This window comes from Argopecten irradians, chromosome 2 (genome assembly GCF_041381155.1).
Source record: "Argopecten irradians isolate NY chromosome 2, Ai_NY, whole genome shotgun sequence".
In the NCBI taxonomy this organism is placed as follows: domain Eukaryota; kingdom Metazoa; phylum Mollusca; class Bivalvia; order Pectinida; family Pectinidae; genus Argopecten; species Argopecten irradians.
Genome location: NC_091135.1, coordinates 26,125,901 through 26,190,663, shown reverse-complemented (window position 1 = coordinate 26,190,663; position 64,763 = coordinate 26,125,901). Strand labels below are relative to the sequence as shown.

General features: G+C 34.3%; 2 protein-coding genes and 1 long non-coding RNA gene across 3 annotated transcripts; all 3 read left to right on the top strand.

The window, feature by feature from the left end:
- The first annotated feature begins 7,317 nt into the window (after positions 1 to 7,317).
- On the top strand, positions 7,318 to 22,294 carry LOC138316551 (uncharacterized). Its single transcript, XM_069258232.1, has 10 exons — positions 7,318 to 7,511; positions 9,039 to 9,239; positions 11,440 to 11,637; positions 12,776 to 13,009; positions 15,464 to 15,590; positions 17,648 to 17,868; positions 18,027 to 18,050; positions 18,718 to 18,850; positions 20,161 to 20,393; positions 22,122 to 22,294. Exons 1-10 carry the CDS (start codon positions 7,418 to 7,420, stop codon positions 22,292 to 22,294), a joined length of 1,638 nt encoding a protein of 545 aa, XP_069114333.1. The 5' UTR covers positions 7,318 to 7,417.
- Positions 22,295 to 33,519: 11,225 nt separating this feature from the next.
- On the top strand, positions 33,520 to 44,725 carry LOC138314952 (beta-1,4-galactosyltransferase 3-like). The gene is made up of 8 exons (XM_069255608.1): positions 33,520 to 33,670; positions 38,649 to 38,868; positions 39,127 to 39,359; positions 39,877 to 40,064; positions 41,893 to 42,015; positions 42,644 to 42,739; positions 43,364 to 43,552; positions 43,784 to 44,725. The coding sequence occupies exons 2-8, from the start codon at positions 38,673 to 38,675 to the stop codon at positions 43,806 to 43,808; spliced, it is 1,050 nt and encodes a 349-aa protein (XP_069111709.1). The 5' UTR covers positions 33,520 to 33,670; positions 38,649 to 38,672; the 3' UTR covers positions 43,809 to 44,725.
- A 60-nt stretch (positions 44,726 to 44,785) lies between these two features.
- On the top strand, positions 44,786 to 46,110 carry LOC138314951 (uncharacterized). Its single transcript, XR_011207441.1, has 2 exons — positions 44,786 to 45,717; positions 45,873 to 46,110. It is a non-coding gene; the product is annotated as an uncharacterized lncRNA (long non-coding RNA).
- The last annotated feature ends 18,653 nt before the right edge of the window (positions 46,111 to 64,763 follow it).

Here is a 64,763-nt window from a genome sequence, read left to right as displayed (position 1 = left end):
TTGATTGATGGTAATCAGTACAAAATACGTCAGTCACTAGTTGGCAGAGATAGGCACAGCACAGAATCTCACGCAGCATGGTATGGTTCTCATAATACAGAAAACAAAATGTTGCGTTCTCTTGTGGAATTTTCTGTTTTTGTCCAACTCTTAGCGATATCAACCAGAGCTATTAATCTCGGAACTATTACTCGTGAGCGTAGAAATGTGAATGTCTATTTAACATTCCATCCTAAAGGTCTTTTAGGCTGTGTCAAAGAGTGTTTGTTACGTCCACGGTGCAAGGGAATCTCACATCACTATGGATCTCAGTTTTGCCAGCTGGCTTACGATACTAGCCTTCGGTATGATAGTAAAGGATTCATTTCCAGCCCAATCAACTCATGGGAAACTGTAAGTACACTGTTTCCAATAACTTTGAAATATTTTTGTAAATATAATTGTTTATAAAATAATTTTCAGTGTTTTTTTCTCTATATCTTCGGCGAAATATTTCCACATTGTAGTGATTGAATTAAAATACTCGTAGTAGTCGGCCATTCTTTTTGCATTTGATCTATCCACTTTCTAATTCTGCTACATGGTCTAATCATACGGACACACTATTGCGGAAGACAAAACACTAATATACCGCAGCCTCCCAAAACAAAGACATCCACACACCAACACATTGCACACATGGGATGCTGTAGATATTGCAATGATTGATATACAAATATTTGTATATGTCGGCTATTCTGTTTGCATTTGATCCACTTTTGAATTCCTGTTGATTTTAATCAAATAAAAACACCTGGTAATTTTCGTTAGGTACAGATTTCAGCTGATATAGAAAAATGAATACATCATACATAGTACATCTGAATTGTCAAACTATGCAACAGTTTGGCGCCTTTCAAACATATCTAATCTGTTTGTTATCTACAGTGTACATGCCTCTATATTTATGTTGAACTGATGTAAATTATGTCACATGGTCTAATACGGATGAAAACACAGAGCAAGGAATCAGTCAAACTAAACAGACAGCAAACATAGCAATGATCTGTTGGGCGTTAAACTGGTAAAAACGGTTAAACGGGCAACCAATTTCTATCTTACAGGATCTAACATTCCTCTAAGGATAACGTGGAGGACGTTTAATTTTTAGGACAGCGAATTCCATTCCTCCTGCTCTACAAAGTCCTAAATAGGTTATTCCAAAATCGTAGCAGAGAATATTGGAACCAGTAGGGGGGAATGCTTTGTCATAAAAAGGTGTTGTTTTCCCTAGAAAATAACGTTAATGCTATGTTTAATTGTAATTGACCTACAAGGTTAGTCAACTTCGTGAATACAGTACGGATTTGGATTAATGTTGCGTTTCATTTTCTTGCTCATTTATATTCATGTAAATAATACATTGTTATACAATGTTCAAAATGCCCTTATTCTGGTGACGTCAAATTGTTTACGGGTTATGTGGTCTGTCTGTACTTTAGCATTTTCTTTTATCACATTATCCGCCTGATATCCAGTGATTTCGCCCGTGTATTATTTTTGCACATGTCATTAGTGTAATATGACCTGGAGCGATTTTCATTGGCTGGAAATTCATTGTGACGTCAGACAGAAACAATAAAATGACGTCAGAAAAAAATCTGCTGGAATTTCGGAAAACATTCTGACGTAAATTCTTTGTTATGTAGGTATTTTTGTAGTTATGTGATAAAAAATATCTTTAATTTGTGTTCATTTCATATGAGATTTTATGAAACTCGTCTCGAAGTTTTTATTTTTAGACTCGTTTCATAAAATCTCATATGAAATTATCACTCATGTAAGATCCTATATATACAATAATTATCCAATAATCCAACAATTAAAAATATGCTACGCCATCGACGAATTGTAATTTGTATCTATCAAAACCAGAAGCAGACAAATTAGTATTTTTCCTTAGTTACTGAAGTTACTTAGTTTACATTTTTATCGTCATTGAAAAGTTCAAGCTTCTTATTTCATTTCAGAATATAAGTGTTAAAAATGATTAATTACATTTCGAAAAATCTATGGAACCATGCCCTATATGGAATGAAGTACTGATATTGCAGATAATATAAGCGAAACACAATATGGTATATATGTATTTTGTGTTAATTAAACATATATATGTACGATTAACATCAATTATCATCCTTATGAGAAGAATTGTATATGCTCCGTAGGAGGTGCAGTATCAACACGTTCCGATCATTCTAATCACAGCTTCTGTGATCGGGCGCCATAGCAACGACATGCTAGATAGTTGTTACACCAGTGTTGGAACTCTACCCATATACATGTACATGTATATGTTAAAAATCTGTAAAATGACTTTCAAACAGCTTTGCCGTTTATGATTTGTAGATAGTCCGACCAGCTGCACATGAACATTAATGTTCATTTCTATGCAACTTTCGTACCATAACATTGACATGAACATGCTCTATAAATCGCTCTCTATATGAAACATACGAGTGTAAAGGTAGTTGTACGTGGATAATAAAAATTCCCCGAGAATGAAAATCCTTGTCAAAATTATCAAAATAGTAGTCAATAATTAGACAAATTGCCGCTTAATGTCAGTTTCAAAAAAGTCATTTTAATCACTATATACAGATTATGAAGCGTAAGACATCCAACAAAGGGATCCGTCTGTGGCGTCGGGCAGAATTGTCAGTGAGATAATTTAACACTGCATTTATCTATACAATTCAAACTCACATGCGTATTTAAAAAATCATGCAAAAGGTTTAATTCCTAGCGGGAAAGTGTCTTTTAGCTGAATCAATAACTCTTCACTTATTCACGGAAACAAAGGCTAAACATGGTTAATCAGCGTTCAGATACACACATCAAAGCAATGTAGTTTGCATGCTAATGGTTTCGTAACTTGACAATAAAACTAAGGAAACAAAGCTTCACACTATTCCTGGAAGTGGCTTTCTGACGACTAAGTATACATTTAAATCCCCTTAACACATTCTGATTATCGCAAGTAATGTAGAACATCTGCTTCATAGGAATTATTCTACAGTGCCTTTTTGATACTTCTATAGTAACACTTCATATATATAATAATTGATCTTCTGTTGCTCCTGGTCCAGTTAAACAGGTATCTTTAGCATATTTTGTTTTTCTATTCGTGGTTTGTGTTGGGAGTTTGGGGATTAGGGCAAGTAGTCAACCTTACTATTGTGTCCGGTGTGTGACGTTCGGTATCCCTGGTAGTATTTTTCAGTATGATAACACTGTAAGTATGTAAAATACCCATCTGTACCACATATTCATGACGCATTCAGGTAATGTCTTTCATTTCTTTATTTTATTGAGTATTATTCAACATGTTAGGTGATCTGAGGATGGTCTCCAATGTGACCGGGTACTTCGAGTGTCTTCGGTGGTATCCTGTAGTTGGATAATACTACAAAAAGGCAAAAGGTCCACTTTTACAAGGAGACACAGCACAAACATACCGCAGCCTCTCAAAACATACAGTCATACACACACAGCAACACATTACACTCATGGGAGGCTGTTATATAAACCAAACCAATCTAATGAGAGCAAAACCTATAGTGCTATCATATCGCACCGTACTATAGTACTTACATTGTAGCACGACACCGAGCAAGAACCCACGATTGGCCATACTTCAATGTCCTAGTATATGAATCTAATTAAGCTGGCCACATCAAAGGGCTTCGGAAGTGTGGTGGCCAACATTTTACCAATAACTCTCTCATTCTCTGCTACAGAAGTTGTTCTTGACATTTTTTCCTCCATATATTCTGGGGGATAAATTCTCATATGTGTTGATGTGTTGTTATACCGCTGTGTATACTAAAATGGACATAGATACAGTCAATCAGGGCAATATGTTTAATCTGAAAATTTAATAAACAAAATACAAAAATAAACAACAAATAAAAAAAGAGTAATGAAAATATATCTAAAATAATAAAGTATGTAAATATCTTATAAGTGTTAGGTTATATTTGGTCTCCTGTTAGTGGCATTGTTTTTGTTTTTGTTCCGCTAATGACCAGAGATAACGGTTACCTGTCACATTCTCACAGAACAAATATATTATTGATTAGCTATTTATTTCTAGTGTAGGAAAAGACATTTGTCATAAATTTGAATATCATTCAAGTTTTTTTTATGTGTTTTGTTTGTCATTGAATCAGATAAGAACATTCCAGAAGAGAAAATGTGTGATTTTATAGTTGATAAGAAAAGACATTTTTCATAATTTTGAATATCATTCGAGTTTTTTTTATTTGTTTTGTTTGTCACTGAATCAGATAAGAACATTCCAGATATGATTTTTATGTTCTTAGGACAAAAAATAGGTCTGTTTAGGGTTACTCGGCCAACCCTATCCACCGCCCCCGCCCCCCCGACTCTAATTTTGTTTCCACTTTTCTACAAAAAAAATAAATAAATAAAGTCGGTATTGCGATCTCAGACTCTGGTTCCGGCCATTACTTTAGAGTGAAAGACACACATTAAAAGAATCCCGACCTACTGACCCTATTTATGTCTAATTTAAAGAAATTATTTGTTCGGGTACACAAACTGTTTAAATAGTTTTGCAATGTGATTACCCCTTTCATTACTTGAACGCTCATCAAGTATTATTTGTTTCTCTAAGTTTCTCAACACCACATATTTATAACTCCCCATTTCATATTTTCCAAGGTAAACCTGTTCAGTTCTTTAATGACTTATGCATTGTATCTGACCATTTGAATTATAGATAAGATTTACTTCCTGATTATATAATCAATTTTCAAACAAATCGTTTCTTATGTTTAAAAGTTGAAAATAAAGATCTTCGTTGAAATAGGATTTTGAGTTTGCGCGATTAATATCTACGTCAATAAGATGCTTTGTATTAGGATTAGAATACTGCAAATCGCTTGATTTTCGCGTAGGCTATATTTTGCGTCTACGTTGATATCAGTATATTCGCAAATATATTTCATCTGCGATCATGGGCTTGGTAATTTTATACGTATCACACCATTATTTGTGAAACATTTTGTCGAAAAAGATAATCTCTCGAAGAGCTTTATCTCTCGAAATAAACTCTCGAAAAGTTTATCATTCGGAAATGTTTATCCCTCGAAAATGTTTATCTCTCGAAATAAACTCTCGAAAATGTTTATCTCTCAAAAAAATTAACGATCGATAATCTGTATCCCTCGAAATAAATGCTCAAAAAATGTTTATCTCTCGAAATAAACTCTAGAAAATGTTTGTATCTCGAAAATTTTTATCTCTCGAAAATAAAGTGGTTTACTCTCTATATCCGTGTTTTCTGTATAAAAGTTGAATTTTTTCAGAGCATTGCCGGTATTTGTAGTGACCATGGATGTAAATTGGAGGAAACATGTGACACAACGACTAGGACGTGCTCTGTTAAAGGTGTGTGTGGTAGTGAAATTTACAATTTGTCTTCTTAAGATTTCATCAGAAACCTAAAGGAGGAATGTCAATTTGTGACCTCTGGTGGCCATGACCAATAAGCATTGTTTTTGTTTACAGTTACCCGGGGGTTAGGACATTATAATATGACATATGATTAAGGTCAGGTCGGAGTCCCTTTTGAAAAGGAGGGACAATTTTCTGTTTTGTCCAGTTTTGTTGGAACCAAATTATATTTTTGAATGTTTTTTTATGATTTTTTTTTTTACTTTGCCCGGTTGATGAAGAATTTGTTTTAACAGTTTTTAATTCATCTCTCGATACACAGTGGAACCGCTTATATTGAATCTCTTCAAATTATTTAGCTTTAGATATAAGTAAGGATTAAAAATTTTAAATTACACAATATTTCAATATAACTGATTTTTGATTAAGCGGGTTCACTGTACATGTATACACACATAAAAAATTAACTATTGAGGAGTAGAAAACAAGCTCAAAGCTTATACATTTTTTCACATATAGACTAATTCAAAACAAAATGTTTATTCAGCTTCAAATTTAAGAACAATTTTCTTTCTTTCAAAAAAATGCTTTTTTCGAAAATTTGAAAAATAATCAAACAGATAAAATTAACCTGATTTTACTTTTATCTGGCAAGAATTTGCGAATAACCTATCTATTTATCTTTCCCGTTGTCAATACCGTAAAGCCGGTTACTTTCGCGGGCCAAAATTTTCGCGATCTGAACTTAAAAGTTAGAAAATAAAATTTTAGAGAATCAAAATTACACGATTTGGCTTGAATTTCATATCTCATGGATGAAATTTTCTCAGTCATGACATGACCATTAAAATCTCAAAAATATCATCACCGCAAAACCAATCGATCTTAAGGTATCAGTGTGCTATTATTCGGATTCCTATATCAACACATGAATTCATGAGGTATGGAGAGCATTTAAACTCCACAAAAATCACTGATTCCATAGAGCATTCAAAGCACCATTGCACAGAAGTATCTCCAATCGATAAATGTAACTCATTATTGATTCAAATATAATGTGATGTGAAAGTAAACTATAACAGTATGATAAATTTAACAAAGTTATTTAAACAAGAAATTCAGATAGGATTTTTTTTAAAGGTCCACTACCTTTCCGGATCAAAATTTAAAGCTTTCTTAAAAAACATAAATCACATTAGAAAACGCATATCGATGGCCAGAGATGAGGTAATAACACCAAACATTTACATGATTTCCCTGTGTGATATATGATAACTGTCGAGATTCATTTCGCTGTTTTACCATCTGGCGCAGTTATAGTCAACCACCGGCGCGGTATTTAGAACGACGCCGGGAAACATAAGACGACCTGCGTTTTGAAAATTAACTTTTTTTTTTTTTTAGTAAATAATGATGAGTGTAGTATCAACGGTAAGATAATAACTTTTGCGACTCTACAAAATTATCGATCTCGTTTAATATTCTCATTTTAAAAATTAAAAGCCGTTTCAGAAAGGTAGTGGGCATTTAGATATTATAATCACCAGGGAATATTTTCAGAAAACTACAATTTCAAAACATCAGGATCACTATCGACTATCTTTGGGCACAGGTTTTCTGTGAACAATATGTTTTGTCTCAATAGTATCTTGGAATGAAACATCAGCAACCCTCTAATATAATCGTATGAGGGAAAGGAAATTCCATCCAGATCATTGGTGTACTTTATCTAAAGGAAAGACTGAGAAACGTACACGATACTTAACATTATCCGTAGTTTGTCTAATATCCGTGTGATAAATAAAATTATGAAAAAAATCATACAAAGATAAAGTTGTGTCCATTGATTTCAGATTGTGGTCCATTACCCGATAACGTGGATCCGAGTGCATACGTTCTCCATGCCAGCGATCATCATGTGATAGGGAGTGGTGTGGCTTACCGTTGTAACGGCTACATGTACAACATGACTGGAATGGTAGCCTCAAATATATTTATCATCAGGTGCACCGAAAATGGACAGTGGCAAGCTGCCAATTTCTTCTGTAAATGTAAGTAAGAAACTACCGATAATTTTGAGATGGAAGATGTATAGATTTGTAGTTTGATTCATTTTTACAATTATCTTCTATTAATTTAATTCTTTATTTATTTTACGAGGATTACAAACAGCCCGAAGGCTACTAGATGCTCTCCTCAACATATATCAAACAAACAATATGTACAATTACACAAAAGACATACAAATGTCGCACACGCTAACACTCACACATACATACTTTAGAGAGAGAGAGAGAGGGAGAGAGATAGAGAAAGAGAGAGAGAGGGGGGGCTGAGACAGAGAGAGAGAGGAAGGTGGGGGGGGGGGTCAAAATCTGTTTGAATTTACTATATATTCAAATACATGGTCAAATAATGCTTTGTTCTCAATTTCGTTTAGAGTTTCTAAGCCACATAAAATTATTTTGACAAGAACACTTGGCATGAGCTCTACAATGAGGTTGGAGTTGACATTTGGAGCGAATATATGACAAACAGTGCGGAGCATATTGGAACGGATTCTGTTATATTTTGGACAATGTAAAAAGAAATGAATTTCATCTTCGGAGGAGTTCACGCAAAGGTCACAGAATTTGTTATTGGTTAAGTTGTAAGAATGTCTATGTTTGTTTAAAGCACTTAAACCCATTCTTATTCTAGTGTGATTGGTTTTGCCTTTCCCGAGTCCATATGTATATAAATAGATTTTTTTGTGGAGTGGATAGATTTGACAGTGCAAGAGAGAAGGACTTTAGTGAAGAGCTATTTCTTAATGTGTCAGGTAGATTGTTCCAGTCACGTATTGGTTTTGGAAATAAGGATTGATGATAGAAAGATTTTCTTGACAGGATAGGGAGAATAGTATTTGAATTTCTTCTATCACAATAAAAGAATACCTGAATGTTAATCCAATAGTTTCACATTTATTCCCTTTCTTATATTTTTATGGATGTTGTCTTACAAGCAGGTATCGATTGTGACGTCATTATGTTGTGTGAACTGACGTTATTTACATTGAAAAATATGACGTTGCTCTCTTACGCGTATGTGACGAAACGATAAATACATTATGTTAACAATACTACCCACAAGGGCAGATAACTGCATAATATACAAAAAAGGGAATACCAATATTAATGAAATAGAGGGATTTTACTACTCATAATACAGATTTATTTTCGGGAGTCTTCTTCATCTCTTTGTATTATTCCGATCTTGTTCGTTTACAATTGCGCATTATTTTTTGTAAGTATACCGCTTTACTTTTACAACTATAATCGGAAAAGAAGGTTCGATAAAAGTTAAAAAATGTATGAAATAATATAAACGAATGTAAAAGGACAAAAAATAGAAACAAAACAAAAAACGTTGTTTGATTACATCTGTGTGATTGATAGTAAATAACTTTTCCTTTCTTGTCTTCTCATTGTGTTCTCAATTATGACAATAGTTAACTGTAGTAACGTGTAAGTCATGAGATAACCAATAAATACATACGCTTATACACACAAAATTGATGTTAAAGCATCATATTTCAGACAGAAAAAATGATCTGGAGAAATTCTGCCCTTCTGATCACCAATACGAAGATACTACCGGCACGTGCTACAAGACCCATCAAGATCCTAAAACACGAGATGAGGCGGAGCAATACTGCGCGAGTCAAAACAAACATCTATTAAATGCGGACGTACCAGCCAAGAGATGGGCAGCTACATGGCAACAGTTTATATTCCCAGGTAATATATATATTTATTATCATTATAATATTTTTTCTCGTTTCTCATACCTATGTATGAAGTACTGATTTATCTCTGCATTACAATACACTTGTATCCTCATTGCATCCGCCAAAGCGATATTAACTTTGTTCGGTAAAACACCAGGCTAAGACACAAATAGCACGTTATTTATTTTCTTGTATCAATTAATTTTTAGGTTTGGAGAATCGACTTGCAGTCCCAGTTTTCTTTGGACTTATTACTAAGTTTAAAAAATGACAGGAACATTGAAATGAAAATGTAGCGATATTAGAGTAAAATATGTGGATATGAAGGATTGACAAAATCTTTTACACCCCCTCTGGCGTTAGACAGGAGAATCTTACCCAAGGGGTAAATGTAAGATTCTTAATCAAAGCCTCGTGTTTGGCAGCTTCAGAATCTAATCCCGAGGGTTGAGATCTCCTGTCTTCCACCTGTACACTACTTTGTATCTCTAATAATGTCCTCATCCCAATCTAAACATCATTTGGCTTAAATTTACTACATTAGTTTCATTCTGTTCTTTCTTTCCAACTACTCTCAGACCTCAAATATGTATGCTTATGAAATTGACATATGTACATATTCATTCATTCATTTCATTGTTGTTGTGACGTTATAATACTATTACTGCGACGCCCTTGATACTGTTATTGCCGAGTCAGATATAGTGTAGCTTTTCTTAAAACTCTTTTACCCTCTTTGGTGTGAGACCGGAGCATATCAACCCGAGGTGTTTTACCGATTGTCTGACAGCTTAATAATCGTATTCCGAGGGTTGAGATCTCCTGTCTCACCACGAAGAGGGTGATTGATATTTTTCTCCCATACTTCACAGGGATATCCCGTGGTTGATAGAGAAAAGATTATAAGACTCTTTCATATGTGGACATGAAGGATAGGGATATTCTACCCGAGGGTCACATAATGTAGTAAAACGCGAGGCTTGCCTAGGGTTTTGCACCATTTTGTGATCCCGAGGGTAGAATATCCCTATCCTTCATATCCACTTATGAAAGAGTATTTTTCTTTCATACCTCGACGTTTTATTGCAATTTTACAACTATAATATCCCGCCATTTTGAAATAAATTCGAAGAAATCCACGATGGAAGTCAATTTTTCATACTAGAATAATAACGCGATACTTTCAACATAAATTCCGTTGTGTGCATCTTTTATAGTAACACCAGCCATATTTGTGATAAAAATGTTAAAATTTTACCGAGGAAATAGAGATTTTGTTGACGCCGTGACGTCACGAGGCTTTATTGCATGGGTAGCCATGCAATACAGCCTCAAGCGACATGAGTGTATTGCCCTGGACCAGCCAGTATTACATGTGTAGGCATGAAAGAAAAGTCTATCTTACACAGGGGGATTTTAAGACAGCTCACACGCGCTAGACAATAACGTGACGTCATCAATACATGCGGCGTAGCCGCGTCGTGCATTGTCGATCACATCATCAATTTGGACGGATAACGACGTTCCTGTGATAATGGCGCGGTGAAAAGCCTGGAAAGCAACGAAAATTTAGTATGAATCAAACATGGATCTGTGAAGTGGACAGGGATATCTCAACCCTTATGAAAGATTTTGACCGTCAACCCTCGGCAGGCCTCGGATTGACAGCCAAAATTTTTCACTCGGGTTGAAATATCCCTGTCCACTTAACAGACCAATATAAGATTATATTAATCTCTTACCCCGTGCACCACTTTGTCTCTCTAATAAACGTGTTACTTATGCCAGCGAAGATGACGTAATCCCAATGAATCACCGTCTTTGTCATTTCATTGTTATCATTAAGTTATAATACTATTACCGCGACGTCATGATATTGTTGTCGTTACATCATACCATTGTTGAGCACGAGCAAAGATCTCGTGTAGCTTGTCTTGACATTTGGGTAAGAAAGATACTTTGGATATCCCTGTCTGGGATAAGAGAAAGGGATTTTCTGCCCTTGGTATGGATAAAAAATTGTTATAACACCATTGGCTTTTAATTTTGTGACTATCTGCTGAAATACGTGTATACTGATTCTTTATATCTATGAGTATAGCTTTCTATTTTTTATTCTATGTTGCGTTAGATCATTCTATTTCGCAAATGTAATCGGAAATTTCCCTAAGTAGCTTGTTTAAATGAGATATGTTGTTTTCTTTTTAAAGAGTCTGTAGGACAGGTTCTGCTTGATGGCCGACACGATGGTAATGGTTGGTATAACTGGGCTGGACAGGTCTTGTCCTATAAAGAAAAGCTAGACCCTTCGCCACAACCTGGCAGTGACTGTGTGCTGCTGACCCTTGATAACTTCAGTCTAGAAGCGGTATCTTGCTCTAAAATCTTCAACTTTAGCTGCCATTTTGGTGAGCAGAACTAGCAACGTAGTTCTATTGAACCTTGAAATTATGGACAAAAGTGTTCTTTTTTTCTTTAAACGTAGGCTTGTTCTCGTTGAAGTCTCGTTTCGAGCAAGTTCTAAACAGTTTTGAGATTTCAAACAAAATTGATCAATGTCTAGATAGTTGCCACTTAAAAATTAAAAAAATACACTTTTATTGTTTGTAGATTTTTATACAATAGTTTTTACGAAATAGCCCATCTAACGGCCATTTTGTCTTTCTTCGCTTTGAGCACTTCTATTATTATAAATTAAATCATCACATCAACAGCATTTTTAGCTGCATTTTAATAAATTTTGCTGTTATTCGAAATCGAAATATTACACTTTAATGTGGGAATTGATACACCTTTGTCATTTTATTTTTTATACTGTAGGACAATTTTTGGACTTTTATTTTTACTCTAAAATATTTAAAAAAAAAATAGTAAATATTTAAACCCCCATTTTCTGCCTGATTTATATGCAAAATGTTTTCAAAAGTTAATAACAGAACGTTGTCTATAAAGGGCTAAATTTTTCTTACGTTAAATGCAAAATAATTTCGACACCTCAGTAATGTAGGTAATACAGTTCCACACATCTCGACTGAATGTTTGGTTCCAGTGTCAATTGATTTTAGAAAACATGCTGCCATAAAACACTTTAATATTTCATCGACAAACCTTAGGTAGGAAAAAAAAAAAAAAACTACTGCAAAAAGGAAAAAAATTACAACAACAATAATAATTATAATGATAATTCTAAAATTCAAACCAAACACACAAAAACAAGGAATATAAGATTATCGCCAAAATAGTCTTTTCTATTCAACAAATATCATTGTTTGATACCATCGATGAAAAAAACCCCATAAATAATGGTATTCATTCACTGTAATTTTTTGTCAAGCTTCATTTTCAAGGTTACTAACTATACATTCATGCTACTATTTAGACTATATAGTTGTGGCAGCACAAAATGTTTTGTCAAAATTCTTATCATTAATGGTAAATAGTTTTTCCTTTCTTGTCTTTTAATGATATTTTGTTCATGAGTTGATGAGCGAAAGCTAGCTTTAGCTATCAAAACTCTGGACCGCTTTAACTATTCTACTTGTGCAGAGCTTTGTCCTGAGACAGCGGGGTACAGTCTATCGAATTATGATGTATGTTACAAGATGAGGCCTGAACGACAATTTGATGAAGTTGTGTGTATGGAGAATGTGACGAGACCAGAGTTAAGAGAATTCTACAATAGTTCGATGATGGAATATAACTACTTCAAAGGTGTAAACTTTCTACAGAATAAAAATGATTACCAATATCGAAATCTATTTCCTATACACGGTAAATACGGTAAGTACGTTTTATTCTTATTATACATTGATGTTTTGATTGGCCCCTTTCAAATTCAAATTATTGTTTTACGCTATTTGTTTTCAAACCAGATGGACAAACATTACAATATCATACATATGTAACTGGTAAAAATATAGGACACTGCACTTATGCATTGGAGAATAGTTAACATATGATTTACCCAGAGCAGTGAGAAATTAAATTTACTCAGCAGATTTAATTCATTTACTTTTTTGTACTAATTGAAATCCGATTTTTTCAATCTCTGGTATCTCCGAAAATCTTGGTTAATTTAGCATACTATTATAAAATGGAAATACTCTTCAATATCACGATTAGTGTCACAAAACCTACACTTTTGTTTTCGTTTGGAATATACGTTGTCAGATAATTTACTATGTGTCTTTATAAACGACACTTTTATGAGAACTGTTCTCTAAATACACGACAGTTCTTGAAATGCTACATGTATATCAGTAATTCTTTGCTTGATCAATGGTAAACACCACATGACTATATACCATATATATCATTTGTTAATCGTACCATTTAACTTTTTCTACCCAGTTAATTAACATTATTTTCAAACACCTTATATAGTTTTCAAAATACAGTTATTAAAATTATATTCATAATATTCAGTTTATATTTCATCGTATATTTTCTTGTGTAGACAAATATTTTCCAGTGTAGAAAAGTTAAAAACACCAAATTCATTATAAATCATTACACTGCACTTTTAACATGCAAGATCCTTTTATAGAATTTAATATATATATTTAAAGTGAATAGTCGGGCAAAGAAAACCAGTCTAAATGCGTTCATTGGCCTTCCAAAAGTTCTCACATATTAATACGACGGTCAAGTTCTGCTTAGTTTCCCAGTTCTGACCATTAAAGTAAAGAAAAGTTGAAAGCATTGAAAGCGAGGCTGCGTGGAAATGTAACCACGGACATAGTGAGCCGGGAGGATGTTTTAGAATTCCCATACTTTAAATTAATTTCTTCGTACGCAGACAGATTTTGACGAGAGATTTTATTTTTCCATTTCATAAGAAATTATACTGGATACATTCACACCATTTTTACCGATTTTAGCCATCCTTGCCCGACTGTTCACTTTAATATCTGCAGCTATACAGACACTCCAGATTTCAGATTCATACCGTAACACACTGTTAGCATATATATCAAACAAATTCAAAAGACAAGTGTAACGAATTTGAATTTCTTTTGTTTACATTTGAAAATAAGGTAAATAAAGTCTTTCGTCCTTGTTAACAAACATTTGTAAATGCATTAAACTTAAATCAACTCTCAAATATATAAATTGGTCTACAACTTCCAACTGCATTCCATCATAGAACCACCAATTTTTATGTACTTCCCCCAACGTTCTCTAAAACTCGTTATTATTATTTTTTTCACATTCACGGTGAGATTCCATTTTTGCCAATAATTACTTGGGCCATCTAACATATTTTGTAAATCATTGGCAGATTCAGCTAACAGAATCGTTTTTAGAAATAGATACGGTTTGAAAATATTTGATATCAAGTTGAGTGCAGAAATAGCCATTCAAAACAGTTTATTAATCAACTATTATCCTATTTTTCTTTGCAAAGTTTAACGCTCCTATCATTGTGTATGGAGTAAAGCTTGTATGTTTACAAAGATGCTGTCAAATCTGAGAATCAAATTGGTTTTGCGGTGACGGTAATTTCCGAAAAAAACAACAACTGCATATTTGTATGGGCATGTGGATACATTTAATAAATACTAATAGGGTATGAGAATATTAAAATTTATTATTGATAGAACGTTTTTGTGTTGTCAATTTGTATCATACATCAAGGATTTGCTTGTAAACATGTGCCATTAGTGTACATTGACGTCAATATGCTACGCCACGCCACGTCAAATTATGACGGCACTGAAACGGCATGTTTTCTTCTGTTATGTTGAAATTTTATAAGTATGGCTCTAAAATGAAAACCGTTCAACTAAATGGCAAAATACGTCGGATTTAATATGCTGAATAATTCTGAATCATTATCGCACAATATAATTGTTTTACTAAAAAGCTCCTTTTTACCCTTCTTGGTTTAATCCTTTCAATATAAAACAATATTAGACACAAGAATAGTTTGTGTGGATGTGGCAAATTATCTCATTGAAGTAATATATATATTGAGAGTGTATCTGATCATGATTTTGTTATTCTTAGGAATTATATCTAGTCAGAGAACAATTTTTTTTCAAGACATTCCGTTTTCTGAACTGTTTTTGTAATCAAACAGAACATTTAAAATGTTTTACAGGTGTATTGCATATTCCATGGGGTTAGCCTCTGATACTTTTCATTTATCGGGGTATTCTTGGGCTTCGCAGTGTTCTAGTTAAATTCTAAATACAACCATACATTTATCAATTGACTATTTTCACATTTCAGCATTTTACTATGAAAACGTCACCGCTAGTTACTGGGCGGCTCATGAAAGAACCTGTCGTACGAAAGGTTTAGTGGTCGGGAACATGGCTACAGAAGGCAAGAAGCGACGATTCCTACATATTCTTGGGTATTCTTTCTATTGTTATTATACACTTTATCTTATGATTGATTTATAATTATCTACCAAACAGGACATTGAATATCCTCGATTTCCCCATAATTAGTTGCTTGTGTTGAGTTGTCGTTTGGAGACTGATATATCTGGTGTTGCTTGTAAAAGCAAAAACGTATGCTCTCCCACTCAATGATATTGCTAACACCCCGCCTGGCCACATGATACTGACGATGGCTAAACCACCATCATAACCCTTTAATGCTGAGATATAAGCATAAGCAGGCCCAATGAATTATGTGGTGCCAACTTTGGGCTAAACGCTATGCTAAAATGTCACAGTTTCAAGGTAGACAAAGGAGCATGCAACCAGAGCATTAAGTACAGTTCTTATGCACTTTAGAATGTTTTCTAATGATACCACATAGGCTAATGAAACGACAAAGCAATAAATGCACTCACGAGTGGAGTAGGTAACTAGGGAAAGAAAACTAATTTTCACTTGCAATTTAAAAGTTGGTACATTTATTTATTAGCTTACCTTCGCCAAGTAATCAATATTTGACAAGACTTAACAAAATTATCTTCTCATATTTATTGGGTAACTCAACAGATAGAATTTATAGAATTTCAAGTCATTCAGAGTAAGGAGGGGTGGGCTAGAAATGATACATTTATAGTGTCATTGTTAATGTCTTTAAAGCTTGGTTGGATAAGAAGATGAAAAACCCAGCATGAACATGGGCACATGTCCTGTTAGGGGACCATGAGCATGAAGTTGAACTTCATCTCTCTAATGCTGGTGATGAATTCTATAAATTGATGTCAAAAAGAACAAATGATTTATTTTGGAAGGAGGTTTTCTTGATGCGTTCAGAGGTTAAAAAAGTATTTCCTCTCGATGACATGCATATATTAGCAGAACCTTTGGGGTTCAACTCCCTCTTTACCATTGATAAAAAACAAGTTTACTGGAAAGACTGGTATGAGAGAGGAATAATAACTGTTCAAGATATGATTGACAAAAATGGAGACACTTTTTCTTATCCAAACTTTTGCCAATTTTATCATTTTCAACCTCCTTTCACTTTACTTCAAGGATTAAAGAAGGTATTAATAGAATCTTTTCCAAGTTTGAAGAAGAAGACCAATATCATTGATCCCCCTAATTTTCCATATTTCTTAAAAATCATAGTCTCAGATGAACCTGGAAAAAGAATAATATATAAAACTTTGACTCAATCATATGGATTATCAATTAATGATTCTTACAAAGTGAAATGGGCATGTGACTTAGGGCTGGATGATGATGACAAGTTCTGGTGGACAAAAACCCACAGGATCATTTTGAAACAAACACAGGATACCAAGTTAAGGTGGCTGCAATATCGTCTGGTTCATAGAATTTTACCAACTAATATTTTTCTATTCAGAATTAAGGTAGTGGATTCTCCGCTATGTACATTCTGTAGTGATGAAAATGAAACATATATACATTTGTTTTACGAATGTTCAAGGATAACAAAACTTCGTAAGGAGTTTGAGAAATGGTTACTTGAGAGAACCACTTTCAATGTTAGTTTATCACCATTATCAATACTGCTTGGTCTACATGGTCGACATAACAAAGTGTTTAATATAATGTCATTACTTTTCAAACAATATGTATATTACTGTAGAATTAAGAAATTTATGTATGTTTTGAAGTACTTAAAGTACATATATGTAAGTATTATGAGGCGGAAAAGGTTATGTATAAATCAAAAAAATGAATATACTAAATACCTTATAAGATGGGGAGGATGGCATGCCTTATTTGAAAAAGAAAACATTGAAATTTAGTTGTCTCTTTGACGATTCACATATTGTAGATAGATGAAATGTTGGTCTTGTAGGGTTTGTGTAAATGTGTATGTCCAATTGTTACTTGTTGCATATATACAAAATTGTAATGTAAGACATATTATTGGCATTGTGATGAATTGTATTCCTTGTTCTGTGTAATAACATGTTCATGAAAATAAAAAAAAATGAATGAGAAAAAGAAAACTAATTTGTTTATCATTATTTAGGGACCGCGCTAGTACAGTGCTTGTTGCAACGAAGCTGGACACGTCTACTTACCAATGGGCCCCTAAAGAGGGTTTAGACATAGACCTAACACTGACTCCAACCACCGATAACTCACAGAGAGATACATATGTCAACAAGTGTGTTAGGCTTGATGCCAGAAATCGTAATTACCGTTTGAAACCGATCAACTGTGAAACTACGCTGATGTATCTGTGTGCAGGTAAGATTTCAATTCATTTAATCAAAGATTATGTTGAATTTATGCAAAAGTAGGTTTTTCTTGATATATTATCCTCCAGTCAGTTCATGGTTTATGCTATACGTAAGATTACGACTCTTATGTTTTATTATTCATCCCAATTAATATTTTGATTTCAGAAATGATTGGAACCGACGCGCATGGTACGTACATAATCACACTTTTTAATGAGTTGCATATTGTAAATAAACGTATTTACGTATAAACGTATTTGTAAATGTATCTTAACAGTAATATCATTTGGGGCACTTTTCGCGACAGAACATTGAAATCAACCGACTATGGAAAACAAATACTGCGCTAAAATATAATCATACAAATTGTATTTTCTGTTTATTGTCAATGTAGTCACTATGGTGACTGTGCGAATTCAGCAATTCATCATTGTTCTTCCCTGTTCATGATGTGGTTTGCGGTAAAAATTGATTGCGCTAAAATAAGCACGTGTACGGTATCTTGAAAAACTCATTTGGTTTCACAAAGTTGTTTTTTTATATTTCCTTTGTCTGTTAAACTGACTAAAATTCAATTTACTCATAACATTATGAACAGCCATTTATTGTTGACCAAAGCGGGTTTCACCCACGACTTTGATGCGGTTCTGCGAACAAAAAACGTCGTATCATTCTAAAGTAAATATTTATATCCTTGTAACATACAATTAACACCGATTTCGAACAATGCAACAGCAGGAAAGAATACACGCACATGAACTCTTCCTCTCAATAATAATCCTAGAATTATTTATATCGAGAAACATGCGTTTTTAATTGCATGGATTTGGTTACATTTTTTTTTATTTGAAAACAGATCTGCAACTTTTCACTACAGTATCTTCCTACAACAAAGCGCAAGAGCAATGTCAGAATGCAGGTAAAACGCTGGTTCAAATTTACAGTAAATCATTAAACAGCGTCTTGGATTTCCTGATAAAAGAAAACGTGTAAGTATGTTAATATTTGCTTCAAATATGACTAATGTAAGACATATTTGACTTTTGTAACCAATTTTTTTTCAAATTTAGTTATAGGTCTATCAAACTGAAAATTGTCAACATAAAACAGAATTTCGAGTGTATAAAAATCACAATACATTAGTTTCGTTCAGCACTTAAAAACGAATAAAACAATTTTTTTCACATCATTTACGCTTGCATTAAAACAATTACAGCATAAGAAAATGTATATCAATGGCCTCAGATGAGTTTCCAACACCAATCAAATTCAGTGTGCCCGCGTAATCTATGTTACAGTGAAGATCCAATTCGCTGTTTTGCCGTCTCGCGCAGTGATAGTCAACTACCTCGGGGTATTTCAGAAGACGGCGGGAAGCATAAGACGACCAGCACTATGAAATTTAATATTTTATCTATCTTAATTATGTTTTCCTGGTTAGACATGGTTAGCATGTGCTTAACATGGTTAGAATTGTTGTGTTCATGATAAGCTAATAACTTTCGCGACTCTAGCAAATTATCAATCTTGTTTTACCCCCATTAAAATGAAAAGGGAAGGTATAATGGGCCTGTAGTAAGCATTATTGCCTCTGGCTTATTTTCCTGTAATTATAAATTTCATTTTCTTCATAAAAAATAGCTCAACGAAAACATGTAGGCAATCTTAATAATTTCGATAAAAGACCTACCGGTATTTCATCAAAATAGGTTCAAAATGACACTTTTATTGACAAATCATTATTATTTTCTAATGTCTAATTGATGAATTGGACATCATTTTCTGGTGTTATTAATTGCCTTCTGTGGTTATGCTTATATCCATACAGAAATAATTTGATTTGTAAACTGGGGCGTTAAATAACCAAACACAATGTCTTACACAGTATGGGACTTTCACGTTACCTTATAATGTTCTTTTGACGTGGTAATTATGTCGTCATTACCACGTCAATACTTTTAAGTATAGAAGCAAATCATTGCTTTATATCATGCCTTTATATACCATCTTTAGTGATGCTCATGTATGTCAAAAGCTATACCTTCTTGAAAAGTGTAACATGGCTAAGGGACACCCCGTACCTTAAAGGGTGCGATAAAGATGCAAAAAATGGGCGAAATAAGATTTGAGACAATAAGAGTTTGGAGGGTACGAAACAAAGTGATAGATGGGAAGTAAAACCACAGTGAGTTAGTAGCTACGAGTGCGAGATTGACGGTACGAGATGTGTGTTAATATGTTGTACTAAAAACAGGAGGTGTGAGATTAGGATAATATAAACTCTTTTGCTATATTGTAGATCCACACATACTTGGATATACGTTTACACTGGTCATTACTTAGTGAAACGAGATTACGTCTATCGCCATATGACGGCACCAGTGGGAACGGTCAAGGAGCAGGCTTTAAACTTTCGGTCAAATTACACAAACGATACCAAGGATGCCAATCAACAAGTTATATACTACACCGACACGGACAGTTTTGACCTGGCAAAGTTCAATGTGGAAAACTTCCACTTCGTTTGTCAAAGTAAGTATATGGTATGAAAATAAAGTAATATCATTGTTTTCTCTATTTCATTTTTTCTGTTCTAATTAAAATTATATTCGTAAATATATAGAGATTGAACAGTGTTTTGATTGCGTTAAAGGTGGTATGAACGCAATGGGATACAGACATATTCAATGTAGCGCGTTAGGGCACTACAAAGGTCACTGCTACTAAAAATAGATTATTTCACACAAAAAATCGTTCCCAGACGATAGCTTGAGAATACATCAACAGAATTTGTTCAAACTTCATATAATGATAGCATAACTAAGCAATGATAACTTGCCCTTAAATTAGAAAATATAATTGACGTCAGGCGGCATGTGTTGCTTACTACACTTACTGTAAGCTTTTTTCTGAGAAATTACTGCAAGGCTCATTCTCAAATTTCGTATATTTTTATATAGTCCCTAGTTTTTTCATAATGCATTTTGGGACCGATCGGTCAACAAGATGGCCAACAGGCCGTCATCTCGTATTTTGATAGTTAAAATTTGAAAAAACAGAAGAAAGATCCCCCTTTCTATTGTCAGACTTAAATCATTCTTTGCTGGGTGCCAAGACCCACTTGGATCTTTTTTGGTTTTTCACTCTCATTTTTTTCTTTCTTCTCTCACTTATTAGAAACATTATGCGCCAAAGCTTATGTTTTGGAACTTTTAAAAATCAACGAAAGAAATGAAGATACATGCAAAATTGTCTTTGTCTTTGTGGAAGAAAAATGTGTGAATAAAGAATAAATACAATAGGAAGACATAGTAGCGCTTTCGAAGAGTTTATTTAATGTCATTATTATTCTTTATTCAGATATTTTTTCTGTCAGGACAATTTTACATATTTTTCTACATACATGTATATACATATAAAACTTCGGGTAAATTTGACCAGAAGAGTATTTGATTTACTTCACCTGAATGTGAGGTCAATTTCTATAGATCGGACATCTCATTCGTTTTCATATTTTCGGGTACAGTTTGACCTAAATTCACATGAACACCTACTGTATAACTTGAGATGTTCAAGAAAACTACGTGGGATAATATATCTATTGGACAGCTATTCCAATAAACCATTTCCGTCCCTGCTTATCTCACACAACCTGTTACCGGAGACACCCGAACTCCTCTCGGTCACATTATACTGACAACAGGCAAACCAGTCGTCCTACTCCCTTTATGCTGAGCGCTAAGCAGGATCAGTAGCTACCACTTTTATAGACTTTGGAGTGAACAAGAAACGTTTCAATATAAAGAACATTTCATGTTAGGCAAAAAAAATGTCTGTCTAGGGGTTACCCGACCGACCCTAATTTTTTACCCCCGACCCTATTTTTTGTCCACTTTCTAACGAACCCCCCCCCCCCCCCCTTAAAAGTGTCGTATTGCAAACTCAGACTCAGGTTCTGGCCATTATTTTAGAGTGAAAGACACTAAAAATCCTCCTGACCGTATTTTTTGCAAATGTAACCCTAAACAGACATATTTTTTGGCCTTATGCAGCATTTATGTTCCTCAGCCAATCGCTGTATACTCTTAATACACAAGTAATGAATAATACATGATTACTTGTAAATTGATATTACTATATTGCAGGCAGATATTAGAATCACCAGGTAAATGATTCTTATTGCACGTAGATATCCAAAACAAAGGTAGAAACTTTTCAATTGTTCAGAAAAAATAGTATCGGGTTGTCTTTCAATTACAGCTTCACAGCTCGCAATGTGGCAGTCTCCTGGACCTGATGATGATACGGCGTATATAGCAGTCCGACACAAACAGACGTATACTCCTGTGGTGTCACGTAAAAACACTCTGCCATATGCTTGTTCTATTGATACTAATAGCCTCATCCGGTCACTGGTTTTACCTCGGATGTAATGCGTATAAATACAGCAGAAATATCTGCTATTTGTGGAAATTCAAGTCAGTTGTTTGAGATGTTCACCGTGCTTGTTTGCCTAGTTTTTATTTCTTCTTTTTCGTCGCTTACGTAGTGATACATATCAAATAGAATTTACTGATTAGGCCTATTTGGGGAAATATCAAAAATGATAATGACACATTCCAGTTATGTTCATATATACTGAATTTGTCTCATGTGCTAAGTATATCAATTATCAATTAGAACTGGGCCGAGTTTCACGAGCATTCCTGAACTTTAAGGAATTCCTTAACTTAAAAAATTCCCCATAAGAACGCATTACATTAGTTAAGAAATCCTCATTAACTTCTCCTCTTATTTTTGTAATGATTTCCTTTGAAGTATTTTAAGTGAAGGACTTCCTTAAAGTTAAGTAATGTTTGTGATGTAAGTACAACAGGGACCTGGCACGAATTTCAAACCTATTACAGTTTATGTATACACTAGATACTATAGTATATTATACATATACTGCTGGTTAGAAATTCGTACAAGGTCCCTGTGGATAGTAGAACCCAGAAACAATTTGTTCAGTCACAGGTCATAGATAACTAAGGTTTCGCAGTTTATTTGTGGAAACTATAAAATTGAGTATTACGGCGTTTACGAACGCCTGATTGGTAGCATGCGCATGATTATCATAACATGAATGAATCCAAAATATCCAGTGTCGACCTGCCTAACTTTGAATTTTTTCTAATAGCATGGGTCTCTTTGGAACAATTATTCAAGAACTATCATAATTATACCGACACAGAGGTGAATATTTGTGTCCTACATTAAAAACTATTTTTGTCGTGTCACCTCTGTGCCGCTGTATAATAGGAATATATCAATCAAACGTAGTTTCAAACTGTGAGTAAATGTCGGTATAGTTGTCCAGTATACACTCAATACAATCTGACAAACACTTTATTTTATGAGTGTAGCACACAAGCCATGGTAACAGACAAGTTTGAGAAGTTGTCTCTGATTTTTTGTTCTTTTTGTTGTTTTTTTTGTTCTGAATCAATACCATGAGGAATGATCATCTCATTTGTTATGAATCAATCATCAACAAAGTCAAAGACCCCGTTGTGTTTCCATGTGATGGACGGACCGAGTAATGAACAATGATAAACCAAAGAAGAGCAACACTACAGTTTTAAATCCTCTGTCTCTATTCAATATCTTTGAAAATAGTTTGTCACGAAGTTTATAGTTATAGATTCCCATTTCCATGCACATAGAATTCACGACCAGTTACGCGTAGTTAACAAGAGATTGGAGAGTGAACAATGCATAAAGTTGTGAGGACTTGACTCATGACGTATTTTGGATTTCCTGATAAAAGAAAACGTGTAAGTATGTTAATATTTGCTTCAAATAAGACTAATGTAAGACATATTTGACTTTTGTAACCAATTTTTTTTCAAATTTAGTTATAGGTCTATCAAACTTGAAAATTGTCAACACAAAACAGAATTTCGAGTATATAAAAATCACAATACATTAGTTTCGTTCAGCACTTAAAAACGAATAAAACAATTTTTTTCACATCATTTACGCTTGCATTAAAACAATTACAGCATAAGAAAATGTATATCAATGGCCTCAGATGAGTTTCCAACACCAATCAAATTCAGTGTGCCCGCGTAATCTATGTTACAGTGAAGATCCAATTCGCTGTTTTGCCTTCTCGCGCAGTGATAGTCAACTACCTCGGGGTATTTCAGAAGACGGCGGGAAGCATAAGACGACCAGCACTATGAAATTTAATATTTTATCTATCTTAATTATGTTTTCCTGGTTAGACATGGTTAGCATGTGCTTAACATGGTTAGAATTGTTGTGTTCATGATAAGCTAATAACTTTCGCGACTCTAGCAAATTATCAATCTTGTTTTACCCCCATTAAAATGAAAAGGGAAGGTATAATGGGCCTGTAGTAAGCATTATTGCCTCTGGCTTATTTTCCTGTAATTATAAATTTCATTTTCTTCATAAAAAATAGCTCAACGAAAACATGTAGGCAATCTTAATAATTTCGATAAAAGACCTACCGGTATTTCATCAAAATAGGTTCAAAATGACACTTTTATTGACAAATCATTATTATTTTCTAATGTCTAATTGATGAATTGGACATCATTTTCTGGTGTTATTAATTGCCTTCTGTGGTTATGCTTATATCCATACAGAAATAATTTGATTTGTAAACTGGGGCGTTAAATAACCAAACACAATGTCTTACACAGTATGGGACTTTCACGTTACCTTATAATGTTCTTTTGACGTGGTAATTATGTCGTCATTACCACGTCAATACTTTTAAGTATAGAAGCAAATCATTGCTTTATATCATGCCTTCATATACCATCTTTAGTGATGCTCATGTATGTCAAAAGCTATACAAGTGTAACATGGCTAAGGGACACCCCGTACCTTAAAGGGTGCGATAAAGATGCAAAAAATGTGGGCGAAATAAGATTTGAGACAATAAGAGTTTGGAGGGTACGAAACAAAGTGATAGATGGGAAGTAAAACCACAGTGAGTTAGTAGCTACGAGTGCGAGATTGACGGTACGAGATGTGTGTTAATATGTTGTACTAAAAACAGGAGGTGTGAGATTAGGATAATATAAACTCTTTTGCTATATTGTAGATCCACACATACTTGGATATACGTTTACACTGGTCATTACTTAGTGAAACGAGATTACGTCTATCGCCATATGACGGCACCAGTGGGAACGGTCAAGGAGCAGGCTTTAAACTTTCGGTCAAATTACACAAACGATACCAAGGATGCCAATCAACAAGTTATATACTACACCGACACGGACAGTTTTGACCTGGCAAATTTCAATGTGGAAAACTTCCACTTCGTTTGTCAAAGTAAGTATATGGTATGAAAATAAAGTAATATCATTGTTTTCTCTATCTCATTTTTTCTGTCCTAATTAAAATTATATTCGTAAATATATAGAGATTGAACAGTGTTTTGATTGCGTTAAAGGTGGTATGAACGCAATGGGATACAGACATATTCAATGTAGCGCGTTAGGGCACTACAAAGGTCACTGCTACTAAAAATAGATTATTTCACACAAAAAATCGTTCCCAGACGATAGCTTGAGAATACATCAACAGAATTTGTTCAAACTTCATATAATGATAGCATAACTAAGCAATGATAACTTGCCCTTAGATTAGAAAATGTAATTGACGTCAGGCGGCATGTGTTGCTTACTACACTTACTGTAAGCTTTTTTCTGCGAAATTACTGCAAGGGCTCATTCTCAAATTTCGTATATTTTTATATAGTCCCTAGTTTTTTCATAATGCATTTTGGGACCGATCGGTCAACAAGATGGCCAACAGGCCGTCATCTCGTATTTTGATAGTTAAAATTTGAAAAAAACAGAAGAAAGATCCCCCTTTCTATTGTCAGACTTAAATCATTCTTTGCTGGGTGCCAAGACCCACTTGGATCTTTTTTGGTTTTTCACTCTCATTTTTTTCTTTCTTCTCTCACTTATTAGAAACATTATGCGCCAAAGCTTATGTTTTGGAACTTTTAAAAATCAACGAAAGAAATGAAGATACATGCAAAATTGTCTTTGTCTTTGTGGAAGAAAAATGTGTGAATAAAGAATAAATACAATAGGAAGACATTGTAGCGCTTTCGAAGAGTTTATTTAATGTCATTATTATTCTTTATTCAGATATTTTTTCTGTCAGGACAATTTTACATATTTTTCTACATACATGTATATACATATAAAACTTCGGGTAAATTTGACCAGAAGAGTATTTGATTTACTTCACCTGAATGTGAGGTCAATTTCTATAGATCGGACATCTCATTCGTTTTCATATTTTCGGGTACAGTTTGACCTAAATTCACATGAACACCTACTGTATAACTTGAGATGTTCAAGAAAACTACGTGGGATAATATATCTATTGGACAGCTATTCCAATAAACCATTTCCGTCCCTGCTTATCTCACACAACCTGTTACCGGAGACACCCGAACTCCACTCGGTCACATTATACTGACAACAGGCAAACCAGTCGTCCTACTCCCTTTATGCTGAGCGCTAAGCAGGATCAGTAGCTACCACTTTTATAGACTTTGGAGTGAACAAGAAACGTTTCAATATAAAGAACATTTCATGTTAGGCAAAAAAAATGTCTGTCTAGGGGTTACCCGACCGACCCTAATTTTTTACCCCCGACCCTATTTTTTGTCCACTTTCTAACGAACCCCCCCCCCCCCCCCCCCTTAAAAGTGTCGTATTGCAAACTCAGACTCAGGTTCTGGCCATTATTTTAGAGTGAAAGACACTAAAAATCCTCCTGACCGTATTTTTTGCAAATGTAACCCTAAACAGACATATTTTTTGGCCTTATGCAGCATTTATGTTCCTCAGCCAATCGCTGTATACCCTTAATACACAAGTAATGAATAATACATGATTACTTGTAAATTGTTATTACTATATTGCAGGCAGATATTAGAATCACCAGGTAAATGATTCTTATTGCACGTAGATATCCAAAACAAAGGTAGAAACTTTTCAATTGTTCAGAAAAAATAGTATCGGGTTGTCTTTCAATTACAGCTTCACAGCTCGCAATGTGGCAGTCTCCTGGACCTGATGATGATACGGCGTATATAGCAGTCCGGCACAAACAGACGTATACTCCTGTGGTGTCACGTAAAAACACTCTGCCATATGCTTGTTCTATTGATACTAATAGCCTCATCCGGTCACTGGTTTTACCTCGGATGTAATGCGTATAAATACAGCAGGAATATCTGCTATTGTGGAATTCAAGTCAGTTGTTTGAGATGTTCACCGTGCTTGTTTGCCTAGTTTTTATTTCTTCTTTTTCGTCGCTTACGTAGTGATACATATCAAATAGAATTTACTGATTAGGCCTATTTGGGGAAATATCAAAAATGATAATGACACATTCCAGTTATGTTCATATATACTGAATTTGTCTCATGTGCTAAGTATATCAATTATCAATTAGAACTGGGCCGAGTTTCACGAGCATTCCTGAACTTTAAGGAATTCCTTAACTTAAAAATTCCCCATAAGAACGCATTACATTAGTTAAGAAATCCTCATTAACTTCTCCTCTTATTTTTGTAATGATTTCCTTTGAAGTATTTTAAGTGAAGGACTTCCTTAAAGTTAAGTAATGTTTGTGATGTAAGTACAACAGGGACCTGGCACGAATTTCAAACCTATTACAGTTTATGTATACACTAGATACTATAGTATATTATACATATACTGCTGGTTAGAAATTCGTACAAGGTCCCTGTGGATAGTAGAACCCAGAAACAATTTGTTCAGTCACAGGTCACAGATAACTAAGGTTCCGCAGTTTATTTGTGGAAACTATGAAATTAAGTATTACGGCGTTTACGAACGCCTGATTGGTAGCATGCGCATGATTATCATAACATGAATGAATCCAAAATATCCAGTGTCGACCTGCCTAACTTTGAATTTTTTCTAATAGCATGGGTCTCTTTGGAACAATTATTCAAGAACTATCATAATTATACCGACACAGAGGTGAATATTTGTGTCCTACATTAAAAACTATTTTTGTCGTGTCACCTCTGTGCCGCTGTATAATAGGAATATATCAATCAAACGTAGTTTCAAACTGTGAGTAAATGTCGGTATAGTTGTCCAGTATACACTCAATACAATCTGACAAACACTTTATTTTATGAGTGTAGCACACAAGCCATGGTAACAGACAAGTTTGAGAAGTTGTCTCTGATTTTTTGTTCTTTTTGTTGTTTTTTTTGTTCTGAATCAATACCATGAGGAATGATCATCTCATTTGTTATGAATCAATCATCAACAAAGTCAAAGACCCCGTTGTGTTTCCATGTGATGGACGGACCGAGTAATGAACAATGATAAACCAAAGAAGAGCAACACTACAGTTTTAAATCCTCTGTCTCTATTCAATATCTTTGAAAATAGTTTGTCACGAAGTTTATAGTTATAGATTCCCATTTCCATGCACATAGAATTCACGACCAGTTACGCGTAGTTAACAAGAGATTGGAGAGTGAACAATGCATAAAGTTGTGAGGACTTGACTCATGTATTTAAATAGCCATAAAGAAGTGAATAATTTGTAAACAAAACATGCATCATAAATGGTAATCATAATCATCGTTGTCATAATTAAATCATTATCATCGTCGTCATCGTCTTCATTCAGACCATCGTTCCATCACAATGATTTGTATGTTTTGTCAGTCCAAGAATTATCATTTCAAATTTGTAAAGTAACTGTCAGTACATTAATTAACAATTAATATTTTGTATCAATCATGAGTTTGGAAAAATAAAACAAAAATCGGTCATCCAATATTTTATCCTTTCAGTGATTTATCAATTTTTTTATCATGGTTGCATTAGTTATAAACTTTATATCGATACAATTAATATTTTGTATTGATGCTGTGTTTGCAAAATAATAATAATAATAAGAAGAAGAAGAAGAAGAAGAAGAAGAAGAAGAAAAATAAATCATCCAATATCTTATCCTTCGGGTGTTCTAGTATGTACTCATAGCATATCAATACCACATTATGATTTGTAAAGTAACTTTATGTATAAGCAATCACATTCTAACAAATTATAGTTTGTATTGATCGTGAGTTTAAAAATGAAAAATACTTCAGAAAAAAATTAAAAACATCCAATATATCTCTTATTGTTTAAGTGTTTTGATAATTTTAGCACTACCGCAAAACTCATAACGTATGCGACTAATTCAACAGCCTGGTCACCGTGAAGATCGTTACGATAATTCTTTATTGGCCTTCATCTCGCAAACAATTCCATTAAAATTCAGATCGTCAATACACGTAACCTTTCACTAAGTTTTTTTCTGTCCGAGTGGACATGCATGCATAATTATAATTTTACGTCCACTAATACATGCAAGAAAATATCATTTTATTATCATTGCTCTTTGGGGAAGAAATATGTAAATAAAATCATTGCATCTTGTGTTTTAGCACACCGTCATCAGATGTGTAACTACTCAATCATTGGTAATCATACTCATTGTCGTCGTCATCGTCGTCATTTGAAATATATTTAAACCATCGTTCCACAACGATAATTTGTAGGTCTTTGTCAGTCCACGAATTATTATTTTAAATTTGTAAAGTAAGTGTCAGTATATGTAATCAACAATTGATAGTTTGTATTGATCTTGTGTTTGAAAAAAATAAATCATCCAACATCTTATCCTTCAAGTGTTTTTATATATTTTTCCTGTGTTGCATAGGTTGTAAACTTGACACCAATAACAATTAAATATTACATATTAATCGTTAGTTTGAAGAAAAAATAAGAAATCATCTAATATCTTGATTTTTTTAATATTTGTTACTGTGTTGCATATAAATACTACATTTGTAAAGTGTCAATATAAGTAATTAGCATTTGATATTTTGTACTGATCGCGAGTTTGAAAAACAATTAAGACAAAAATCTAATCATCCAACATCTTATTGATTTTTGTGTGTTTTGTTAACCTTGGCACTACCGTGAAGCTCATACCGTATGCAACTGAAGAGTTAAACGTACCGTCACGTAATCGTTTCTGGGTACAGGTATGAAACCTATTCAGCTACTGTATAGTGTTTGTTCCCGTCTGCCTGTCTATCTGTCTGTCTGTCTGTCTGGATTTGATTACCAGATGATAACATGAGAGCGAATTGGTGGATTTTGATCACACTTCACACAATGGTGGCATAGGAAATAAAACAGCTTGGGATAGAATTTTGGGTCAAAAGGTGAACTACAAAGATCACTGCGACTAAAATTAGATTGTTTCACAAAATATCAGTTTCCAGACGAAAACCCAAGAACGCACCAACAGAATTTGTCCAAACGTCATACAATGATGGTATAACTAAGCAATAATAATAACTTGCCATATATTAGAAAATTTAATTGACAGCAAAGGACGTGTGTTGCTTCTCTACATCTACATTTTCCCAGTAATCGACCTTCTTCGTCATATTGAAGATCATGTCGATAATGTTGATGGTGTGGCAATGAACAAGGGAAGAGAAGAAAATAATTCAATTAGAGATGAAAGACAAGTTTTGAAGCAGTCTAGCGACTTTGAGATTACAAGATCTGGCGGAAGATAGTTCCAGTCTTGGATAGTGCGGGGGAAGAAGGAGTGTTTCCGAGAATCCGTTCTTCAGAAATGACTTTGGTATGCACGTGTATTGGAGTGTCTGGTAGGGCGTAACTGTGAGGTCAAGTATTGGTCTTTTTTAATAGCTACTACACTGTATGCCGTAAGTGATTTGTCTTCTAACCGCTAAGCTAGGCCACTCCAGGTGTTCAAACATATCACTTGAGGTGTTATGGAATCTGTTAGTGACATATCGAGCAGTTCTGTGTTGGACCATTTCTAGTTTATTAATGTCTCCTTTCTGGTATGGGTCCCACACTGTACAGGCATATTCAAGTGTGGGACATACTAAAGATTTGTGCGCTTGTTCTTTGATCTTTTTTTGAGTTAATTTTTAGATTTCGTCTAATAAAGCCAAGGGTCTTATTAGCTGTGCAGGTGATGTTGCTGATGTGGGAGTCCCATTTTAAGTAGTGTTGGATTGTTACGCCTAGATATTTTGCCTTATCAGTTGTGTTCCAAACAGTGACCATGAAGATAATAATTCTATTTGATTGAAGGAAACACTTGCTTGCAACACTTACGTAAGCTTGTTGAGAAGGTGTTCAGACTAATCACAGGTTAATGACGATTTTCAAATAAAAATAAAATAATTTTTGTTAACTTAAGCGGAAATACATTATCACACCGTTCGAACCCACCCTTTTAACTCCGGCGCTGTCAAACTATACCGAATATGCCAAGGGTATTCAGCAGTCTACAATAGTGATACTTCAGGGTATTGTACGAAATAAAACTGGTTAAACGGACGCCCTACGTATCACAGCAAATTATCCTCTGGTAAACACCACAGGCGCACGCACATTTGTTTTAATAAAGATTTTATTATAGATGTCTAGGTAGTTTTCTCTGAAGTCAGAAAGACATGCTGTCAGATTATATATTTTTTTAAGTCTGCAAATGCCCGTGTTAAAAACAACCCTACTAATGATCGGTTCTCGAGAGTCTTTTTCGGTTTGGCTGGTTGGACCTAGTTGTTCGTTTGTGAATTAATAACAGACTTGGTGAATTCGTATTGTTTTCAGACGAGTCTTGACAAAGCCCTTGGAAGCCCTATCAAATATGTAGGTCTGCCAGGATTTATAGTTGAGATAATTACTTTTTACAAACTGTCAAACCAATCATGCAAACGAAAAAGGACTAGGCAGTGTTTTCACGTAATAAAATGTAAAAAAAAAAACAACGTACAACCAAAAACAACCATTGGTATAAATGTGAAACCAGCGGCAGAAGTCGGCTGCCACCACAAATCTATTAAGGTTCCTACTATTTCTCTTCTACGTTTCTGTAAAGAAGCGATGCGGGAACCACTTTTCCTCATTTTCCCACCGTGTTTTTACAAATACACAGCGACCCACTACAATTAGGACAGTTTTACTATGAGATAGTCCAGGAGTGTAGAGATCGTAAGAGATCGAAACCCTTAGAATATCGAGGATGATGACATGATTGCATATACCAATGAAAAAATAAAATATCAAAAAGTAAAATATTCTCGAAATTGGAGCGATGTACGTGTAACAGAACAGCTCTACTACAGAGTTTGATGTTATTTCATTCAATATCTAATTGTTGACCAGACAAATGAAAGAGAACGACTGTCTAAACTCCTGGAGACCTGGTGATTTCAGAACATCACGAGTTTAAAATTTACTGGACATCAAAGAGACGACAAAGAACTTGCAGGGCAATTATTCTGGAGCAATGCATCCTCGTTACTCCAGGGATTACTATATATCACTGATGTTATACCACTCCTGGACTATCTCATATTAAAACTTGTTTTTTTTAACTGGAGGCAATTCGGGAGAGGGAAAAAATGACCAAACACAGGCCTCCAGCGACTTCCTTTGGAGAATACAGAGAGAGCAATGCCGAACTTCAAAGCAACACAGTCAACCACAGTGTACCTTGATACAATTAATTACTTAATGTCCATCAAATGAGCATTACCCGTGTCTTTTGGAAGCTCCAGTTTTACTATGAGATAAACCATGGGCGGAAATAACGACAGCGATAGTACCCGTGTCTTTTGGAAGCTCCAGTTTTACTATGAGATAAACCATGGGCGGAAATAACGACAGCGATAGTAACCCCTGGAGTGTCGATGGTGGGGCAATGTCGGACTAAAACTTAAAGTAACGATAGAAAAAAAAATTAATACGGAGGATCTATCACAGAACACTTTCTACTGTAGAATAGAAAAAAGGCAATGATAATACAAAATATGTATGTCCTTAATGTGTCCTTAATGATTTGTATTGTCGCTTTTGCATTCACACCTACATGTACAATGAAACGTTACCTATGTACATGTAACTTAGCTCACTACTGAACCTGGTGGTATACATTGTACGAGGAGGTCCATTATGGCTAAAATTGTATCCTTGAAATGATAATGACTAATCATTTATGCCGTCATTGTGTATTATTATATATACATGTAAATATTTAAAGATGCTCCACCGCTGACAGGGCATAAATGATATTGATCATTTGAACAATAATTGGTGTTTAATCGTGTATGTATATATGTCTAATTAAGATAAAAAATAATATAAAACAATTTATTTTGCTTTTGGTGCATGCGCAATCAGTACTTCATTCAATATAGGATATAGTGCCGCGGAATTTTTTCGGGATGCAATTAATGATTTTTCATACTTTTAACTTGAATTAAAATTAGAAGCTCAAACTTTTCATTGGTGGTAATGGTGTAAATTAAGTAACTTTTGTAACTGAAGAAGAATACTAAATCGTCTACTCCTGTTTTAGATAGTGAAAAATACCATTTGTCAGCGGTGGAGCATCTTTAAAATGTTGGAGAAAAAAATAAGCGCATGCCAAATATTGAAACAGAAACAAGTGTTTCTGATTGAAAAGGCAAGGGACACCGGAAGTCCTAAAACAGCTCGTGTAAAGTTATTTGGAGTTACTCCCCTTGAACAATGTGTCACTTCCTTGTTTGGATTTTGTTGTCACTTGCCCCGCTGATGTGCATGTGCCCCGGGGAGTGGGGCATTACTCAGGCTACTGAGGATTCATAAGGGCACATCTTCATTTGTGTATGTCGAATGTTTGTAAGTATATATTTCAATATATCGGAACAGTTGTGCATTATTATTTTAATTATCTTATCTAATCAAATAGCATGACGTTTTAAAATTACTAGAGGTGTGGTACATGCAGACATGCACAGTGCTTCACGCAGTCTAACTACATGTATATAGTAAAATTTCTTTAGCTCGAACTATAGGATACTCGGTTTACCGTTAATAGGTTGAGGAAAACAGGGTAACCGAGTCCTCAGAGGTTGATCATCGCCACCCAAACCATTTTATGAAAAACTATGGATGAAAATGGCATCTGACAGTGTCTGAACTAATCCCTATTGAGATTCCTCCAGACATCTTCAAATGTCCGAATATTAAAGAGTCTAGAGGAGGAATCTCAATAGGGATTATGTCTGAGCTACAGTGTTTTACAGAACTTTTACAATATAAATAACGTGACACTACCCAAGTCGGAACATTTTTTGAAGATAATTATAGAATATTTACAGTGTGTGCTTGAATTCATGATTTTTTTGACATTCCACAAAAAGATGCCTTCCGCTTTAATTTCATAATGTTTACTTGTCAACAGTGCATATATTTACAAATAGTAAGGCTGCCGCAGTTAATGGTATATATGATATTTTGCAACGCACCATAAAAAAATATTGTACCGTGATACAGTTCATCTGTACCAATTTTTTACACTATTTTTTCCTAGTATCATAATTTCATTGATTTGATATGATTAAAATGTCTTGTCATAAAAACAACAAACCAACAAGTTGTATTTGTTTTCCTTTCCGATAATATGAAGTCATGTATCACTTTCATTATCATTCGATTCTGATGTCGGTCAATTGTTTGTAACTAACGTCTACAATGTTCAAGTAATCCAAACATTTGCATGACGTTAAATATAAACAATATGGCATTAGGCTAGTTTCTGAAATATTGATCAAGCTGATTCACTGCATCGATCAACAATAATGGAAAAATTCTCAAAACACATTAAAGACCAGTTGAACGCATGGCTTCATCACCTGCCGCCATTTTCGAATTCCTACACGTGTCAAAACATCACTGCAAGTCGATCAGTCCATTGAAGTTTAATCACGATCATAAGCCTATTTTGCCAGGACAAATGTACATAAATCTTTTTGTTATTTAGGTTCAAAATTGATACGGTATGTTAAAGTCAGGACAGCATCGTCACCATTATAAATTTAGGGTAATTAACTTTGATGATTTGTGTTCACACAGGAAATTCAAAAGGTTCAATATGTTTAAACTCAATCAATTGCAGTCAATTATCGAAATCAGAGTACATATGATTTAATTATGCTAATATTTCATTGTCCAATTGGTTGTACCGATCGAGGAACTAACAATGCCGACATGAGAAAATGTAGAGTTAACATTACGTATATTTCATTTAACACATCTACAATTATGAAAATATGATGGAATATTCAAATAAATACTAGTTTCAATAAAGAGCAAACCTTACACTATCTGGTTTTTTCCCCTTTCTTTATCATATCCTGCAATATAGCCTAGATCGCTTCATCGGAAAAAGCGTATTTTCAGTATGGTGTTTATTAGACTCAACTTCGCTAGCCAAGGGTTATAAGTGTGATTCTCTTTCTACTACCCTTGGCGTATCTCACTTCAGAACGGGTGTTCCCGCACTGCGCCATCTTCTGGATCACCGCAGTTGCGCCCCTTCCATTTACGTAATAAGCAACCAATTAAAAAGCTTGTATATCATTTTTGTATGTTGAAAAAATAACAGCGCCCTATGAAACACGTGTGTTGTTTGCGATAGATTCAAAATACCAAAGATGAACATGTGTGCGAGTCATTTAAGTTCGGACACAAGTTTTTGTGTTTCATGCAGAAGTTCTGCAATATCCAATTTTGTAACGAGATCGCAGTATATCTTTGAATTGTTTACTTTGTGAAACCTAAACCACGCACATACTTTCCAATCTGTTTGGAGAGCAACGTCTCCAAGACGTTCATTCAGCTGGTATAAAACATCTTACACGGCAGGCATCGTTAAGTAAGGCTATGAGGTACCTTCTTATCCCTACTATTGAAATTTCTGGTTCAAGTCACATTTCTGTTAAAAATATTTCATTCAGAAATTACTTTTCTTGTTTCAAAATATGTGGTGTTTTAGGTTTGTGGCACAACGTCGTTTCCAGAAGACTTTTTCACAATTTCATTATTTTCATTTTTAAATACAGTTGATAAGCAACGGGACAGAAAAATTGTCACAGTTGTTATTTGGCACCTTAATTTGTGTTCAGGACATGACAGTTTTTGTTAGTTTAGACTGTAAACTGATAATTCTGTATCACATTTTTTTAAAGTGTTTCATTTTGGGTAGCGTTCCAATTAAGTTAGCGTCACATTAACATTAATATTGGATAGAAATGGATAAAAATGCACATTAAAATGCTGTACATTAAAAATAAAGAACCACTCGAAGGAAAGAGGATATAATTAAAAATATCTATTCAATGAATAATAAGGGTACTGTACATTGTATATAAATCTTATCACGAGGGATGAGATCTTCTGTCTCACCCCAAAGAGGGTGAATGATTCTTTTTCTCTTACCCCGTGCCCGTTACTTTGTGTCTCTACTAGAACGAATATACGTACCCGGCCTACTATACCTTTCGGCCGGGTACGAATTGGTCCCTATGTGTCGTAGTGGAGCACTGCCTCCGAAAATCACTCGGGCATAGTTTTCTATACTTTTTTGTAGGTTTCCAATTATTTCATGCCTATACATGCATTTACATATTATTTTTGTCCAAAACAAACATAACTACCATTCTTAATATCTACCGTCCCACTCACAAGACGTCAAATTCACTATTTGTGGACTTGCCGTATAAATTCCGTTCAGAAAGACCTTCATGTATATTATGTAAAAAAATAATGCCTCGATGAGAATTTGATATTTTATGTGGTTCAGTTTTATTGCCTAGTAGGTAAGTGATATCAAACAAGTACGATAAAATGCAAACAAACGTTTTATAATGGTTTGCATAATGATTACTTTGCTCCATTAGCAGTAATAGGCACCAATTGTAGCTCTAAAGACGACACCATTTTCTGTCAAAAAGTCTTTTGAGCTACAATATTGCAGCTATGTCTCTACATGTAACAATCATGTCACTTATGCAAGCAAGGATGACGTGACCTCAATGAGTCACCATCTTCGCAGTCTTTGTGACGTCATTTCGTTGTTGCCGTGACGTTATAATACTATTACTGCGACGTCATGATACTGTTGCCGTGACGTCATACCATTATTGGGCACGTGCAAAGATCTCATGTAGCTTGTCTTTACCCTAAGGTTAGATAGAAAAATCTCACACCGGTAAAACTGTGGATATCCCTGTCTGGGGTAAGAGAAAAAAGTGTCTCGTCATGCTGTACCTTTAACATTGTTGGAGTAAGTTGATGAAAAGTGGTTCAAGTTGTTGAAGGTTTTGTTGCATGAAATACACTGTATATAGAGAATACATGGTTACTATCTTACAATACAAAAAATTTTTTGGTGCGAGACTTAGGAAAGCCGAGATGACGAGGCTTTGCAGAGTCATCTCGGCTTTCTGTGTCGAGCCCCAAAATAAAACTTGTATTATAAGATACGAACCGTGTATTATGTTTATCCTGCAACCATTATGGCATTCAAAACAAAAGCAAAGTGACAGTTATTTACTTGGTTTCACTTGAAGTGAGGCGCTTCTTTGATGCGGAGGTAAAGATTCATTCACTAAACCGAATGAGAGTGTACTCCTTTTTACTGGCGAGGGAAATAAATAAGTGCATTCACAAACAGTTTCCGTAATTCTATTCAGTGTGATTTTACAAAATGAAAATACTCAAAAAACAATAAATTCCCATTAAACAAATACTTTACAATACATACCTTTTCCATCAGCCAAGAAAAAGACGACACTGCCATACAAGTTTTTCGTTATCGTAAAAATGACGTAAAATTTATTAGATAAACCAGCTGATTAACAAGTTAATTTTAGTTTGTTTTGCATTTCTGGAAGACAATAATGATACTCACAATTATGACTACTTACTAGGATTGTCAATGGTTAACCGGTTACTCGGGCGGAAATCTGTTAACCGGTTAAAATACTCTGTAACCAACTAATCAGACTTGTATATAATTTATGTTTGTTTTATAAGAGAAAATTACATGTCAACCAAAGTTTGACACATAATGTACAATACATGTATATATATTTAAACAGTATCAGAAGTGAATGAACTATTGTTATAAAAACATGCTAAAGTTATCAATGTACAAAATGTATGTTGTATAAACTACAGACGCAAGCATCCTAAAGTTGAAAATCCCGGAAAATACTTATGTATAGTGGACTGCAATGTCGGGAATTGCCAAAAGGGTTATTTGAATTTCCCTAAAGAAGACTATTTAAGGAGGAAATTTAAGGAGGCCTTTTTGTGTATGCAAACCATTTCATGTTCTGATAAAGAATTCTTCAATGTTTAATTTAATACATGTATATATAAATCAAAACAACCAGAGTAATTGATTGGCAGAATCTTATATTTGTATTCATTACTGTCAGTAAACTGATTAGTAAGCAGAAGATCAATAATGATGCCTTTGAGCCTCGCCAGATAATATTTGGTGTGATTTGTTTTAACAAAATTGATGACCCATATTGGTATACAAATAATCAAAAACCAGAGACATCAGTTTAAAGTCTGTCTCTTAAGGTAAAGGTTTCAAATTGATTATTTAGCAATAATTCTGAACAATATTCCTACCCTATATCTAATTAGTAAATAAAACATTCTTCCGTAGAAACAAGAGAATACCACTCATATACACTTTAGTTTTACAATATTAAGCTTATTACTCTAAATTATATGTTGTAAGAATTATTCTATGGTATATGTATGGATGATGTTTATTATTTATGTTTTTATTTTGTAGAAATGCTGGTAACAGATTGAGAGAATGAAGAAGCGACTGGTGCACTGTCAGCGTCCACTGTTTCTTACACTGCTAGTGTTCTACATTGGCTTAGTGTTGTTTTCGTTGTTTAATTACCGCAGTCATTGTACCTACACAAGTCCAGAGACCCTAGTCCGGACACACATACTCAGTCCTAACAAAGCTGCACACATCTGTCCTGTAAACTTTGATAACTTAGGTAAGATTACATGATTACCTGCAGATAACAGATCTCACTTGTGGATAGCATTGCTTTTCATGTTTTTTCCCCCATTTATTTATTGAAATTTCTTTACATTACTCCATGCTTGATATTCCAGGTGTTATGCCCTTAAATTACACTGCCTGTTAAAAGAACATTAAACTTAAACACCAAATCAAATCAATGTGTGATAAGCCTAATTAACAGAGGTACCTAATAGTATATATGTAAGCTCATATTTCCCAATTATTCCAGGTGTGGTGCATTTAGATATTTTCTCTGAGCCATCATTTGAACTGATAAAACAGAGAAATCCTCATGTTAGTCTCGGTGGACAGTGGAAGCCTCAGGGCTGTACCTCATTCCAGAAGGTTGCCATCATCATTCCGTACAGAAACCGTCTGCATCATTTAAAGATCATGTTGAACAGGATACATCCATTACTATGGAAACAGAATATTGACTATCAAGTTTTCTTAATTGAACAGGTTTGTGATATTTCTTCGTTTCAAATGACTTGGTACTTGACATGTTTTTCTCATTAACAAATATATGCTGTCCTGTTTTGCTGCTCAAAATCTAGTTTCACAATGAATAATTAATACCTTATGGTCTTTTCTGTCATTTTAATGCATATAAATAATCTTAGACTATCAAATTGGTTATGCCAGTTATCTCTCCTTGTATGGTAATGTGGGAGAACTCTTTCATAAAATAGGTCATTTTGAAAAGTTATCAATTTTCAAAGACAGAAAAGCATCATCAACCATAATTTCATTATAGATTTAGTCCTTAAAGTCCCAATATTTCTTTCTGTATTTTTCTTCTTCATAATTTAGAAAATTTTGGGAAAAAAAAATTCTTTTGTAAACCATATCAACTGTTAACAATTATGCTAGTATGATGGTAGTACATATGTAAACAAAAATGATGATATTGACTGGTTATGGAACATTAAATCAAAATTCTTTGCAACATAACTATGGTGATTTCTTTGATATACAGGCAGGTGATGACAGATTCAACAGAGGAAAGTTGATGAATGTTGGATTTTATGAAGCCATGAAGATTGGGAAGTTTGATTGCTTTATTTTCCATGATGTTGATCTCCTTCCAGAAAATGACAAGAATTTGTACATGTGTGATGATCATCTCCGTCAACTGTCGTCTGCTATAGACGAAACTAGATATCAGTAAGTTTGTCAACTGTCGATCATCTGCTATTGACGAAACTAGATATCAGTAAGTTTGTCATCTGTTGTCTGCTATACACAAAATTTGATATCAGTAAGTTTGTCAACTGTCGTCTGCTATAAATAAAATCAGATATCAGTAAGTTTGTCAACTGTCGTCTGCTATAGACAAAATTTGATATCAGTAAGTTTGTCAACAGTCGTCTGCTATAGACAAAATTTGATATCAGTAAGTTTGTCAACTGTCGTCTGCTATAAATAAAATCAGATATCAGTAAGTTTGTCAACTGTCGTCTGCTATAGACAAAATTAGATATCAGTAAGTTTGTCAGTTGTCGTCTGCTTAGACAAAATTAGATATCAGTAAGTTGTCAACTGTTGTCTGCTATAGACAAAAATAAGATATCTGTAAGTTTGTCAACTGTCGTCTGCTATAGACAAAATTAGATATCAGTAAATTTGTCAACTGTTGTCTGCTATAGACAAAATTTGATATCAGTAAGTTTGTCATCTGTCGTCTGCTATAGACAAAATTTGATATCAGTAAGTTTGTTCAACTGTCGTCTGCTATAGACAAAATTAGATATCAGTAAGTTTGTCAACTGTCGTCTGCTATAGACAAAATTAGATATCAGTAAGTTTGTCAACTGTCGTCTGCTATAGACAAAATTAGATATCAGTAAGTTTGTCAACTGTTGTCTGCTATAGACAAAATTAGATATCAGTAAGTTTGTCAACTGTCGTCTGCTATAGACAAAATTAGATATCAGTAAGTTTGTCAACTGTTGTCTGCTTTAGACAAAATTAGATATCAGTAAGTTTGTCGTATGATATGGACTAAAGTAGTTGTATGAGCCCTTGATTTTCTTCACTACAAAAACCAAGCAATTCCTTTAAAATTTCATGATAATTATTTGAACAAAATTAAATTAGTTCAACCAATATATAGAGAATACATGGTTAGTAAGTATCTTACAATACAAGGTTTATTTTGGTGCGAGACTTAGGAAAGCCGAGATGATGAGGCTTTGCCGAGTTAACTCAGCTTTCAGTGTCGAGCACCAAAATAAAACTTGTATTGTAAGATACTAACCGTGTATTCTGTTTATCCTGCAACCATTTTGGCATTCAAACTGAGAGCAAATTGACAGTTATTTATTTGGTTTCGCTGAAAGCAAGAAGCTTCTTTGATGCGGAGGTAAAGATTCAATCACTAAACCGAATGAGAGTGTACTCCTTTTTACTGGCATGGGAAATAAATAAGCGAACAGTATCCTTAATTCTATTCAGCGTGATATATCACTCAAACAAAATGAAAATACTCAAAAAACAATAAATACCCATAACATAATTACCTTACAATACATACCTTTGCCATGAGCCAAGAAAAAGAAAAAATACAAAATTTTTGATATCTTAATAATGATGTCATTCCGGTGAATGTGACGTCACGTTTTAGCGGGATTGAATGACGTTCCATTCACCGGAAGGTTCAAGTTCTGGGTCAAGTTAGAAAAAGTTCCGTCAGATATGGAACAAATTCACAAGATCGTATTGACGGATAAAGCATTTCATATTGACGGATAAAGCACAAAGTTTATCCGGCAGTAGTTATCGGTCAGTATGTGGGACAGTTGCAAGATAAAACTTTCTTTCTGATAGCTATGTAATGAATCCCAAAGTGATTGGTAAATAGATGTGTGACTCCAGTCTAATGGAAAACCCTAGTGACGGTTCACTCTAAAATGACTCCAGTCTAAGGGAAAACCCTAGTGACGGTTCACTCTAAAATATTGATATTAATTATCCCTGCTTCTTTCCTTACCAGTGTCATGTACTTTAACTATGCTGGAGGAGTGATTGCTATGAAGGCTGAAAGCTTCCAAAAAATCAACGGTTATCCAAACTCCTACTGGGGCTGGGGAAATGAGGATGATGATATCTCGGCACGGTAAGAATGACATTAATGTCACATAATAGCTTATAACTTGTTACTTGATTGCTTCTAAAATTCATCTTATAATCATTAAATGGTTTAATTTTATTTCCTGATCAGAGTTGGTCACCACAGAAGGTCTGATAACCACAGACAGTATAACTCAAGCCTCATGTTATTACTACATTCTGTAAGGATATCTATCACAGTACAGTATTTAAGAATTTGAATCATTAGTGCACCTGTCCTAAGGGCAAGTTAGCTGCCTTATGTTGTGGTAAATCATCTGTTGGTTGTCCATCTACATGTCGGGCGTTAATCTCTTCAGACAACTTTTATAATACCAGTTGGCCCAGAGACATGTTTTTGAGCTACATGTAGTATCCTAGAATGAAGGGCTAACACGTTTGTTAAAATGATTGACCTTGCTTTTGGATCTAATACTTAGTCTATTTTATGGACTGATATTGCAAGGTAGCAGGTGATTGGTTCAGGCTGATAGCGCTCTTGTTATGTTAATTACCATTACAAAAAATTGAAGAATTTCTAAAAAGGAAAATAAATATTTTTATAAGAGCTAAGTTGTAAAGTCATGTTCCAATGTCACTTAATTTATAACCATCAATTTTGTCTTTTTCTTTAGTACACAAGAGGCAGGCCTTTTGATCACTCGACCTCCAGAACACATTGGCATGTTCAAGATGGTGCGCCATGTCAAAGAGTCACGATCAGAAAATGGGTATGTTGGATTCATGTATCTCCATTATTCTCTGTCACTTTGTTTAATCTTGCATGGGTTTCTAACCTAATACCAAAAGGTGGTAAAATGTCAGGACATCTGAACCACACTGCCAACACAGTCCCTTTGCTAATCATCTTGATCCAAAAAAAATCTGATCACGCTTCTGAAAGCCAGCTGTTGTTTGGTAATTTATACATTATGGAATTTATAACATCAATGCTATAATAGTACTGATATCATCCACTTATTGTTCTTTAACTGATTTTTTTTTCTACTTACAGGTAAGATTTACTACTAACTAAATATTTATTTTCTACTTACAGGTAAGAGTTACTAATAATTAAATATTTATTTTCTACTTACAGGTAAGATTTACTAATAATTAAATATTTAGTTTCTACTTACAGATAAGATTTACTTATTGTTCTTTTACTGATTTTTTTCTACTTACAGGTAAGATTTACTAATAATTAAATATTTATTTTCTACTTACAGGTAAGAGTTACTAATAATTAAATATTTATTTTCTACTTACAGGTAAGAATTACTAATAATTAAATATTTATTTTCTACTTACAGGTAAGAGTTACTAATAATTAAATATTTATTTTCTACTTACAGGTATGATGGATTTCTTGGTTGGCGTGGAAGGTGGATGCATGATGGCTTGAACACCCCTACCACAATGAACTACACCATTAAACAGATGACACTGCATCCACTGTACACAAACATCACTGCAGACATTGGACCGTCCGCAGGACATCAGATCGATATCACTAAGGATACAACACGGGAAACATTCTGGTGGTAGGTATTCCTTTAAGCCTATAAGGGTACTGGTAAAGTGTATTCAATCAACACTAAAGTCACTACAAATACCTATTTATCTTTAAGTCACACCAGACTTGTGTAAGTTAAGATGATATTAGTGTTTGTAAGTGTATGTATTGTCATGCACATTGGACCTTAGTTGTACATATTATATTTTGTTATCAAAATATACAGCTTGAGTAACATTCTGTTTTCTACCTTTTTCAGGTTTTTGAAGTTCTATTTTCCATGAAAGAAAGATGCACTTTATGAAATCCTCGACACCTTTGTTTTCTGCAAAACTGAAATATCAGAAAACTTGACGTTAACATCTCCAGTAGATTTGTGAAGCCTTCATTTGCACCAAATCCTAAACAGACCCACGATGATTGTACAACCTGTGGAGTTTTGATTTAGTTCTCTAAACCGCATACAGAACTAACACCTTAAAGTATGGTCACTAACTATCTACTGCTAATATTGGGTGGTTTGATAGACGTACCTCTTGTATCATGACTAGATTTTATAAACTATAATTGAGCATAATTCACTATGTTAGTCATATTTGAAAATGGGAAGATAACCTATGATTGAGGATTTATTAACCTGTGTTCATTGACCTTATGAGAATTCACCGTCCAAGAACAGAATTCATGATAGTTGGTAACACTGTGCTATATACAGTTGTAACTTATATGATTGTTATCTAAGCATTTATAATATCAGAAAAAAATTAATTTCCAAAATTAATACTTTAATTATTATCTTTAAATGCATTTAAAAAGAAATGTGTAGTTTTTAGCTCACCTGGCCCGAAGGGCCGGTGAGCTTATGTCATGGCGCGGCGTCCGTCGTCCGTCGTCCGTCCGTCGTCCGTCCGTCGTCCGTCCGTCCGTCTGTCCGTCAACATTTCCTTTAAATCGCTACTAGTCATAGAGTTCTACATGGATTGTAACCAAATTTGACCACAAACATCCTTGGGGGTAGGGCAATAGAGTTTGTATAAATTTTGGCTCTGACCCCCAGGGGGCAGGAAGGGCGGGGCCCAATAGGGAAAATAGAGGTAAATCCTTTAAATCGCTACTTGTCCTAGAGTTCTGCATGGAATGTGACCAAATTTGGCCAGAAACATCCTTGGGGGAAGGGGAACGGAACTTGTATAAATTTTGGCTCTGACCCCCAGGGGGCAGGAGGGGCGGGGGCCCAATAGGGGAAATAGAGGTAAATCCTTTAAATCGCTACTTGTCCTAGAGTTCTGCATGGAATGTTACCAAATTTGACCACAAACATCCTTGGGGGAAGGGGAACAGAACTTGTATAAATTTTGGCTCTGACCCCTCAGGGGCAGGAGGGGCGGGGTCCAATAGGGGAAATAGAGGTAAATCCTTTAAATCGCTACTTGTCCTAGAGTTCTGCATGGAATGTGACCAAATTTGGCCACAAACATCCTTGGGGGAAGGGGAACAGAACTTGTATAGATTTTGGCTCTGACCCCCAGGGGGCAGGAAGGGCGGGGCCCAATAGGGAAAATAGAGGTAAATCCTTTAAATCGCTACTTGTCCTAGAGTTCTGCATGGAATGTGACCAAATTTGGCCAGAAACATCCTTGGGGGAAGGGGAACAGAACTTGTTTAAATTTTGGCTCTGACCCCTCGGTGGCAGGAGGGGCGGGGCCCAATAGGGAAATAGAGGTAAATCCTTTAAATCGCTACTTGTCCTAGAGTTCTACATGGATTGTAACCAAATTTGACCACAAACATCCTTGGGGGTAGGGGAATAGAACTTGTATAAATTTTGGCTCTAACCCCCAGGGGGCAGGAAGGGCGGGGCCCAATAGGGAAAATAGAGGTAAATCCTTTAAATCGCTACTTGTCCTAGAGTTCTGCATGGAATGTGACCAAATTTGGCCAGAAACATACTTGGGGGAAGGGGAACAGAACTTGTATAAATTTTGGCTCTGACCCCCAGGGGGCAGGAGGGGCGGGGCCCAATAGGGGAAATAGAGGTAAATCCTTTAAATCACTACTTGTCCTAGAGTTCTGCATGGAATGTGACCAAATTTGGCCACAAACATCCTTGGGGGAAGGGGAACAGAACTTGTATAAATTTTGGCTCTGACCCCTCGGGGGCAGGAGGGGCGGGGCCCAATAGGGGAAATAGAGGTAAATCCTTTAAATCGCTACTTGTCCTAGAGTTCTGCATGGATTGTAACCACATTTGGCCACAAACATTCTTGGGGAAGGGGAACAGAACTTGTATAAATTTTGACTCTAACCCCGGGGGCAGGAGGGGGGGGGGCCCAATAGGGGAATTACAGGTAAATCCTATAAATCACTACTTGTCCTAGACTTCTGCATAGAATGTGACCAACTTTTACAAGAGTTTGTATAAATTTTGACTCTGACCCCCCCAAGGGCAGGAGGGGCGGGAACTGATAGGGGAAATAGAGGTAAATATTTAAATTCCTTTAGAAAAGAAATAATGAACCTGTATTCAAAACATAACTTGGCATTACAAACCAGGTGAGCGATACAGGCCCTCTGGGCCTCTTGTTTTATATCAATTTATACCAATACACTGTATAATCAAAATGAAGATTCTGTTTCAGTGTGGTGAGTTATTAACGCTTTTTATATACTATGTACATTTTGTAGAAAATAAATCATTTCAACATAGACTTGGAAAATACCAAATAACCATCCTCCAAAATACTACTTTAAAGGTACAGTGTATTTGATAATTAATGTCACATAAAACTTCTTTTATGTTTCTGTGTTGAAACAAGGATTTATAAGTGAGAAGGATTTGTCACTGTCTCTTGACACTACTAAACACCATGTGAGATCTTCTTCTTCTTGGAATAAAAACCATTTTTCTCAACAAATACCTGTCTTATCGAGGCAAAAGAAACACTAATATAAAGCTTGATAATTTTCACAATGTCTAGTCCTTTGTGACGAAAGATTTAGAAGAAATGTCTTAAATTTTCATTAAAAAAAATATGACAGCTCATGAAATGACGACCCGCTTCAGAAAGTAAGACAGTTATAAGCATGGCACCTGCAATGTACATCAAAGGTTGCAGTTGTGGATATCATAGGAAAATCAGTAGTCGCTCAACATCATGGTCAGTGTTCGCGATGTATTCGTCCAAACCTCGGAGTGACAAATCCTTCTCACTTATAAATCTTTGGTTGAAATAATATACATATTTAAGAAATCAAAAATTGCTCAGTTTCTTTTTTTTTAAATTAATTCTGTTTGTCAGTACTACGATTGTTATGATTCTTATTTGTTGCATTTCTGTGCAGTTCTGTAGTTGTACATTTGTAAACGCATATTTATAATAATGTCAATGTTATTGAAATTCATAGATGTGTGTATTTTTATAGATGATATTTTTGGAACTTTTTCATGTGGAGTGTTATAGTAGTACGCTATATGTGCTATGAACTATATTCTTATGTCACTGTCTTATTTTGGAGAAATTGCAATGTACATCAGTACACGTATCCATATAAAGATGTTCACCTGAATCATATTTGATATACATTTTGTGTAGATAGGAACTTTTATAGTAATAATATTTTTGCAATAAGTCCTAGAGGCCTTGTCATACATGTTTCCTATAATATTTTTAAGTAACTGTATGTTACTAGTATAGTGTAGTGTTTCTTTTGTATTTATTCAAGTAATTGATATGCCATATATATCATACGTGTGATAGACATAAAAAAAAAACCATGGCTTTAAATCTTATGTAAAATTTTGGTACCTTTTGACTAATTATATCTTGGTAACTGTTTTTAAATTCCAAAGTACATTATACACGGTGATAGGGATCATGAGCTTAAACATGTATGTTCTAATTCAGAACAGTGCAAGTATGTCTATTTATTTGACTGTTGATATTGTAGAAGTCCCATTTACGAAAAGATATTGATTTAGTGCTCAAACAGTCCTTGAATTTACATAAATATGTAATCAGAAATGTTTAAATACAGTGTAAGTTTTTAAAAAAATGTATGACTTTAGATTACCTGTAGGTTAAAAGATTTGTGTGACTTTAGATTACCTGTAGGTTAAAACATTTGTGTGGCTTTAGATTAACTGTAGGTTAAAAGATTTGTGTGACTTTGGGTTATCTGTAGGTTAAAAAATTTGTGTTACTTTTCTGAGTATCTGTTAAATTTATTTATATCTTTTTTAAAGATTTTATGTTTCCATGAGTCAATGTTATACATTCAATCACATTTGATTCTTTTTACTCTGTGTTTACAAAAAAATCCATTGTACTTATGTCTGTTTATCTTTGTAATGATTTGTTGTGATATAGATAATGTGATGTTTTTTTTGAGCTGCTTTTGTTTACTTATGAAAAGTAATTCCATGTTTCAACATATCAAAACATTACTTACTATACACTAGCAAACTTGCTTAAAAAGTGATAATATATATTGTAGCATTTCCATAATCATTTAATGTTTTATAATTATGCTGTTACTTGCAGAGTTATCTCCCCTACTTCTAGATTTATTATTGATCATAAATCAAATTATATTGATGATGTAGAGTTGTGTAATATTGAGATTGATTTAGATTATGTTATAGAATTATTACCCATCTCAAGTTAAAAAAATGTCATGTAGGAGTTGTGAATAATTGTCATTCTGTTCAAAATCTCTGTATAGTGTTTGTACATGTACAATAATGTATAGACTAATACTACCACCTCATCACATTAATTTAGATATTTTCAAGAATTATAGTCCCCTATTGATTTCATTGAATCCCATGATAGAACTTTACCCCTTTATTTAATTGAAATCCAGTTCTTCAGTTTTTTAAGACTCTCTGCTATAAATGTAAATGTAACTAAAAAAAAGTGTTGCATATATTCACCATATTGTACTTCCAAAAGACAGACAATTGTTTTAAATATATATTAAAATAAAGGAACAAGCTAAATGAGTTTGAAAACTTATTTATTTTTTCTTGTTTGTTATCCCATTGTAAGAACTAAGATGAAGTATATTTAAGGTTGAAAATAGCCATGAGTAATCTAAAGTATATGTGGAAGGAATGTTGTGGAATACAGTTTACAATTATACAATTTAAGCAAATATACACTTGCAAATTAAGTGAGAGTATCCATAACTTTTGTAGTGTTTGATACATAAAGTATTTGATTATTATTGTAATTTCAAAATGACCGCCATTTTGAGTTCTAACATTGCCGTATAAATTCAAGTTGTTGCCCTATTTATCTGTAAAAAATCAAGTTAACACTCTTAAACGTCTAAACACTTATTATTGATACTTGATTGTTATTCTTATTGGTAGTGTTAAACTTCATGTAAAAATACGTGATTTTGTATTTTAAGATGGCCTCCAATTTACTACATTTAGCTATACCTTTATATTAAAATAATATAACAATTGGCTTACACCGCCTCACTTTGAAAGTCTATAAAAGTGGTAGTTTCTGCTACTGCTTAGCGCTCAGCAATATGGAAGCGGGGCGACTGGTTAGCTGTTGTTAGTATAATGTGACTGGATGAGGTATGTTGCTTTGTGGGCTAAATTCTTGATAGTTTTAGTGTATTTGGTTTACAAAGAGACTTAATAAATCAAGGTATGATTAATCTGAATACAGTCTCATTTTTATAGAATCCTATTAAAATATGGACTATACTGAACACACTAGAATTTACTAATCTCCCCTCTCATATCCCAGTACATGTACATATTCCCTCTTGTAGTGATCACTGTCTAGTAACTGCAGACCTAAATTAAATTGATGAAAAGTATACTTCTAAAAAAACTATTTTATACTTTAATATCAGGTAATAATGGTTCAGCTTATCGACTTAGATGACATTAAGGCGTTCAAGGCTATATTAATAACATGAATGGTATTCTCTTTGATACAATTCTTTCAGCTATTGACCGATATGTCCCTACACAACTGTAACTACGAGGCCCAATGATAAAATTTGGACGACGACTGACATTAAAGTGAAAATACCACAGTAATTGTTACCATTCTTAAGCTAAACTTATCAGTATCACAGCCTCTTGGAACAAGTTTAGAATCATTTGGAACCAAGTGATTTCTTCTATACTAGAGGCAAAAGATACATTTTTGTAAATACCTAAATTTCAACAATAATCAGTTGTTAAGTCCGCCTGGTAAATGATGGCACCTTGCCAAATTAGTTATCAAAAACCAAAGTCCGCCTGGTAAATCAAAAACCCAAACATGGACCAGATGCCTCGTTGGTATGATAGTTTGACAGTTGACCGGCGGGGCGGAACGTTTGCATGCGTTTATTGTTGACGTCATAAATACTGGCTTCTACCCCCGTCTTCTAAAAGTTACTATAACACTTGAAGACGTGATTTTTTCTTCTCTTTAATGATAAACTCCTAATTGGGATTAACTTAGACCTATGACTAGCAGTTGAAGTTTTTTGTTTGTTTTTTTTGGGTTTTTTTTTTTTTTTTTTTTTGGGGGGGGGGGGGGTCAAAACACCATGGCCATGGTGAAATGACCCCCTCTTACCCATTCCAATTAATTCTTTTCAACTGACATATAACAGCCTTAAGCTACAATAAAATCATATATATATTATGATTTCAGTTGATATTAAGTATTACTTTACAAAACCTAATGACTATGAGAACTTAAACTTAGACCTTAAAATGGGAGGGGGTCAAAATACCATGGCCATGGTGAAATGAACCCCCCCATTCCTACTCCAGTTTTTACTTTTCAACTAACATTTAACTGCCTGAAGATACAATAAAATCATATGTATATTATGATTTCAGTTGATATTAAGTTACAAAAAACTAATGACTACGAGAACTTAAGCTTAGAAGGGGAAGAGAGAGGGTATTCTTTCGGCGTAAGTCCCCCACCTACCAGAATCTCAGTGATCAGTTTAAGATTGCGGTTCAGGTAACAAAACAGTTGTTTCATGCCTATTCAGTCAACAGTCAAAAGTCTTTCACTCGGTGTTGGGACCAACCACAGGGATCTGAGAGTTAGTTACAGATTATATAATCATGGACCCACCAGAGTGCCCTAAGACCATTTTTAGACGTTTAAGAGGTCTAGATTGAAAAACGATAAAAATCATACTCTACATGGTACTATATACGAAAAGGGTGGAAAGCCTTAGACTCCAAATTTCTAACCCACCTACCTTTAGCGACTAAAAAAACACATTTCTGGTACATCGTCATAAAAACGGTTACTACCGTTGGATAGAGCGATAATTTTCCTTTCAAAATCATCCTATACGTTGAAACCTAGTTTGACATCTGTACAAAGTTACCTCAAAAACTGTAGAGTTGCTTCAGAAAAGATGGTTTTAGAGCGAATGCACCACGTGGTGAAAGTGAGCCTCGATGTAGGGCGTTAGGGAGTATTGTATCTGCTGCCCCTATATTGCATGGTCATAAAAGGCAACTAAATTGAGAGTTTTATCTTTTCTCTTTTTTTCCTACCTGACTCTGTTCTTCCTAACGTGTCCCTTGACACCGCCTCACTTTTTGCCTTTTGTTGAGCGCTTGCCCATGTGGGGTAGGCCGAGTTCTGTCCCCTGGCCGAGACACACCAAAGTCTATAAAAGCGGTAGTTTCTGCTCCTGCTAAGCGCTCAGCGTTCAGGGAGTAGGACGTCAGTTTTGCTTGGTGTCTTCGGCGGCATGCTTCAGTGATATAGCACTATAAAAAGGGCAACAGTTCCACTATACACAACACGAACATACCACAGTCTCCCAAAACACGCACATCGCACTTCACACACACTACACACTGCATACCCGGGAGGCCGTCCATACATGACCATGGCCCAGTTTCATGAACAGTCCTTCCTTAACTTAAGGAATTCCTTAGCTTAACATTATCCATAGGAATGCACTTCAGATTTAAGGAAGGTTCCTAAACTTGAGGTGCTTTCCTTAATTTCCGTAACGCTTTCCTATGGATAATTTTAAGTTAAGGATTTCCATAGAGTTCAGGAATGTTTATGAAACTGGGCCCTGAACAGTTAATAGGACGTTAAAATAATCAAACAAACAAACAAATTTTACGAGGCCTCCTCCACTGTTGAGGAGATTATGTTCCTCTCGTAAACCTTGTGGATATTAAATGGAGGCTATTGAAAGACTTTTCGTGAGCGTTCCGGATGATATGGCGTTTAGTGATTATGTAATAGGAATCAGGTACAGTGGTCAGGTTTTGATTTAAATAAGGATAACACTGATAAACATTTAGATAGATATATATATATTATACAACATGAACACTGAGGCCTATATAAACCCTATCGAAACTATGTATGGTAGTCACTCATAATGAGTGCTGGGCATGCTTAGTCATCCGGAATAAAGTGCTGAAACCACAATGCAGCTTTGACTTACTCAACTCTACAACAAACCAGCACACAGAACTAGAAAGACCTAGAACCTTCATATTGATGCCGTGACATCCGACCGCACCTGGAGTTTTGGTACTTCGCAAAGCTACTGCCACTTACGATCATTGGTTTCACAGGTACGTAGATTTGTCATATGAACTCTTTTGTACCACTCATTTCAGTTTCCTTGCACAAAATGATATTACCGTTTTATCATGGCTTTATCATCCCTGAGAACGGGGTTATTCTTAGTGAGAATTAATGTTTGACTTTATATACAATGTACATCTTAAACTAAAACTAGTATTTGGATTTAACTTTAAACACAGACGTGCACCAAAGTGAGTTGACCACATAAATACACATAACGCATACACATACACCAAAATAAACAACTCATAAAATTATGTTATGGAAATGTTTGATACTATAAATTTATTTGATAAACTTACTTATTACTTGTTTTACTACGATGAGTTACCACATTTACCATATTCACTGTTTTATAATTTTATCACTGATATTACTATTTCTCTCATGTAACATGTTCATGAATTATGTCGATTGCATTTTTAACAAATTTTAGAGGTTCCTTAATGTTTAAATATACTATTTTCCTATTACGCACATACACATTTTACATATATTTACCTATGGGAAAATTGGTCTCACTTGATTACACACGGAGAAATGTATGTCCTTAGAAACTAGGACATATTTTTATGTTAGATGCAGAGAAGTGTTGTGATTAAACACACACGTTAATTTGTAGTTGCTCTGATCCTCATATAACATAATATGCACATTATATACTTTATATACATAACACTTTTCATTAGACATAATACATATTATGATTATATTATCATTTCATTATTGGAGGACATTATTACCTTATGCAGTTGAATGCAAAGTTAACATTAGATAGTTTTCTCCTACGTTATACATTTTACATATCCATTCATAAACTTGCGGAACTTTCTTTGAGTGTGGTCATAGTTCCAATCATGTCTGAGTTCAGCCGCAAGTACGTACGTCGGCCAGACGCTTTTATTACTCGACATTTAACCTATGGCAATAGCATATCGTGAACATGTCCTCGAGGTCGGAATTAGGCCAATTAGCTTACATATTAGTTTTACATTTTCCCCCTCAAACATTCCAATTCAATCATATGCAAGGTTAAGCTATTTGAATCAATTTAGTAACATTAAGATTATACAATCACTGACACATTTTTATCAAATGATGCAGTAATATGAATATTTTTCTCATACACAACAAAACACATATACATTTTATCTAACACAATTCACAAAGTTACTTACTTTAGAAAAAAAGATAAAGAAAAAAGAAAAACCCACAGAGTTAAAAAATAGTAAGAAAAGTAACTCATAAAGTATATTGTCTGAGATTTTTTTTTGTTTTATCTGACATTAATGGATATTTGCTGAAGGCAGCGACTATCGACGTTTATAATCAAAGTTCTAATCAATATGTTTCACATGAAATATTTAATTGATTTTATAATTAGTCTTAAGGTTCTGTTGCCCTCGTGCTATGCTCGAGGGCATATACAATCTATATAAAGAAGACATGGAAATGGGATCGTCTGTGGATTTCGTTGATGGTAAGTCTGCTCTAAATTTATTATAGTCCAGTCAATTAAGTGTAAATATAACGTAGAAATAATTGCAATAGAAAATGTTTTCATTTATGGTTTTTGGATTAGCAGTTATCATTACTATAATTGATAAAAAAAAATATATATTAGAAAATCCAGATTTAGGAAAACACATTTTCGCGCATCGCAAGTTCAGGAAAATAGGGAAATGCAAACAAATGACAACTCATAAAGAGTAATGCCTGCCTCATATGTAATATTATGTGTATACAATTAACTATGTATGGAGTCCAATTTTAGTAGTACATATAAGCTGAAACGGAGAGAAATAATTGATTGAACGACAAATAATTAAGCAATCAAAATGACGAAATATGCTTTGGAATTTTAAATCTTAATATTAAGTCATTGTAAAAAAATGCAACTTGGATGAGTTTTTTTAAGTAAAATGTAACGTGTATTACTTGTTTTAAAAATAAAATGTTATAAAATTTTAAACAAAAATTGTACTATTAATATGAACAAAGTTTACCTACCATAATTATCTTATCAAATATATATCTATAAAATATATGTGTTATTTGACCTTGGGCACAATTTATCATAAATTTATAGAGCGGAAGCAGATATGTCTTCAGGCAGATATACCTAACCAACCTTTACAAAATGTTTACTATAAGACAACAAATTTTAAATAACTGAAATGAATAACGTAATTGTTCAAATTTGAAATTTCTTGATTTTGTAAAATAATGGATGATAACAGTTCGTAAGCAAAACAAAAATCAATTATAGATAGTTATTCAATCCAAAAGGAAAAAAATCAATTATCCTGATCTAGTACTGTTAAGACTTGTGCTGTATAAAAATGACGTTAATGAGAAAAAAATGTTGTTTGAATCTGACGTTGAATCGTCTAAAAAACAAACGGATGAAATATCGCTTTCCAATTAAAGCTGATATATTTAATAATAAAAATGAAATGAAAATCATTTTGCAAAGAAAGTTCCATTGTTCTGTATTTGTGTATGTAAATATATGTAACGTAAAATGCCATTATATCGAGACAATGGGCCTGAATGAGATACCTCACCACCCTATTGTACTCAAGACATACTGGTTGTTCCAATTTACATTTTTATAATGCATGTTAACCATGTCAGCAGAACAAACCAGACGTTTAAATATATATTGTGTAAAAATGTATTCGTGTAAATGAAAAGTAATAATTTAAAACAAAAAGGTATGTTGATATTTATAGAAATGAAATTAACAAAATATTATTTATCCACAAATCTGTTAGCTCAGGAAAAAAGTAATAAAAACGAAATTAATGGTATGGTAATATTAAATATTTAAGTGTAATGAAGTAAAATATATTTAGCAAACTGAATTTGGAAAAAACAATGTATTACATTACTACATTACGTTTCGCTTAGAACAAATATCATAAGACGGTCAGTTGGAAACAGAAAACTTGATATTATGCATACAAGACTTCGTCATGGTTGCAGTGCGTTAAATGCTGATTTATTCACAGTTAATTTAGTTTTATCACCATCTTGTCGTTGTTTATTTCCTATAGAAAATGCATTTCATTATTTTTTCCAATGTGACCAATTCAATGACCACCGTGTGACTGTCATACTTATGAGAAAATTGTCTTTGTATAATACGAATATTTATTTGAAGTTAATACTTAATGGTTCTGATACACTTAGTCCGAAAGATAATGAAAGCATACGCCTGACAATTCAAGAATATATAAGAAATACTAATTGCTTTGTTTGATCGAACAACATTCACTGATTGCTAAATGATGATTATGGCGTGCCGAACGTTGCAAAATTCAATAAGTAAAATAAAATGTGTAAAGAAAAAAATGTTTTGTAATATATCGTTATATGTGTTCAATATGTTTTAATTTGTGTGTAATAACAATGAATGTTTATGTAAATTTTTTAATATTTACATGTAAAAATAAATTTTTTGTTCAATAATATCTGTGTGTTTGAGAAACATATTTTTGTGTAAAAATATATATTTATGCGTGATTTTCACACACAAACATAATACAACATCACACACAAATATATTTTTTACACACAAACTATTTTTTCACACACAAATATAAAAAAATACACACAAATATATTTTTCACACACACAACGCAATTTTGTTCACACAAATATAAAACAAAATCACATACAAATATACATTTTTACACACAAACATTTTTTTTCACACACAAATATAAAGAAAATGCACACAAACATTTTTTCACACACACAAATTAAAAATAATGAACGATATATTACAAACACATTTTTTTTCGCACAAATGTTTTTACTTATTGAATTTTGCAACGTTCGGCACGCCATAGATGATCGCTGGCATTTCATTGTCAAAACTTGTTTCATGATATTTTTTTCTAAAAGAACATTAATGCCAAAATGTATTTGTTAGATATTAATTATAAAATCATTTATATATCATTTTAGATTGTTTACAAAATTCATGTTCAATTGTATGGAATTATTCACGTCATGAATGTCAAATGTTGAAACAATTTTACCTGTAGCTATAAAACGTGGGTGCTGGTATGGCTAAACAAATTAAATGTGACCACCAATAATTAATAAAGAAATATGGTTATTTACTTTATACTATTTACCCTGCTTGTATTTTCTTTTGTATATATTACCCTTTTTTTGACCCGCTTGGGTATTCTATTATATATTTATTTTATATATTTATTTTTCGCTCAGTTTTATTATACTTATCTATTATGGCCTGGTTGAGAGGGCACTATTGCCTCATAGTATTGTCGAGGGATGGAATAGTCCCATCATGAGACAATACTATGAGGCAATAGTGCCCTCTCAACCAGGCCATAATGGGTTTAGTACATCACCCTGACATGAGACCGTTTTCCATGTCATCGCAATAGAAGCACGTCAAGCGATAGGCCTACCTCGCAACGCTATCTTCATTTCCACACCACGTTGTTACATTAAAAGTACAACATATAAATTGTGGCAGAGATATGGGATTCTATAAAAACGGGATTCAGCTTCATGAAAATTAAAAGTAGATCAATATAGAACATTAGTGAACTGTCTTCTGTAGAAAAGCAACATTTGCCTCCATCCCCGCACAAAACAGTCTGTCCGCCATCTTGACGTTTTGGTCGAAGCGCAACGTTATAATGACGTCATGTAATGGTGAGGTCACAATACATTCACGTTCACTTTCGCGCCACTTCAATAGTGCCCACTTTCCCGGGCACTATTGCAAATAGTATCCATGTGTGTAGGCTAGCCAATCAGAATCCAATATTCTGTCACGTGATGTACTAATAAGTTATAAACCTTTTTTCCTTTTCTGTTTTCATTATCACCTTTATTATTTTATTGATAAAAATTATTTATTTTTGTCATTTCCGGACATTGGAAAAAAATTGTATAGGCTTTGCCTGTTATGTAATCCAATTGTTAATACATATACATTGTACTTTATTACATTTATTATCTATATTATAATTTTGTTCATATTTATTGTATTATCAATAAAATATTTTGAAATGGCTGGCATTGGGTCTATTGAAGGTGCGCTGGCACACAGGACAAATTTTGCCTAGCATGGAATGCTGCTCCAGGAGATGCCGCCTGGCATGGTCCATCTTGGAGAATGTCTTAAGAGGGCACAAAGTGCATTTGAGCTTCATCTGAAAGATGATAAAGATGAACTTAATATTCCTTACGACATAGGAATATTCTTACATTGTATGAAGTGCATACTTTTTATTCATGTACTTCTATGAATAGCTTTCGACAAATTCAAGTTTTGTCAATTATCATTATAATGCAACAACATATTAGTATCTGTACCACGATGTATACAATATTGTGTTAATAATTCAGCGAGATAATTTGCATAAGAATTGATACTTTGTCAATAAACTATAAAGTTCCTTCACATGATATTTCACATTAAATTAATTTGAACTTCAATAGCATGTATTCACCATCTGTTTTATAACGACATGTTTATTCATACAAAAACTACAAACACAACCAAGAACATGAACATTGTTCAACTCAACTTTCTTTTTTATTTCAACCAGTGTTTTGCTGTGTCACCTTGGTAGGGTTTTAAATGATCATGATGGACTACCTTAGGCTTTGACCGAGGTGTCTCTTGAATACGGTATATGACATCATTTAGAACTTCAGTCACGGTATATTGTCTATGCCATAAATTTTGTAATTTCTGGCATTTACCTACATGCCTAGCTGGATTATATAACCAGACTAAGTCAACTCTACAATGTGTAGATTGTTTACTTTTACTGTCATACTGATTCTTCATTCTGGTGTGGGACAAATTCAAGTTTTGTGTAGCCACTTCATGTACTTTTAGTAAGCGATTTAACAGATTCCTAGTGTACTCTGATGTATGATTTGTATAATTCTCTTTCATAGGACTGCCATAACACAGATCCACTGGAAGATTTATCTCCCTTTCCAGCATCAGTGTACAAGGACTGTGGCTTCATGTTCAGAGGACATGTAAGCCATCATTAGCATAGGAGTATACTCATTCCAATTGGTTTGATTATTTGAAACAAAGTCTCTTAGCATTTTCAATTGTCTGATTGGCTCTTTCTATAATTCCGTCAGATTGGGGACGATAAGATATAGTCTTATCTATACCCATAATCTGACACATTTCCTTAAACAAATGTGACTCAAAATTAGTTCACTATCTGTGTGGAGTTGCATTGGCACTCCAAATACACAAAATACTCTCTATACAAGCTTTTTAGCTATTGTATGAGCTTCTTCTTTGGGAACTGGAAAAGCATCAACCCACTTGGCGAAATAATCACCTACAACAAGAAGGTATTTGTTACCCTTCTGACTGCGGGGAAGTGGACTTAATATATCCACAGCTATCCTTTCCATCGGTACACCAGCACCATATGTGGCATTTTGCCTCGCCTTTTCCCTTACAGCACAAAAGTCGCACATTCGACACCATAAGTTGATATCTCTACGTAAACCACACCAGAAAAATCTCTGTCTTACTTTAGAAACAGTTTTCTTAATTCCTAAATGGCCACCTGTACAATTGTCATGCAATTGTTTTAGTACAAAAGGTCTGTGTTTGAGTGGTGAAACCACTTGCCAAATACATGATTTGCTATCATATGTTTCCCATTTCCTTTACAATATTTCATCTCTAAGATGAAGGGAGTCCCATCTTGACAAGTAAAATTTCACTGCCTCACTATATGAGTATATAGAGGACCATGGTGGTCTTTTATTTTCCTTTTTCCATTGATACACAATACTTATATCTGGGTCACTCAGTTGTGATCCTCGCAGATCTTCAGGACAACTTCCTGTAGTATCAGTGACCATGCTCTGTGTAGTTAGTTTTGATGAACCAGGTTTTTTTATGTCTACTTTTGAAGCTTAGAGCTTTGCATAGTACAAGCATGTACATCACACAAATCATTATGAAATGGATCTATGTCATGCGTGGAATCCAGTAACATATCTGGAGGTTTTTGAAGTGAATCAGGACAACTTCCTGTGCAACATGAATTTGATTCTTGCGATATAACATCGCCCGAATTCTGCTGAATTATCTCACCTCTCACTGCCTCTCTAGGATGAGTATCACTGCTAATAGAACCCTCAAAGTCAGAGGTTACAAATTCTACTAGACTAGGATTAATCATGCTATCATGAGAGGTCAACATAGTGAGTATATTTGGTGAACTTTCACCTACACGAACCTTATTTTCATTACTTTCCAACTCTACCTCATTAATAGGAGTATCTGACTGTGACACTTCAACATTATTATATTTCTGTGTTTGAGTTGTCTCCCTGTTTGTAATTGTTTTTTGGTTTCTGCACGAATACAAAGTCCACAGTTTTTGTCATGACATCGTCTCCTAGACGCATCGGCATTCGAATGTAATCGACCAGCTCGATGTTCTGTGCTAAAGTCATAGGTTGCAAGAACCTCAAACCATCGAGCGATCTGACCCTCAGGGTTCTTAAAATTTAGCAACCATCTCAAGGCACCATGATCACTGCGTACGAGAAACTGCCTACCATATAAGTAATGGTGAAAATGTTTAATTGAAGCTACAACAACCAACGATTCTCGTCTAGTCACACAGTATTTCTTTTCGGGCTTAGAGAATGTTTTACTAAAGTAACTTATTACTTTTTCAATATCACCCTGAACTTGGGACAGGACTGCGCCCATGCCTTCATTGCTTGCATCGGTATCAACTATGAAAGAACCTTCACTGTTTTAAGTGTTTCGAATACTTTCTGATATAATTCTATCCATGTAAATGGACAACCTTTCTCTGTTTGTTTGTGTAGTGGTTTAGCTATATCTGCAAAGTTTCGTACAAAGCGCCTATAATAGGAGCATATACCCAAGAAACTTCTGACATCCTTTACATTTTTAGGTACTGGCCACTCTTTTACTGCGGCCGCTTTCTTAGGATCTGTAGAATTACCATTTTTACTAATATTGTGTCCGAGGAAGTCTGCATCCTCTTTAAATAGTGTACATTTCTTAGGACACAATTTGAGGCCGGCTTCATGAAGTCTAGTAAAAAGTTCATCTAGTCTTTCTAGATGTTCCTCAAATGACTTTGTGAAAACTATTATGTCGTCCAGGTATACTAGACATGTTTTCCATGATAATCCACTTAACACACATTCCATTAAACGTTCAAAAGTGGCGGGGGCGTTACAAAGTCCAAAACTCGTGACATAAAACTGCCAGAAACCACCACCCTGTATAGAAAATGCTGTTTTTGGTTTATCTTTTTCAGCCATTTTAACCTGCCAGTAACCACTTTTCAAATCAAGGGTACTGAACCACTGTGAACCAGAGAGGGCATCAAGTGTATCGTCGATCCTCGGAAGAGGATGAGAGTCTTTATGGTTATGTCATTCAATTTTCTGTAATCTACACAGAATCTAATACTGTTGTCCTTTTTACGGGCTAAAACAGTGGGAGAGCACCAAGGACCAGAACAAGATTCAATTATGTTTCTCTCAGCCATATCTTTTATTTCAGCCTCAGTCTCTTTCATTTTTGCAAGAGGAACCCTTCTGGGCGGAGGAACATTTCCTGTATTGATAGTATGCTCTACAAGACTAGTACAGCCAATATCAGTTGATGACTTGGAAAATGAATGTTGATATTTTTCTAACAACAATTTAAGTTTCTCTGTTTGTTCAATATCTAAATTTTCACTGCTTTTGTTGAACAAATTTACCAAATGGTCTGGTAATTTCTTATCACTCTTTTGATTACTTTTGGTCTCACTAATAGTGATGTTTCTAACATTTTCAGGTTAAAAAAACCATATCTTCATCTATTGGTTCTCTGACTGCAGCTACAGTGTGTTTATGGATAATTCGGGGTTGTTCGGATAAATTAATTACCCGTATAAGTCCTTTGCAAGGATCTATTATTAAGGCCTTTGCCACAAGCAACCCACTTTTCTCATTGAATAAAGGAGCTGTCTCCAACACACACTTCTTTCCCTTGGACAAGCTATCAATAGGTCTACCTTGAACAATCATCTCAGACTCAGGGGGTACTGTCACCTGCTGGTCTATTGCTATTCTACAACATGTAGGAACGTTCAAATCTGATATTTGAAAGCATTGTACCTTATTGACCATTGATTGACAAGCAATTCTTGCTTAACAATACATCACATTTGTGTTTCTCCATAAAATCTACACCCCAAATGACATCATTTTCAATATCTGCTATTAACACAGAATGTTGCATTTTATGGTTTCCTTTTTCTATCAACAGATCTGCCTTTCTATAAAATGGAGAAGACTCACCAGTAGCAGTTATAAGGGTTGAATTTATTTTGTCACTTCTATTTCAGAAATATTAGATATTTTCTTGAAAACCTCTGTTTTCATAATTGTGACATTCGAACCTGTGCCCACAAGCATGCGAACATGACTGTATAGATCCAGCCACAAATAAACCCTTGTCAACACTACTGTCCATCACTATTGTAGGACCTTGGTTAAAGTTTGCTGTTGTGTGGTCCACCACTTCAGCAGTATTTAGTTTCCCGATTTGGATTGCTGATTTTTGTGGTGATTATTTTACTTGTTTCCCGAGTATTTGTGGTTATTGCTTCCACTATTGCGGTTCCAGTTATGCCGCTGCTGATTACCATTGTTTTTTGTGTACTGTTTTTGTTTGTTTTGATTATTTTGAGAACTAGATTTAGTAGTCTTGACCCAATCTTTAATCTCTTTGGTAAGAGTCTTGAGTTCATTTCTCAAACTGTCTATCTCAGAGGAGTTAGATGGTGTTTTAGAGCTTACTTCAATACTCTCGCCTGATGTTTTGCTCGACACATTTGAAGTCTCAGTCGCTCTTACATCTACAGATCGACTTTGACGTCCCCTATGATTGTCAGCGAGACGATAAGTTTCGGGACGTACGGCCAAAGTTTCAGCTTCATTAATAGACCTAGGACAAGCTTCCCCCAATCTTAATCTAATGTCTGAAGCATTGATTGCATCAATGAAATGGTCTAATGACAAAACCTCAATGACAGATGGTGGTGCCAATGGATATGCCTGCCTTGTCAGTTTCTTTATAGATTGAGCTAAATCTGGGATTGTCTCGTTCTTTCCTTTTGTTCTGTTTTGTAGCTGTGCTCTAAACACCTCTGCCTTATTGACAGAGCCATAAGTAAAGGTTATTGCATGACTTTCAAGCAATAAGGGATTTATTACACCCGAGCGAAGCGAGGGGGTAATAAGTCCCGAGTGGCGAGAAATCATGCAATAACTGACTTACTGCATGCTTCTTAACCTCGAACAAAAACACAGGTTGATTAAGAAAATACACACCTTTCCATCCCTATACCCCACTCTCCCATTGTTTTCTGTTTTGATTTACCTTTTACCTGTTATGCTTGTGAGCACTTTCAGTATTAGAGGTTTTTTGCTCAAATGTTAATAATCAGTTTGTCACTGTCCATAGTAAGGAGCACAGGGAGTTTTACCATGTGTAGAGATAAAAACTTTGATTCTGCGAAATGCTGCATCAAAATGTTTTAGGAGATATGTACAGTATGAAACAATTGGATTATTATCAAACTCTGTTCAGCTATTGCAAGAAAAATAAGTAAATGAAAAAAGACATTGCTGGAAACATTAAATGTAAGTAAATTTTATTTAAAATAAATTCCATATGTGCTTTCAATTGATATATTATTTGTTGATATAATGTTTCATGAGGAGTTAAACCTTACAATACGAAGTTGCTATCATATAATTGATTGAAATAATAATTAATGAAGCTTTCAGATGTACATTTAAATAAATGTTATTTTCTTATTGCATTGTATTTTTAAAAATCTTGTCAATATTGGTTAGTTGGTCTATTGAATAATCTAATCATTAGAACAAGGTAAGTAATAATTATCTCCCCTCTCTTACAGCATTTGTTACCATGGTTGACTGCACACATATCCAGCCCTTCACATGGTCAGGTAATAATCCTGATTGGCCCTTTCATGGTCAAATAATCTTGATTGGCCATTAAAGGGGGTTATTGTGGAGTCAACTGTGGTAGCAAGACATTTATTGGCCACACTTTTCCTTTGTGAGAGGTTGGAAGTATGTAGTTACGACTGTTGAGTGCGCGGACTAAGCAATCATAGTCCCGTTGCTGAGCTGGAGATAACTCGCTTAGCAAAGCACGAATAGGACCTTTCAGAATACCTGCTAGATATAGTGACTTAACTGAATAACTCGTTATTTATTTCAGATAGTATTTGAAATTGTGTGAGATAATCTTCAAGATCATCACTACCATCATAGGATTGTGGTTTTAGTAGTACGCTTTTCACAGTTGTGTTTTGTCTACCTGTTGTGTGATTAGTATGAGAACCAAAATTTACTTCAGGTTCATAATTCTGTGCTCGGGCACAATGTGGTGAGCTATTTAACGTCTTATGTGTACGGTTCCGGTTTGTACATTTGTATTTTGATCAACACCATGATCAACAACAAAACTACTGTTTGACTCAGAAAAATTCAACTGTGGTGAGTGCTGTTGAGACTGATGAGCATGACTTTTCGTATTCAAATCACTGTTATCATAGAAAACAGAAGTATGCTTTCTTCAGATATTGTTCATATCCTTTTCAAATTCAGATAACCGATTTTTCATCATTTCTGACATATTGGACTGAATTTCACGAAACTGAGTTTTGGCATCATTAACAAATGATTTCATTTGATTCATGAGTTCCATATTAGCTCCACTAGAGAGGGAGACATCAGTTTGGTAACTATGATCAATATGCAAAGAATCTGCCTCATCATCAGTCTCATAAAACTCTTCACTGTGTAAATTTGGGAAACTTACAGTCCCGGAATCATCCATCGTTATAATGGATCACCGTGTAATAAAGGGGAAAAAACAAGAATTTAAACAATAAAATAAGTTGTTTTTATATGTAAACACACATGTAAACAAACATTATAACACCTAGCACCAGGCTTCGTTCTGATTATAATCATGTAAGTGTAAATAAATATGTAGGTAAATTAGCGGGATTCCACCGCTACCACCAATTGCTGCGTTATAGGGGTCTAAAAAGACCTATTGAGGCGCCACAGACAATTTCATTTCAACAAATTTTATTTCAAATAACGAAAAAGGATTAAACAACAGGCATTGCCTATATTAGTTTTCTCCTAGTAACAATGAGTATATACATAAGATTCAACAAAATTCTAATTTTATACATATTCATGAATATATATTGTAGCAATTGTATTGATGAATAATGTTGGAATAAGGACAGTATTTAAGATATCATCTCCAATATACTTATGTGCGAAGTTTATTGTTTTTCAAAATATATATAATCATAATTTAGAGATTGGAATATAATATAAATGACTGGATCTATCCACACATAGGATACAGACCTAAATGTCCATAATGGCTTATTTGCCGGTGGTCATCCACCTATGTATTTTTGGATCCAGTCAGGGATATTATATTCAAGTTTTAGTAATAAAATAACTGTACTATCATTGAAGATGGAATAT

Coding starts and splice junctions, on each gene's coding strand:
- LOC138316551 (XM_069258232.1), top strand. CDS start 7,418: ATGTACAACATGACTGGAATGGTAGCCTCAAATATATTTATCATCAGG. Junction 15,591..17,647: donor CGATTCCTACATATTCTTGG/GTATTCTTTCTA, acceptor ATCATTATTTAG/GGACCGCGCTAGTACAGTGC. Junction 20,394..22,121: donor CTTCCACTTCGTTTGTCAAA/GTAAGTATATGG, acceptor TTTCAATTACAG/CTTCACAGCTCGCAATGTGG.
- LOC138314952 (XM_069255608.1), top strand. CDS start 38,673: ATGAAGAAGCGACTGGTGCACTGTCAGCGTCCACTGTTTCTTACACTG. Junction 38,869..39,126: donor TGTAAACTTTGATAACTTAG/GTAAGATTACAT, acceptor CAATTATTCCAG/GTGTGGTGCATTTAGATATT. Junction 43,553..43,783: donor ACACGGGAAACATTCTGGTG/GTAGGTATTCCT, acceptor TACCTTTTTCAG/GTTTTTGAAGTTCTATTTTC.